The following is a 72,089-nucleotide window of genomic DNA, read 5'->3' on the forward strand; positions in this document are numbered from 1 at the left end:
CATTCCCTTTGTCCTTCGGTATGTTACTTGCCCGAGATTCGATCGTCAGTATCCCATACCTATTTCAATCTCGTTTACCGGCAAGTATCTTTACTCGTTCCGTAATACAAGGTCCCGCAACTTACACTAAGTTACATTGCTTGCAAGGCTTTGTGTGTGATGTTGTATTACCGAGTGGGCCCCGAGATACCTCTCCGTCACACGGAGTGACAAATCCCAGTCTTGATCCATACTAACTCAACTAACACCTTCGGAGATACCTGTAGAGCATCTTTATAGTCACCCAGTTACGTTGCGACGTTTGATACACACAAAGCATTCCTCCGGTGTCAGTGAGTTATATGATCTCATGGTCATAGGAATAAATACTTGACACGCAGAAAACAGTAGCAACAAAATGACACGATCAACATGCTACGTCTATTAGTTTGGGTCTAGTCCATCACGTGATTCTCCCAATGACGTGATCCAGTTATCAAGCAACAACACCTTGTTCATAATCAGAAGACACTGACTATCATCGATCAACTGGCTAGCCAACTAGAGGCATGCTAGGGACGGTGTTTTGTCTATGTATCCGCACATGTAAATGAGTCTTCATTCAATACAATTATAGCATGGATAATAAACTATTATCTTGATACAGGAATTATAATAATAACTATACATTTATTATTGCCTCTAGGGCATAATTCCAACAGTCTCCCACTTGCACTAGAGTCAATAATCTAGCCCTCACATCACCATGTGAACTACATTGTAATAAATCTAACACCCATACAGTTCTGGTGTCGATCATGTTTTGGCCGTGGAAGAGGTTTAGTCAGCGGGTCTGCTACATTCAGATCCGTGTGCACCTTGCATATATTTACGTCCTCCTCCTCGACGTAGTCGCGAATGAGGTTGAAGCGTCGTTTGATGTGTCTGGTCTTCTTGTGAAACCTTGGTTCCTTTGCTAAGGCAATGGCACCAGTGTTGTCACAGAACAAGGTTATTGGATCCAGTGCACTTGGCACCACTCCAAGATCCGTCATGAACTGCTTCATCCAGACACCCTCCTTAGCCGCCTCTGAGGCAGCCATGTACTCCGCTTCACATGTAGAATCTGCTACGACGCTTTGCTTGGAACTGCACCAGCTTACTGCACCCCCATTAAGAATAAATACGTATCCGGTTTGTGACTTAGAGTCGTCCGGATCTGTGTCAAAGCTTGCATCGACATAACCTTTTACGGCGAGCTCTTCGTCACCTCCATACACGAGAAACATCTCCTTAGTCCTTTTCAGGTACTTCAGGATATTCTTGACCGCTGTCCAGTGATCCACTCCTGGATTACTCTGGAACCTACCTGCCATACTTATGGCCAGGCTAACATCCGGTCTAGTGCACAGCATCGCATACATGATAGAACCTATGGCTGAAGCATAGGGGACGGAGCGCATATGCTCTCTATCTTCATCAGTTGCTGGGCACTGAGTCTTACTCAATCTCGTACCTTGTAAAACTGGCAAGAACCCTTTCTTGGACTGTTCCATTTTGAACCTCTTCAAAACTTTATCAAGGTATGTGCTTTGTGAAAGTCCTATCAGGCGTTTCGATCTATCCCTATAGATCTTAATGCCTAGAATGTAAGCAGCTTCTCCTAGGTCCTTCATAGAGAAACTTTTATTCAAGTAACCTTTTATGCTCTCCAAAAGCTCTACGTTGTTTCCAATCAGTAATATGTCATCCACATATAATATTAGAAACGCCACAGAGCTCCCACTCACTTTCTTGTAAATACAAGATTCTCCAACCACTTGTATAAACCCAAATGCTTTGATCACCTCATCAAAGCGTTTGTTCCAACTCCGAGATGCTTGCACCAGTCCATAAATGGATCGCTGGAGCTTGCACACCTTGTCAGCATTTTTAGGATCGACAAAACCTTCGGGTTGCATCATATACAACTCTTCCTTAAGGAAACCGTTAAGGAACGCCGTTTTGACATCCATCTGCCAGATTTCATAATCGAAAAATGCAGCTATTGCTAACATGATTCTAACGGATTTAAGCATCGCTACGGGTGAGAAGGTCTCATCGTAGTCAACTCCTGGAACTTGTGAAAAACCCTTTGCCACAAGTCGAGCTTTATAAACGGTCACATTACCGTCAGCGTTCGTCTTCTTCTTAAAGACCCATTTGTTCTGAATAGCCTTGCGGCCCTCAGGTAGTATCTCCAAAGTCCACACTTTGTTCTCATACATGGATCCTATCTCGGATTTCATGGCTTCTAGCCATTTGTTGGAATCTGGACCCACCATTGCTTCTTCATAATTTGCAGGTTCATTGTTGTCTAACAACATGATTGATAAGACGGGATTACCGTACCACTTTGGAGCAGCGCGTGATCTCGTCGACCTGCGTGGTTCAACAGAAACTTGAAATGGAGTTTCATGATCATCATCATTAACTTCCTCCTCAACCGGCGTCGCAATGACAGAGGTTTCCCCTTGCCCTGCGCCACCATCCAGAGGGATGAGAGGTTCGACAACCTCGTCAAGTTCTATCTTCCTCCCACTCAATTCTCTCGAGAGAAACTCCTTCTCGAGAAAAGTTCCGTTCTTAGCAACAAACACTTTGCCCTCGGATTTGAGATAGAAGGTGTACCCAACTGTCTCTTTTGGGTAACCTATGAAGACGCATTTTTCCGCTTTGGGTTCCAGCTTTTCAGGCTGAAGCTTTTTGACATAAGCATCACATCCCCAAACTTTAAGAAACGACAACTTTGGTCTTTTGCCATACCACAGTTCGTATGGTGTCGTCTCAACGGATTTTGATGGTGCCCTATTTAAAGTGAATGCAGCTGTTTCTAATGCATAACCCCAAAATGATAACGGCAAATCAGTAAGAGACATCATAGATCGCACCATCTCTAACAAAGTACGATTACGACGTTCGGACACACCATTACGCTGTGGTGTTCCAGGCGGTGTTAACTGCGAAACAATTCCACATTGTCTTAAGTGAGCACCAAACTCAAAACTCAGATATTCACCCCCACGATCAGACCGCAGGAACTTGATCTTCTTGTTACGATGATTTTCCACTTCACTCTGAAATTGCTTGAACTTTTCAAATGTTTCAGACTTGTGCTTCATCAAGTAGACATAACCATATCTACTTAAATCGTCAGTGAAGGTGAGAAAATAACGATATCCGCCGCGTGCCTCCACGCTCATTGGACCACACACATCGGTATGTATGATTTCCAACAAGTCACTTGCACGCTCCATTGTTCCGAAGAACGGAGTCTTAGTCATCTTGCCCATGAGGCATGGTTCGCACGTGTCAAGTGAATCAAAGTCAAGTGACTCCAAAAGTCCATCAGCATGGAGTTTCTTCATGCGCTTTACACCAATATGACCCAAGCGGCAGTGCCACAAAAATATGGCGCTATCATTGTTTACTCTAACTCTTTTGGTCTCAATGTTATGTATATGTGTATCGCTATCAAGATTCAATATGAACAATCCTCTCACATTCGGTGCATGACCATAAAAGATGTTACTCATAGAAATAGAACAACCATTATTCTCAGACTTAAAAGAGTAACCGTCTCGCAATAAACAAGATCCAGATATAATGTTCATGCTCAACGCAGGCACTAAATAACAATGATTTAAGTTCATCACTAATCCCGATGGTAGCTGAAGTGACACTGTGCCGACGGCGATTGCATCAACCTTGGAACTGTTTCCTACGCGCATCGTCACTTCGTCTTTCGCCAGCCTTCGTCTATTCTGCAGTTCCTGCTTCGAGTTGCAAATGTGAGCAACAGAACCGGTATCAAATACCCAGGCACTACTACGAGAGCCGGTTAAGTACACATCAATAACATGTATATCAAATATACCTGATTTTTCTTTGCCCGCCTTCTTATCTGCCAGATACTTGGGGCAATTGCGCTTCCAGTGACCCATACCCTTGCAATAGAAGCACTCTGTTTCAGGCTTAGGTCCAGCTTTGGGCTTCTTCGGCGGATTGGCAACAGGCTTGCCGCTCTTCTTCGAATTGCCCTTCTTTCCTTTGCCGTTTCTCTTGAAACTAGTGGTCTTGCTCACCATCAACACTTGATGCTCTTTACGGAGTTCAGACTCTGCGACTTTCAGCATCGCAAACAACTCGCCGGGAGACTTGTTCATCCCTTGCATGTTGTAGTTCAACACAAAGCCTTTATAGCTTGGCGGCAGTGATTGAAGGATTCTGTCAGTGATAGCTTCTTGCGGGAGTTCAATCCCCAGTTCAGCTAGACGGTTTGAGTACCCAGACATTTTGAGCACATGTTCACTGACAGACGAGTTTTCCTCCATCTTGCAAGCATAGAATTTATCAGAGGTCTCATACCTCTCGATCCGGGCGTTCTTCTGAAAGATAAACTTCAACTCCTGGAACATCTCAAATGCTCCATGACGCTCAAAGCGACGTTGAAGTCTCGGTTCTAAGCCATATAAGACTGCACATTGAACTATTGAGTAGTCCTCCTTACGTGCTAACCAAGCGTTCTTAACATCCTGATCAGCCGTAGCGGGTGGTTCATCTCCTAGCGCAGCATTAAGGACATAATCCTTCTTTCCAGCTTGTAAGATTAGCTTAAGATTACGAGCCCAGTCTACAAAGTTGCTTCCATCATCTTTCAACTTAGCTTTCTCTAGGAACGTATTAAAATTCAGGATGACACTTGCGTGAGCCATGATCTACAACACAAATATTTTCAAAGTGGACTTAGACTATGTTCAAGATAATTAGAGTTCAACTTAATCAAATTATATGCTAAACTCCCACTCAAAAAGTACATCTCTCTAGTCATTTGAGTGGTTCGTGATCCACTTACACTATCCCAAGTCCGATCATCACGTGAGTTGAGTATAGTTTCAGTGGTAAGCATCCCTATGCTAATCATATCAACTATATGATTCATGATCGACCTTTCGGTCTCATGTGTTCCGAGGCCATGTCTGCACATGCTAGGCTCGTCAAGCTTAACCCGAGTGTTCCGCGTGCGCAACTGTTTTGCACCCGTTGTATGTGAACGTTGAGTCTATCACACCCGATCATCACGTGGTGTCTCGAAACGACGAACTGTAGCAACGGTGCACAGTCGGGGAGAACACAATTTCGTCTTGAAATTTTAGTGAGAGATCACCTCATAATGCTACCGTCGTTCTAAGCAAAATAAGGTGCATAAAAGGATTAACATCACATGCAATTCATAAGTGACATGATATGGCCATCATCACGTGCTTCTTGATCTCCATCACCAAAGCACCGGCACGATCTTCTTGTCACCGACGCCACACCATGATCATCCATCAACGTGTTGCCATCGGGGTTGTCGTGCTACTTATGCTATTACTACTAAAGCTACATCCTAGCAAAATAGTAAACGCATCTGCAAGCACATATGTTAGTATAAAGACAACCCTATGGCTCCTGCCGGTTGCCGTACCATCGACGTGCAAGTCGATATTTCTATTACAACATGATCATCTCATACATCCAATATATCACATCACATCGTTGGCCATATCACATCACAATCATACCCTGCAAAAACAAGTTAGACGTCCTCTAATTTTGTTGTTGCATGTTTTACGTGGTGACCAAGGGTATCTAGTAGGATCGCATCTTACTTACGCAAACACCACAACGGAGATATATGAGTTGCTATTTAACCTCATCCAAGGACCTCCTCGGTCAAATCCGATTCAACTAAAGTTGGAGAAACCGTCACTTGCCAGTCATCTTTGAGCAAAGGGGGTTACTCGTAACGATGAAACCAGTCACTCGTAAGCGTACGAGTAATGTCGGTCCAAGCCGCTTCAATCCAACAATACCGCGGAATCAAGAAAAGACTAAGGAGGGCAGCAAAACGCACATCACCGCCCACAAAACCTTTTGTGTTCGACTCGAGAAGACATCTACGCATGAACCTAGCTCATGATGCCACTGTTGGGGAACGTCGCATGGGAAACAAAAATTTTCCTACGCGCACGAAGACCTATCATGGTGATGTCCATCTACGAGAGGGGATGAGTGATCTACGTACCCTTGTAGATCGTACAGCAGAAGCGTTAGAGAACGCGGTTGATGTAGTGGAACGTCCTCACGTCCCTCGATCCGCCCCGCGAACAATCCCGCGATCAGTCCCACGATCTAGTACCGAACGGACGGCACCTCCGCGTTCAGCACACGTACAGCTCGACGATGATCTCGGCCTTCTTGATCCAGCAAGAGAGATGGAGAGGTAGAAGAGTTCTCCGGCAGCGTGACGGTGCTCCGGAGATTGGTGATGACCTTGTCTCAGCAGGCCTCCGCCCGAGCTCCGCAGAAACGCGATCTAGAGGAAAAACTATGGAGGTATGTGGTCGGGCAGCCGTGAGAAAGTCGTCTCAAATCTGCCCTAAAAGCCCCATATATATAGGAGGAGGGAGGGGGACCTTGCCTTGGGGTCCAAGGGACCCTCAAGGGGTCGGCCGAGCCAAGGGGGGGAGGACTCCCCCCCCCAAACCGAGTTGGACTTCGTTTGGTGGGAGGAGTCCCCCTCCCTTCCCACTTCTTCCCTCTTTTTTTTTCTTTTCCTTTGATTTCCTTCTCTTGGCGCATAGGCCCCCTTGGGGCTGTCCCACCAGCCCACTAAGGGCTGGTGTGTCTCCCCAAAGCCTATGGGCTTCCCCGGGGTGGGTTGCCCCCCCCCCCCCCGGTGAACTCCCGGAACCCATTCGTCATTCCCGGTACATTCCCGGTAACTCCGAAAACCTTCCGGTAATCAAATGAGGTCATCCTATATATCAATATTCATTTCCGGACCATTCCGGAAACCCTCGTGACGTCCGTGATCTCATCCGGGACTCCGAACAACATTCGGTAACCAACCATATAACTCAAATACGCATAAAACAACGTCGAACCTTAAGTGTGCAGACCCTGCGGGTTCGAGAACTATGTAGACATGACCCGAGAGACTCCTCGGTCAATATCCAATAGCGGGACCTGGATGCCCATATTGGATCCTACATATTCTACGAAGATCTTATCGTTTGAACCTCAGTGCCAAGGATTCGTATAATCCCGTATGTCATTCCCTTTGTCCTTCGGTATGTTACTTGCCCGAGATTCGATCGTCAGTATCCGCATACCTATTTCAATCTCGTTTACCGGCAAGTCTCTTTACTCGTTCCGTAATACAAGATCCCGCAACTTACACTAAGTTACATTGCTTGCAAGGCTTTGTGTGTGATGTTGTATTACCGAGTGGGCCCCGAGATACCTCTCCGTCACACGGAGTGACAAATCCCAGTCTTGATCCATACTAACTCAACTAACACCTTCGGAGATACCTGTAGAGCATCTTTATAGTCACCCAGTTACGTTGCGACGTTTGATACACACAAAGCATTCCTCCGGTGTCAGTGAGTTATATGATCTCATGGTCATAGGAATAAATACTTGACACGCAGAAAACAGTAGCAACAAAATGACACGATCAACATGCTACGTCTATTAGTTTGGGTCTAGTCCATCACGTGATTCTCCCAATGACGTGATCCAGTTATCAAGCAACAACACCTTGTTCATAATCAGAAGACACTGACTATCATCGATCAACTGGCTAGCCAACTAGAGGCATGCTAGGGACGGTGTTTTGTCTATGTATCCACACATGTAAATGAGTCTTCATTCAATACAATTATAGCATGGATAATAAACTATTATCTTGATACAGGAATTATAATAATAACTATACATTTATTATTGCCTCTAGGGCATAATTCCAACAGTTTGCTTGCTCTCAACTTGCTGAAAAATAATGCTGATTTAGATATGCTGAAATATTTCTAAGTCTGAAATATGTTATATTTTGTTGCTGTCTTGACGTGAGTTTATGTGGTGATCTATAGCTCTTTTGAGGTTGGTGCAATGGAGTTAGTTGTAGTCCTTAAGATTCTCTAGCATATTGTCTATTTTCATTCCATTTGGAGTCCTGTAGCTTATAGTTTTGTTGCTGTCAATATGCCTTCAAATCGAAAACTGCACTGTCATAAACTGATATTTTCACTAAGTCTAAAACTGCGTGTGAGCAACCATTCTGTGAGTTCTTTTCCTAGTGATCCATGCTTCCATGCTAAATGTTATTGGTTGTATGTTGTAGTGCATCTTGCTCTCTACTGTCTCATGCCTTGGTGGAGCATTTTGGATTCGTGTAGTTAGTTGTTCGAGGGTGTATAAAATGCTATGTGGCTGATTTTGGCAGATTATGTCTATTTCTTGTTTAGCTCGTAGTTGTTGAACCGTTGCTCCGTTTGGATCGTGTCCTATATGAAACTTTCTTAGAATCTTGTGTACTTTCATATTATGTTGTTGGTTATGTGTTTTGAAATGCTTGTGACTATCGTTGCATACATATTGCATTCATGCCATCATATCTTGTGGTGTTTGTATCTTTTGAACCGTAGCTCCTTTGGAGATGTTCTCTATGTGTAAATTGGTTGTAACGACGCGTAGAATCACGTGAACCTATTTATTTTGCTGTTTAACAAACATTTAAACATGTTAATTCAGATCTGGACAGAATTGTAAATTAACATGTGAGGTCGTTTCAGAGGTGCTATATGTCATTTCCGACCTCATTTAAAATGCCTAGATATGTAGTTTAATTACGCTTCATCTCTTGCCATATTTAACCACATTTAATATTGCCGTGTACCTAATTCGGATAGAACTAAATAATTCGTATGTGGAGATTCGTCAATATGGAACTCGTTGCATATTGAACTTCACTTAATGTGTGGTGTTTGATTGTTGTGAATTGCCATGCCATGTCTTGCATATATTCAACCGTTCATGCATCATATGTGGATTGCATCTTGTCGTGCATGTGGCATGGTGAATATTGTGTGTTGATGCTTGTTTCCGGTTTGCTTCGTCTCGATAGAGTTCCGCAAGCGTGTCGGAAAGTGAGGATCCGTTCAACTACATCGATTCGTCTGCTTTACGGAGTCGTTCTTCTTCCAAGCGGGGTCTCAGGCAAGATGACCATTTCTCCAGATACCATTACTATCATTGCCTTGCTAGTTTTACCGTTTCTATCGTTATGTCTCGCTGCCTACCACCTGTTAAATAACAACCTCTCAACATTGCCATGAAAACCTTCAACCTGTTCACCACGTAGCAAACCACTGTTTGGCTATGTTACCGCTTGCTTAACCATGTGTTAGCGTTGCTAGTTGCAGGTGCAGTGCTTCCATGTGATAACATGGGTTCCTTGTTATACAACCATATTAAATGCTATCTAATAAATGCACCTATATACTTGGTAAAAGGTGGAAGGCTTGGCCTTTCTAGCCTGGTGTTTTGTTCCACCTTTACCCGCTTAGTTTCGGCTACGGTGTTATGTTCCATAATTGAGCGCTCCTAACATGATCGGGGTTGTTATGGGGACCCCCTTGACAATTCGTTTTAGATTAAAGCTGGTCTGGCAAGGCCCAACATTGGTACTACATTTGCCCAACATAATAATTTTGTTAATACTGAAAAGCATAGGGCGTCATGAACCCGAGGAGTAATTCTACATAATACAGGGAGGGCCAGTGCTGATGGTGCTGGTCCAAAACAGAGCACTGTGCGGGGCCAACCCAGGGCAACTTGGGTGATTTCTATCAGGCCACCGTACGCATCGCTTATCCGTCGTGTCCTGAGAACGAGATATGCGGCTCCTATCGGGGTCGTCGACACGCCGGGCGGCCTTGCTGGGTTAGTTTTACCTTTGACGAATGTCTTGTGCATCGAGATTCCGGTGATGCTTTGGGTAATCTGAGAGTTGAGGTTTTCCACTAAGGAGTCCGACGAGATCCCGAGTTTCGTGATCGAGGATTTCTATGCGGCTTTTGGTAATTTGTGATGGATCAGTTGGAGCACCCTTGCAGGGTTAAATCTTTCGGAAAGCCGTGCCCGCAGTTATGTGGCAACGTGGAAACTTTGTTTAACACTGGTTCTAGATAACTTGAAGTTAACTTAATTAAAATATGCCAACTGAGTGCGTAACCGTGACTGTCTCTTTCGTGAGCTCCTTCTCCCATCGAGGACACGGTGGGGTTATGTGTGACGTAAGTAGGTGTTCAGGATCATTCATTTGATCATCGGTAGTTTACGTCCGTTATGCGTAGGTCATCCCTCTCTTATTTCTTGTATTCGTAAGTTAGCCACCTCACATATGCTTAGTCGCTTGCTACAGCCTCACCACTTAACCTTACCTCATCCATTAAGCTTTGCTAGTCTTGATACCTTTGGAAATGAGATTGCGGAGTCCCCTGTGGCTCACAGATTACTACAACACCAGTTGCAGGTACATGTAAGGTGATTCATACTAACTTAACGGACACCTCTGTGCCAAGGATTCATATAATCCCGTATAACCTTCCCTTTGTCATTCGGTATGTTACTTGCCCGAGATTTGATCGTCGGTATCTCTATACCTATTTCAATCTCGTTACCGACAAGTCTCTTTACTCGTTCCGTAATACAAGATCATGTGACTTACACTTGAGTCACATTGCTTGCAAGGCTTATATATGATGTTGTATTACCAAGTGGGCCCCGAGATACCTCTCCGTCACACGGAGTGACAAATCCCGGTCTTGATCCATACTAACTTAACGGACACCTTTGTAGATACTTGTAGAGCACATTTATAGTCACCCAGTAACGTTGTGACGTTTGATACACACAAGGTATTCCTCCAGTGTCAGTGAGTTACATGATCTCATGGTCATAGGAATGAATACTTGACACGCAGAAAACAATAGCAACAAAATGACACGATCACATGCTACCTTTATAATTTGGGTCTTGTCCATCACATCATTCTCCTAATGATGTGATCCAGTTATCAAGCAACAACACTTTGCATATGGTCAGAAAACCTTAACCATCTTTGACCAACTGGCTAGTCAACTAGAGGCTTACTAGGGACATTGTTTTGCCTATATATCCAAATATGTATCTATGCTTTCATTCAATACAATTATAGCATGGATAATAAACGATTATCTTAAAACAGGAAATATAATAATAACTATTTTATCATTGCCTCTAGGGCATATTTCCAACAGATGCGCCGCCGCAGCATAGCCCATCGCCACCACCAGAACCAGGCCAACCGCCGCATGCCGCTGCCCGTGACCGGCCTGTCCGACGTGCCTGCAACTGTCGTTGCCCGAGGCGGGGTCGACCATCGTTGTCGTCGACGCAACCATCGTCATCGCTCCGCTAGACCGGACATGCCTCCGCATGTGCAGGGGCCCCGCACCATCCTTGGGACGCAGGAGAGAGGGATGCCTCCGCCACCGCCACCGGCCCCCCGAGCGTTGCCCGATGGTGTCCCCCGACGGCTACGAAGGGAGGGGAAGAGGGAGCGCACGCCCTCGGTGGCTAGGGTTTGGACGCCGCCCGAGTGACCCCATGTATTTGGATATTGATCAATAAATGAGAGTGTGTCTAGACTCAAAAAATATCCTAACAAACACATGATCTCAACCCTGACTTTCCTCCACACAAAAAACATAATCTTAAACCTTACAAGACAATGGGAACGTACATAGTGCCACACACTTCTTTGAAGATAGATGCGATTACACAGTGCGACGCGGTCAATGCTCTTGCACATTACATAGCAAAGCAAACTCAATACTTCGTCTCGATTTATAAATCATCTTACAAAAATTAAATAATCCTAAAACATTTAAACGTGATGCATTAACTTTTACCTCATTTCTTGTTTTTTTACATGAATGAAAGAATCAACCCAATAAAAGACGTGGGACGCAGTGGCTATTCTAGTAGGGAGGCTTCAATAGGCTAGGCTGAAGCCTACCCTCCACAATCCTATTTCAGTTAAATATACCATATGATAATTACATCAAGGTGTTTTACATGCAACAATTTCCGTGTATTTGCTAAGTAGGCTTAATAAATTGATTTTTTGAGCATACCCTCTACTATCACACTAGATTCGCGAGGTGGGGCGTATATGTTTATAATAATTTGAGACTAACTAGCACGACATGCAGTGGTCAATTCATTGCATGCAATGTTATTACTCCGTCACGGTTTAGAAGGCGTGCTTGAAAATTCTCCGAAACCTAGGTGGTTATTGATTGGTTGTGAGATGGGCTGAAAAATATCATTCACATTATGTATGCATATAGAAGTAGTACAACTAGTGATAATTAGCCGATAGTAGTAAATGCAATGCGCCATAAATCTTGTGTATTGTGGAAATGCACGTAAATTTAACTGTGCCTTCTAAACTGTGACGGAAGAAGTAATTAACAAATTAACACTACCCCTCCGTCACGGTTTAGAAGGCACGCTTGGAAAATCTCTGGGACCAAGGTAGTCACCGATTGGTTGTGAGATGTAGTAGGTGTAGATGCTAACGCGCCTAATCAACTGAGAAAATAATAGTACTAATGCGTGAGCAGCAAATTAGGAGGCGCATGCATGAGTAGTACTAGTAATAATTAATAGGAGTTATTGCTTTCGCGCCTTAAACCTTGTCTATTTTAAAAATGCACGCAAGTTTAAGGGCTCCTTTGATACAAAGGAATTTCATTGGATTTTTGGAGGATTTGGATCCTTAGGATTTTTTCCTACGATGGTCGTTTGATTCGTAGGATTGAAATCCTTTGAAATTTTTTCATAGGATTCATTTGTACTATATTTTGGAGGAAAATTTCCATCCACTCAAACCTCTTTGTAGAATTCCTTTGTTTTTCCTGTGCTATCAAACACACTTCCAAATTCTGTAGTGTAGAAAAAGACATGCCACTCTATTTTTACGTTTTTCCTATTCCTGCATTTTGAGAATCCTGCGAATCAAAGAGGCCCTTAACTGTGTCTTCTAAATCGTGACGGAGAAAGTATTTTTTTTCATTCTCTCCTATATCTTGATTGCACAATCTAAGATGATTTATAAATCCAGACGGAGGGAGTAATTAAACAGACACCAGCTTTCGTTTACACTTTGTGGCACATACCCTGCACCGACTCCACCCATTCATTCATGCATGCACACCCATCCAGCCTCCCGGCCCAGGGCGCCAGTGGACAGTGTACAATGCTGCTGCTGCCTCCCACCAACCTGGGCCTAGCCAGCTTCCGGACGGACCCTGAGATCAATCGGGATCGATCACCAGAAACCAGATCAAACGCCACACATGCCGCTGTCGATCGGTCCCTTCGTCCCGCGGGCGCGGCAGGCAGGCAGCGTGTGGAGGCCTCCGTTAGGCGCCTGCCACCTTGCTCGCCGGCACACGTTCTGCCGGCCCCCGGCCACCCCACCTGTGCCACCGGCCGGCGGTCCCCGGCCTGGCATGTCCATTACGTCGTGCGGCGCGCGCACCGGTAGACCGAGTGCTGTGCTCACCGCTGTGTCGAGGACAGTGGTGCGTGGCCCGGGCGCGCTGGCTCCTGGACTCCCGGAGGCAGCATGAATGCATGGCAATGGCATGGACGCAGGCTCGGCCCGCCCGAGCTTTCCAACAGCAGACAACGTATATACTGCTGCCAGGCCCTAGGCCAATTAATTAATCAACAGGTGGATAGGGTCTCAAAACTTCTGTGATCTACTCCTATGCTACTGGTAGCTGGATGGGCATTAGCTCATTGGATGGATACGATCGGGAGCATGCAATAAAGTTTCTGGTTGCACACGGTATTATATTGATGTCGTCCAAATAAACGGGAGAGGATTACGGTGTGGTTTTTCTCGGTGCACAGAGACCGACCGAAATTGGATATGTAGGTAGACACATACATGTTCGGGACCAATACCTGGAGGTGTTGCTGGTCCTGCCGAAAAGGTTCATACTTGATTATCATCACCATGTACTACGAGTCTCGGTGTCTGTCACTGTGCAGGACCACGGTCCGTTGTCTCGTAAGTATTTCTGAATCTTCCATTGCCATAGTGTAATGTGTACTATAGAATAGGTCACTCAAAGAAATTATCTTCTTCTGACCATGAACCACAGGCCGGGTTTCCACTGCTCGAACCTGTTCTTATGAAAAATTACATATACGTACGGTGGTATTGTCTTTACCAGCTGATGAAGCCATTCCAGTACTGTGTTTTCCCTTGCCAATCATGCACGCTGAAGTCACAAGCGGCCGGTTCAGCAACGTCTCTACTATACCTGAAATGGCTCTGAACATCCAGCTAGCCGATCAATTATCACGCAGTCAGAGTTTCAGGCCGGCAATGCATGCCGCGGAGATTATTGGAAGAGCATGCAGCGTCTGCTGCTGCCCGGTCGGCCTGTTTCGCAGCAAGACGAGACTTCGGTCTTCAGGTGCATGCATGCATTCATGCATGCACGCGCCTGGCTGTGCTTGCATGCACGGAGTGAGCGACTGCCGTGCCGACTAAATAAGGCCCGGATCGATCAGACACCGTCGTCGACGACGAGTGGGGTGGACCTGCGTTGATCAGCTAGCTGGTCGGATTCACATGATCTGAGGAATCGGTTGCTGGGAGGATGAAACAATTACACGCCATGTGTCGAGGAGTTGCGGGCTGGGCGGGAGCCATGACACGCAGCTGGGCGTCGCCGCCGGGGCCGGGACGATCGACCACAAGTTGGCCTAGCTAGGGCACCGGCGTGAATGCATGCATGCATGTACTATTACTTGACCCCATGAACGTACGACAGGGTTCGATCATGAAAGCTTTTTCGAAAATCCAATTTATGAACATGGCAGGTATGACACGAGTGTATACATGCAGTTAGTTCTCATTAGCATTGCCGGAGAACTCCGTAATACGCATCGGATTGCTAAATCTCGCTCGACAAAGATTTCGTTGTTAGATTCGTGAGATCTCACTACATGAAAATTCATGTACAAAAACAATAATAGCCAATACAAATACGCACCCGTATTAGAAGCACCAAGAAACTGTAGCACGGCACGACCGTTGCTTTTTGGCAGAGCCTTTCTTCTAGAAGTTTTACGTACGTAGGCGGGGCCGGGGCAGGGATGCATGCACGCATCGTGCATGACCCCAACGAACTAACCGCCGCCCGCCCGCCCGCGAGCGCGCGGTGATGCCGATCGCTGCGGCCAAAGGGACCGACCAAATTCCGGGCAGGCGCGCGCGTCGGGCATGGCACGCACATGGCGCTGTACCTGGCGCGCGCTCGACCGAGGCGCAGCGGCACGACGTGTGGGATCCCACCGGCGGCTCCAGGCAATAAACGCCGCGACGGCGACCTCACCGGCATGCACCGCAACTTTGGGGTCGGCTGATCTGATCATGCGTATATCTCGCTTCACCACAAACGTGGCCTTCGTCGGCCTCGGGCCCCGCACGCACGAAACAGCCATGGCGTACCATGCACCCAAGCCAAGCCAACCCAAGCCAGGGCTGCTCACTCCTCCATGATCTACATGGCTGTGTAAAAGTAGCTATCTTAATTATCCGTTGGGAAAAAAGCTTCGCCAAATCGAATTCTACCGACAGCCCATGGCTGTGTCATAGTAGCCATCTAATTCCCTCAACAGAAAAAGTAGCCATCTAATCCGTTTGTAAAAAGCAGACAGTCCATGAATTTTGTCAACCCACTGTTCTGTGAGCGCGAATTCTATCGACAGCTCTCTCTGCCCGGGGCTTGCTGGCCTGAAGCGATTTTACCGGTCCGTTTAGCGCGCGCGCACACAGACCCAAATTCACCACGACAAGTTGTTTCGTTGACTTTTTTTTGCTATACTTCTATAGAGTATCTACAACGGCAGCTTGCAAATGCGGTCCATCAAATGTTCACGGATGCGTTCGTATACGTCCGCGAACAGTGATCGGTCATATCTTAGATCTGTTCGTCCACATCTAACTTTCTCATATTTCATTCTTAGATCTATACAAAATCATGCAAAATGAATAGCATACGTACTACGTACTATATTACTTTTCGTTGTCCGCGGAGATGTCCTGAGTCGCATGTGCCGTAGCCTGAGCCATCCACGTCGCCTCCTCCCGCACCACCTCCATCCGTCGTCCATGAAGACGCCTGGCCTCCGCAGCCGAGTCCGAGCATATGGACTTCAGGATGGCCTGCTGCTTAGGCCATAGATCCACGTCCTCCTCCCCCACATCCAGCGACGGCGCCTCCTTCGTCGCCTCCTGCTGGTCCTTCCCACACACTTAGCGGCGACGCCTCCTCCGTCGTCTCCTGCTGCTCCTCCTCTTCCACCTCCAGTTTCTCCCCTCTTCCTCCTTCACCTCCTCCTCCTCCTCGAAATCCTCCTTCGGATCCACAGGTAGCCCCGTGGCCCTTCGGATCCGGACCTGCTCAAGGAGCCGGAGACGATGCTGGATCGTGTAGTGACGACGGCGTGGGGACATGACTGACGGGTTCGAGTGGCTGCGACGGATGGTAGAAGGTGGATGTGCTAGGGCAGGGGGAGATCGGCCGACTTAATTAGCTGGCTATGGTGTCGGGCGGGGATTCGGAGCGGTGCCACACGGCGTTCACACCGCGGCGACGGTTGAGGCACTCGTCGGACCGTCGGGTTTTCGAACGAGTCCGTACGGGGCCCCGCCGTCAGGCCGATGTGGTGGGTGTTTCCGGGCTTCCTGATATCCGCCACATATTTAGGCTGGATATGAGGGGTGCCAGTCAGTCCAGACGTTTGAGGCCCGTTTGAGGGGACCGGGTTAATTTTTTATGACCGACCAATGATTGAACGGTCTGTCCGGACGTTTGTGACGGGTATGAAGGGTCCGGCTGTAAATGCTCTAACCCTAGACGGCTAAGGCAAAATCTTCCATGCACACTTTACCAGCGAGCCCATGGTTTGCCTTCTCACCGTCTGCCACTTCAGCGGTTGGTGACGGGTTGGGAAATTCTGATGCCTCCACTTTGATTAGTAGTTTAATTATGTTAGAATATTTTAGGCCGCACGGGTGCGGCGTTATGGTGACACTTCTTTTTCAAGTTCATTTTTCGGCTTCGATTGTCCTTCAATTCATCTAACTGGTGTATTACGTATGAAATGATCTGTATTTCCGGTGAACTTCTATAAATAGATCTGTCGCTTTTCACAGCATTTGGGTGAGCGGCTCGGTGCGCAAAGCTGGGATGAGCACTGTACTAGACGAGCGCTGATTATGTGATGGACACATGTCGGGCGCATTTATCCTCAACAGTTAGGTTCATTAGGCCGGTATAGATCGCTAGCCAGCCCTAGCCCTAGGCCCCCGATAGATGCATCGATCGAGATGGATGTCGATCGTTGCCTCGATCTCACTCACGCCATATATATGTGAATCCCGATCATCATCTCCGGCCGGCCGGGGCGGGATCGATCGACAGGGACGACACCATTTAAACCCATCGATGGAGCCAACCAATTAAGGCGCATATGCGAGTGTCCCACACATCTGCGCCCCCCCGCGACGGTGACCCCCGGCCGCGCCGGAGCGTCGCGTTCCCCGTTCGAACGGAGTACGCGCCGTCTAGTCCCCGTCGCCGTCACCCCGGCCGCGCCCTCCTCTTCACATGGGCGGCCTCCAGCCCGCCATTGGAGGTTGGAGCGCGCTCCCCTTTTCCCACTTTGGCACGGGCGGCGAGCCAAAAGGAGCCGGACCGGGCAGCCCGGGACGCAGCGCCGGCGCGCGACAGGCGCTGTGCATGCCCGGACGTGACCACTACGGGCTTTGTGAGCCCGGGCGCATGCACGTACGTCCGACTTTGTGAGCCCACTACGGGCGGACTTTCGAACCAACGAAGTGGCCATAGGCATGCATATAGCCGACGCGCCCGTCAAGGGGACGGACGCACGCCGGTACGCGTACGGTCAGTTGTCGTGTCCGGGCCCCGTGGAGAAAAGCGAATGCGTGTACGTGCGTGCGTGCGCGTCAGGGCACCTGGCCGTGGCCGGCGAGCGGCGCCCACTATGGTAGCGGGTAAGTGCCGCCAAAAAGTTTGTACTATGGGAAAGAGGAAAAAAATGGTGCCAACAAAAGCGGGGACTAGCTTGTACTACGTACGTGCGTGCGTACACATGCGACATGCAACGACCGGGAATACGGCCATGTCGGTAGCGTCGTCCGCCGTGCCGTCCTCCTCGTTGTGAAGTGACGTTTTAAAGTCGCGTGGTTGAGCGTCCACTGTTAAGCATGTGGTTATACTATACGCATGAGAGAGCTTAAGTAAGCATGCACTGTCAAGTGTTATATAAAGTGAAAGGGTACTCCTCCTACCAGATGGGACAAACTATATGCAGGACCCGACCGGGCGCTATAGGTCGAGGCGAGTTGTTTGCTCCGGCACCGGCACATCGGGGGACAAAGGCATCTTCCGGGTCTCGTACGCGGGTCGCTCCGTGATGGGGACGTACGTGCCCTATAAAATATTGTTTCCCCACCGATTGACTAGAGCTACGTACGTACGTACCCAAGAAAGTTGGACTACTTTACTGGTAAAAAGAAGTCGATCACACCTTTAGCATGCTCCGTACATTGTACGCGAGAGGACCAGCCCGAGCCGCTCGAAGCAAAATGAACAAATCTGACCTGTTCACGTAAGAAAATCACAAAATAAACCATGTTCCAAATAAATTTACGAGCCTAACCTTCTTTTTCTGTGACGTTCAGTAACACTAGTGGAAAACGGGCCTTTGGCCTGGACCATTTAGTCGCGGCCTGCCTCTGGGCCGGGACTAAAGGCCCGGCCACGTCGTCCCAATTCTCAATGCCTCCCTCGAGGCTTTAGTCCCGGCCCGTAAGGAGCCTTTCGTCCCGGTTCGTGTCGCAAACCGGGACTAAAGGGCTACGCGGCGGGCAGTGGTGGTGACAACCGTTCGTATCCCCCTTTAGTCCCGGTTGGTGGGTCAAGCCGGGACTAAAGGACTAACATGTGGCCTGCCGTAGTGGTGGCGACCGTTGGTATACCTCTTTAGTCCCGGTTCGGTGGCTCAACCGGGACTAAAGGCCTAACACGTGGCCTGCCGTAGTGGTGGCAACCGTTTGGTATCCCCCTTTAGTCCCGGTTGGTGGCTCAACCCGGGGCTAAAGGCCTAACACGTGGCCTGCCGTAGTGGTGGCAACCGTTTGGTATTCCCCTTTAGTCCCGGTTGCTGGCTCAACCCGGGACTAGAGGCCCAAACGGTTTGCATCCCACGTCGTTTCGGGCGATGGAAAGCACGAACCGAAGCGTACAGTCGCCATTTCTCTGTTCTTCTTCTCTCTCGCGTCGCCCTCTCTGTTCTTCTTCTCTCTCGCATCGCCCTCTCTGTTCTTCTCCTCTGTTCTTCTCCTCTGTTCTTCCACCATGCCAACTAGCTTTCGTAAGGTGCTCGCACATGGCACGACGATGCTCGATGTCGTGTACACGAACCTGAGCAACGAGGTGCCGTTTTTTCTTCAACAGTTGAAGGAAAAATGGTTTGACAACGCAACGGATCATGAGAAGTTCTTGGGGCTTGATCTGGAGTACACGGCCGATCAACGCGGTGTTGCCGTCATCCAGCTATGCTTCCAACGCCATGTCTTGATCTTCCAATGGGCGAAGTAAGTTTTGAGGCTTTCTTTGATTCAAGATAATGACATTGTAAGTTTATTTGTTTCAATCATAGTTGGTTCCCTTCAAATAGTTGTAGTGAAACAATTTTGATTAGTTGAAGGGGAGCACAATCTAATTGGAATAGTGTTCCATAATCTGAAAAATCGTATTAGAATCAACTAGTGTTTAATATGTTCCATTGGAATCATAATTGGTTCCCTTCAAATAGTTGTAGTGAAACAATTTTGATTAGTTGAAGGGAAGCACAATCTAATTGGAATAGTGTTCCATAATCTGAAAAATCGTATTAGAATCAACTAGTGTTTAATATGTTCCATTGGAATCATAGTTGGTTCCCTTCAAATAGTTGTAGTGAAACAATTTTGATTAGTTGAAGGGGAGCACAATCTCATTGGAATAGTGTTCCATAATCTGAAAAATCGTATTAGAATCAACTAGTGTTTAATATGTTCCATTGGAATCATAGTTGGTTCCCTTCAAATAGTTGTAGTGAAACAATTTTGATTAGTTGAAGGAAACACAATCTCATTGGAATAGTGTTCCATAATCTAAAAAATCGTATTAGAATCAACTAGTGTTTAATATGTTCCAATGGAATCATAGTTGGTTCGCTTCAAATAGTTGTAGTGAAACAATTTTGATTAGTTGAAGGGAACACAATCTGATTGGAATAGTGTTCCATAATCTGAAAAATTTGATTGGTTCAATATGTTCCATTGAAATCATAGTTGTAGTGATACAATTTTATGCGGTGTTCTTTGATCCAAGGTTATGAAAATTGAATATAGCTAGTGATCTCTCTAGGTTCCATTGGATAGCAATATGATATGTCATAGTCATGAAAATTGCATATAGCTAGTGATCTCTCTAGGTTCCATTGGATAGCTATAGTGATCTCTCTAGGTTCCATTGCATATGTTCTATTTGAATCCTAAAGATAAGTTTCTCTTTAGTTGTAGTGAAACATGTTTCCTTATTGCAGCAGTATGTAACATTTGTTCCATTTTAATTTGTTTCTGTTGCAGGAGTGACAAGCATTGTCCAGAACTCATGAACTTCCTTCGCAGCGGCATCACTTTTGCTTCCGTTGACATAAGGAACGACAAGCTGAAGATGAGCACAGCTTCGGTATTGAGATACCAGCTGGTTGCCTCGTTGATCTCCAAACGATATTCAGGCTTCGACATGACAGGACTTCGATGGCTCATATGGCAGTTGCCTTGATCGACGATTCATATGCTGATATGAAGACCAGTTTCCCAAAGTCTCAGCGCAGACTTTGGGAGAAGGGCCCACTTGATGATATCAACATTGAGTATGCAGCAAAAGATGCATATGTTTCATACGAGTTGTACCGCAAGATTCGAGTCGTCCACTATGGCCAGCGTCACCTCGAGGAAGGTGGACATTCTGATTCAGATGATTCAGACGAGTAGTGCTCTTAACGTCGAACACTTGTATATATATCTATTGTAGCTATTATTATGTACTGTTTGGACTAGTATCATGTACTTCTTGGACCAATTTATATATGTCCAGTTTCTGTTTGTGCCATTATAGTTTCCAAATTTGAATGGTTTAGCCCTTTCTAACTTCATTTGCTACTTTTGAATGGTTTAGCCCTTTCTAACTTCATGGTATCATGCATTTCGACCACATATATATACAAAAAGTCTTCAGTTCAAATAAGTTCAAAGAATGAAATCCCTTTTGTAACAGATCTGTTTTTGATTAAAATAATCATTTAAAAATGAAAGACCATTAGTCCCACGTGGGGTGCAGCGGAACCACGTGGCGTGCCGCGGAACCACTTTTGTTGTGGGGTCGCTTCTCCTTCTTCTCCTTGTGCTAGATATTAGTTATGCACTAGGGGAAGTCGGAGTAGCGACCATCACCGACGGTTGAAAAATCAGATGAGCTAGTGTCCACCATATATAGTGCTTTTCAATTTCAGGGTCAACCAGCTCAAAAAAAAAAAGTAAATGCACGAAATATACCAAATGAAGTCAGAAATTGTTGAAATTTTGTGATGTGCCTTTGAATGGTGCATTTTGAACAAACAAAAAGTATGGAGTTCAAATAAGTTCAAAAAAATTAAATCCATTTGTAAGAGATGAGTTCTCGTTCGAAACGCGGCTACTTCGAGAGAGATTGTCAGTTTTGTACACGAACTGCATCCAGTTTTTGTCGTAGCCCTCTCAACTTTTTAACACATGCTATGTGGGTGAAATGATGATAGCATGACAACTTTCAACATTTTCAGAGTTCATTTGTAGTGCTTTTCAATTTCAGGGTCAACTAGCACAAAAAAAATAAGTAAATGCATGAAATATACCAATTCAAGTCAGAAATTGTTGAAAATTTGTGATGTGCCTTTGAATGGTGCATTTTGGACGCACAAAAAGTATGGAGTTCAAATAAGTTCAAAAAAATGAAATCCATTTGTAAGAGATGAGTTCTCGTTCGAAACGCTGCTACTTCGAGAGAGATTGTCAGTTTTGTACACGAACTGCATCCAGTTTTTGTCGTAGCCCTCTCAACTTTTTAACACATGCTATGTGGGTGAAATGATGATAGCATGCCAACTTTCAACATTTTCAGAGTTCATTTGTAGTGCTTTTCAATTTCAGGGTCAACTACTCAAAAAAATAAGTAAATGCACGAAATATACCAATTCAAGTCAGAAATTGTTGAAAATTTGTGATGTTCCTTTTAATGGTGCATTTTGAACACACAAAATAGTATGGAGTTCAAATAAGTTCAAAAAAATGAAATCCATTTGTAAGAGATGAGTTCTGGTTCAAAACCCTGCTACTTCGAGAGAGATTGTCAGTTTTGTACACGAACTGCATCCAGTTTTTGTCTTAGCCCTCTCAACTTTTTAACACATGCTATGTGGGTGAAATGATGATAGCATGCCAACTTTCAACATTTTCAGAGTTCATTTGTAGTGCTTTTCAATTTCAGGGTCAACTAGCTCAAAAAAATAAGTAAATGCACGAAATATACCAAATGAAGTCAGAAATTGTTGAACTTTTGTGATGTGCCTTTGAATGGTGCATTTTGAACACACAAAAAGTATGGATTTCAAATAAGTTCAAAAAAATGAAATCCATTTGCAAGAGATGAGTTCTGGTTCGAAACCCTGCTACTTCGAGAGAGATTGTCAGTTTTGTACACGAACTGCATCCAGTTTTTGTCGTAGCCCTCTCAACTTTTTAACACATGCTATGTGGGTGAAATGATGATAGCATGCCAACTTTCAACATTTTCAGAGTTCATTTGTAGTGCTTTTCAATTTCAGGGTCAACTAGCTCAAAAAAATAAGTAAATCCACGAAATATACCAAATGAAGTTAGAAATTGTTGAAAATTTGTGATGTGCCTTTGAATGGTGCATTTTGAACACACAAAAAGTATGGAGTTCAAATAAGTTCAAAAAAAATGAAATCCATTTGTAAGAGATGAGTTCTCGTTTGAAACCCTGCTACTTCGAGAGATAATAGTTTGGATAGTCAAAATTATTAATAGTATTGCATTATTTATTCAATTTGAAACACTTTTCATTATCATAGTTTTGTCAAATTCTCAAATATGCAAAAAGAATTTTTAACAAACATAGTTTTTAATTGAAAATAACAAAATAAGTTAATAGTTTGGATAGTCAAAATTATTAATTATGAAAATAAAAAATAGTTTTGCATTATTTATTCAATTTGAAACACTTTTCATTATCATAGTTTTGTCAAATTCTCAAATATGCAAAAAGAATTTTTAATAAACATAGTTTTTAATTGAAAATAACAAAATAAGTTAATAGTTTGGATAGTCAAAATTATTAATTATGAAAATAGAAAATAGTTTTGCATTATTTATTCAATTTGAAACACTTTTCATTATCATAGTTTTGTCAAATTCTCAAATATGCAAAAAGAATTTTTAATAAACATAGTTTTTAATTGAAAATAACAAAATAAGTTAATAGTTTGGATAGTCAAAATTATTAATTATGAAAATAAAAAATAGTTTTGCATTATTTATTCAATTTGAAACACTTTTCATTATCATAGTTTTGTCAAATTCTCAAATATGCAAAAAGAATTTTTAATAAACATAGTTTTTAATTGAAAATAACAAAATAAGTTAATAGTTTGGATAGTCAAAATTATTAATTATGAAAATAGAAAAAAAATTGAAACTATATGAGAAATCGTGGACAAAATTCGACCTGAATTCTCTTTGAATTGAGATTGAATTTTATCCACAATTTCGAATATAGTTTCAATTTTCAGTAAGTTTAGGCCCGCAAGCCTGCTTTAGAGAGGAGCTCGATGGAGAAGCTACGACGGGGCTTATAAACAAGTGTTAGTCCCCCTCACTGGGCGAGGTGGGACTAAATTTATCGTGCAGCCGAGGAGGGGCTTTAGTCCCGGGTGGAGCCACACCCCGGGACTAAAGACACCCTTTAGTCCCGGCTGGAGCCACGCGCCGGGACTAAAGACCCCCTGCTTTCCGCCTCTTGATCTGCCCGAAAAGAGGCCTTTAGTCCCGGGTCGTGGCTCCACCCGGGACTAAAGGGGGTCTTTAGTCCCGGCCCGAGCCACGCACCGGGACTATAGATCCACCTATATAAGCGGGACTTCGAAAATTTCCAACCCAATTCGTCCATTTCTCTTCTTCTTCCTCTCGTTCTCCTGCCCGGCGCAGCACAACGATGAACTAACCGACGTCGTCAGGTTGCCCGCCATCCTGCTCGCCGCCGCATGCCGTCCTGCTCGCCGTCGGCCGTCCTCCTCGCCGCCGCGCCGTCCTCCTCGCCGTCGCGCCGTCCTCCTAGCCGTCGCGCCGTCCTCCTCGCCGCGCGCCGTCGACACCTCCGGCTGGTAAGCCCCCCGCCCCCTCCTCCCCAACACTCCGGCCAGTATATAAGAAAAGAAGAAAAAAGAGAAGAGAAGTAGAAAAAGGAGAAGAAAGGAAGAAAAAGGAGAAGAAAAGAGGAAAAAGGAGAAGAAAAGAAGAAAAAGAAAAAGATTTTTTTGTCATTTAATTCCTATTGTTATTAGGTTTGTGCTATATTATTAGGGTTAGTAATATTTAGAATTAGGTTAGGGTTACAAGAAGAAGAAATATGAACAAAAATAAAAAAATAAGATTAGGAAAAATAAAAATAAGAGGAGGAGGAGAAGAAAAGAAGAAAAAGTGTATATTGTATAGTGTATATGCTTAAGTATATAGTGTATATAGTGTATAGTGTATAAGAAGAGGAGGAATTTTGCTATAGTGTATATAGTGTATAGTGTATAAGAAAAGAAGAAAAGAAGAGGAGGAGAAGAGAAGAAAAGAAGAGGAGGAGAAGAAAAATGAAAGTAAGAAGAGGAGGAATTTTGCTATTGTATAGTGTATATGCTTAAGTGTTAATAGTGTTTCTTAGTTTATTTTTAGCAAGAAAATTAATAGAACTAGTTTATTTTTTTAGTTCATTTTACGATGCCTATCCCGCATCCTTGTTGTCGACTCGGCGGAGGACACTTGCTTGATCAGAGGGGCCCTGTCCGGGACTGGGCTCCGCCCGGCTGGTATTGGGAGGTGCTACCTTCCGGGGGGCGTAGGTTGGTGAGGAGCCAGCCCGTCGTTGACCCGATCCTTGTTTGGTGGCGGTCGCGTGGGCCAGTGAGGGTGCCGAGGCTTCCGGACACCGCGGAGGTGGTACGTCACCGTGTTAGCGAGGAGGATGAGCACGTCCGTCGCTACATGGTTGCGTTGGAGGGCAGGTTCGAGCATACCTGGCAGGTTCTTCGGGGATCTCACTAGAGCTATGATCCTGTGATGGTTCCTTCTCTTTGGGTGTCCACTGCCCGCGCCGATACCCGTCGGGCGCTACGGTTCTAGATGTATTAGTGATGCTATATGTATGATAGTATTCGAGGAGTATTAGTGATAATATTCGACGATGCACGGACAAAAGTGATGATGTATTAGCTTATAATTGAATGCATGCTAATTTGAATACTACTTTATTTTACGATTTGGTTTTGCTTATTGAATGCTCCTACTTTGAATACTATGCAGAAATCTAGGAGTCCCGGGTGGAGCCACGACCCGGGACTTAAGTTGTTTTGGAACGGAGTTCCTGATAGAATAATTCTTTTTTGGTACAAAGGTTAAGAGAATCCGTTTTTTGCAGAACTATGGATCCACATATCAGGAACCTCGAAGAGGAAGAACTTCTCGAAGATATAATCAAAGACGGCCCCGACGTTGAACCAGCTGAATCTCCGTCGTCATATCTAAACCAGGACGTTGGAATGGAGGTCGAGCGACACGAAGATGAAGCCGATGGGGCAGGAGATAGGTCCAATGACGGAGAAGGTGATAGCTCCACTGATGGAGAAGCCGGTGAAGAGGAGAAGTCCGGCGAGGTATACATATGAAGTTTGACAATCACTTGTAATATGTGAAAAATATTGGAGATAGCTCTATATTGTATACATATACATTCATTTGACGAATGTTTCTCCCTCTTAGGCCTCCACATCGAGCAAAACTACGAAACGAGGCCCGACTAGAAAGTTGGATGCACAGACGCATTACACATTTGAGGTGATATTTCCTACGGGCGAACCCAAGCTTCCTAAGAATGCTGCTGACACATTCAAGAAGCAATGCGGAGTTCTCGTTAGGGATCACGTCCCGATCAGCGTTCGGGAGTGGAACAAGCGCAAAGGGGCAGCCGATAGTGACTATGTCGCCGAAAGGTACAAAGATAATCTTTGGAATGATCTCATGTCACATTTCAACCTGCCAGAATGTGAGAATGAGGACGCCGCAGATAAAATGAGGGCCAAAGTCAAGCAGTGGACTCTAAAGAAGATGGCCGAACTGTTCCGTAGCTGGAAGAAGAAGCTATGGAAAAACTATCTGAAGACAAAGAAAGTGCCAGTATTCGAGGGGTATCTAGCCAAGCAGGCGAATCACTGGAAGGCATTTCAAGAGTACAAGGAGTCAGAAGATGCCCAGGCATTATCAGAAAAGAACAACATAAATGCCGACAAGAAGAAATATCACCACAAGCTGGGGCCAGGGGGCTATGAGACTGCCATCCCAAAGTGGGATAAGAAAGAGCAAGATTTGCTAGATAAAGGCATCGTACCTGAACCACTCCGTGATGAGTGGGAATTGAGAGAAAGAAATTGGTTCCTTGCGCATGGTGGGTCGTACGACGAACAAACAGGGGACCTCATCTGCAATGACGGTCTTAGGATACCCAGGGAGAATTGGAAAAGGATAGTGAAAGAAATTAAGGAGGGACAAAGAAAGTTCACTGCAGATAGAGATAAAGATTTGCTCACACTGGTCCTCGGCAATGACGAACATGGAGGACGAACGCGAGGCTTCGGTCCATCTTACCCGTGGTGGCTTGGGTTTGCCAGAGACCAAGACACTTACAGAAGCCGAGAGAGAGCAAAGAAGCGGCAGCAGGATGAGGAGAATGACAAGTTCAACCAGTTGCTTGCCAGGATTAACGAGCAACAGAAGAAGATTGATGAGCTTAGAGGAGTACCGCGCCAGGAAGATCCTGCACTTGATATTACCGGCGCCCCATCTAAGCGGAAAAGCAGCGTGGCTGAATCTGAGGCCCCGCCCGACAATGAACGAAGAATGATAGAGGGCGGTCCCGGCTACCCCGTGGATGGAATCAAGGAGTCAACATCATGTGAACTCCATCAGAAATTCAAGAACATATCCATGAAGGTGGCCGTCGGACAAGCTTTACCTTCTGGCCCTGATGCACGCTGGCATGGCCGTGAGATTCCAGCTGGCTTTGCTAAAGTTGGGGTGGATGAAATCATGACGGAGTTTAATGATATGGAGCTCGACATAGCTGGACCCGAAGATGAGAGGACACTCGGAGAAGTACTGGGTGGAGTCATCCTATGGGACAAGAACTACATCAAGCTTCCAGGCTCGGCCCCAAGGACAACACCGCCCCCGAGTCGTCGCAGGTCACCTACACCTCCATTACCTCCAAGCCCTCCACATGACCTCGGCCAGCACAACACGAGTCCATCTCGATCACCGCCGCCGGACTTGGGTCGTCTGTCTCCGCCGCCGCCCGCACATGATACTAAGCGGAAGCGTGCCAGCAAGAACGCTCCATCGATGATTTCTAAGCGACGGAGCTCCCCAAAGCGCAAACTGTCGCCCCTCCCAAAGGTACCTCATGCTAATCTTCCTATCAGACCTTATGATCGTACCCCCGAGGAAAACGCCAGGATAACAAAGGAACAACATGAGGCGCAGATGAAAAAGAAGGAACTCGAGCCCCGCCCGGAATACACCGAGAAGCATATAGCATGGGCAAAAGACTTCATAACCCTTCCATCATAGTATGACTTACACCATAAGCCTGATGACTATACACGCACATTGCAGAAGGAAGTGAAAAAGAGCAGCTCACGTGCAAGTGCAAGTGGGAGCAAATCAAGTTCAACTACAAGCAAGAAAAAATCAGACGTTCCTCAGCTTGGACAACAGGCCAAACAGTCTATCCCACCCCTCAAGGTGTTAACCGAGAATGTTCCCCCTCCGGTGCAGGGGCAAGCTTTTGAAAGAGCAAAGGAGTTGGCGGTCGAATGTGGTATCGCGGTTGAAGATTTGTTGGCTTCCCTAGACGACAGGATAACCAAGGCTGTGATAGCCCCTAAGCCACAGTTTGTCATGGGAGAGCCTTTGGTCAGCAAAGATGATCTCCCAACAAATATGCGTTACTTGCATAAATGGTACTTAAGTGAATCAAAGAATGGGAGAACGATGATCGTACTGAGTGTCCCACAGGAGTACTACGGCCGCTCCGAAGAAATCCATATCGACTTTGATGAACTCTTCCAGATGTACAATGGGGATGCCCTCGACAAATCGCTTATGAGTTGCTATTGTCTGTAAGTTTTTCAATTCGTTGTCTACATATAACTTGTTTAGTTATTTCAATTCATTGTCTATATATAACTTGTACTCTATTATGCAGAATGAAGATTCTGGAGTGTAAAAGTAAGAGCATCCTAAATATTGGGTTTATTGACCCAGATAAAATACATATAGCGACGCTAACTGACAAACCCAAGGAGACGGAGGAAAACCTTCTAAGGTTTCTAAGAGATCAAAATTTCTGTGACCACATACTATTTCCATACAACTTCAGGTGAGGGTCTTTACTCTGTTGTGTCCATTCACTTATAAGTGTAATTGATAAGTTACTGACACACACACACACACACACACACACACACACACACACACATATATATATATATATATATTATCGGTTGGATATATATGTGCAGCTTCCATTGGATTCTGTTGGACATTCAAATTGATAAGGGAAGAGTTGATGCCTTCGACCCATTATCGAGACCCTTGGAACAGTTCCAAAGCCTGCAGGACATGCTCCAAGGGTAATTTTAATCATTCTTGCGCTCTATCGGTCTCTTTCGATGATTTTCTGATATATCAATTAATGAAAAACTTAGCAAATCATTATCCTTGTCGGGCAGGGTTTGGAAGCGGTTCAAGTGCGTGACTCCCGGTAACTTTCCTGAGAAGCTGACCTTTAGAGCGGCTCAGGTAAGTAGTAGTATGATATACTTCTATTAATTTTCAATACATTTATGATGCTAGATTATTATTTTGATTATATATATTCTATTCTCGTAAAGTGCGACCAGCAGCCACGGGGAACACATCTATGCGGATACTATGTTTGCGAGACCATTCGCACGTTTACCTCTGAGTTCAAGGATCACAGATTCGACGTAAGCAATGAACATTCACACCTCTATTTTTACCCGTCATTCTTTGTTATCATGATTGATATTCATATTCATCTCCTCTTCTTATATAGCACACGGCCATGAGGACGAAGGTCCTACCACAACAACGCGCGGTTGCTGTTGCAGAGGAGCTTGCGGGATTTCTGAGGACGGAAGCTATAGAAGACAAAGGACGATTTAGTGTAGCTAAGGGCCATTACTAATGTTCGTCCATGTAATCGAATAGACGGGCTCTAGTCCCGATAATTCAGATCTCCATATAATTGTATATATATGCTCGCTTGTAAGATAAGTTAATCTTATATATATATATGCATAATTATTTCTATTTAAATTATATGAAAACTAATTCCCGAACACCAAATGAGGCATCACGTTAATCTCCCGAACACCTAAACCCTAAAACCCTAAAACCCCAAAATAATTTCATTCAAAAAAAAACCCCAAAAATAAACAAAATCTGAAACTCTATAGTCCCGGTCCGTGTAACGAACCGGGACTAAAGGTCCTGCCCCTGGGGCGCTACGAGGCGCCCACGTGGAGCACCTTTAGTCCCGGCTTGTAAGAGGGCCGGGATGAAAAGGTTAGGCCTTTAGTCCCGCCCCTTTAGTCCCGGTTGGTGAACCGGGACTAAAGCCCCTTACGGGCCGGGGCTATAGGCCCTGTCCCCACTAGTGTAAAAAACGTCACACTACACCGTGTGAAGTCAGAATCTTAGGCGCCACATCTTCAGCCACGCTGGCATCCCCTGCCAGGTCCGACCCCACCCTCGCAGTGTGGCGCCTAAGACAAATACATCACATATTGCGCCACACTTGCAATTGTGGCGTCTTGCTCTTAGGCGTCACACTTTGAGCTATCACACCGCGGGCCACCCCTTCCTCACCCCCTCTCCGCATCCTCATTCCTACACATCTTAAGAAGAGCAGCTCCGCCCCCTAGTTCCCCTCTCATCCCTTTTAAAATCTCTCACCAAATCAAGCAGATCTAAAGGGTTGGTCCGGAGATTTCGACCACAGTCCCTCCCATAAGGTAATTTCTCCCGATCCCCTCTGATGGAGTCCGGTATTAAGGGGTTGTCACATAGTCGGCTTACTGCGAAGAGGTCGGACTGATGGGTTGTGCCTATCATGGTCTGGGTTGCGCGGTTGTCTCATATTCAAGAAGGAGAACCCCGAAGACTGACGTGGCGACCAAGTAAAGTACACTAGGTTGGTTGCATGTAACCCTAGGCCCTCTCGGTGACTATATAAACCGGGGGTCCTCTTCCATGTAGACGTATTATTCCAACTAGGTTTTAGTATACACGATCTCGAGGTAGACTTTGTAATCATCATCCACATCAATATAATCAAGAAGGACGTAAGGTTTTACCTTCTCAAGAGGGCCCGAACCTGGGTAAACATTGTCTCCCCCTCTCACGTGCAACCCATCGATCTAAGGTCCACAGTTCGGGACCCCCTATCCGAGATCTGCCAGCTTTGACACCGACATTGGTGCTTTCATTCAGAGTTCCACTGATTGGATCGCCGAAAGGATCGACGTTGCGCCTAGTCATCAGCGAAGAGATCATTAGCAGGGATTTCTTCGTCCCCGGACAAATCTTCACCTTCGGAAGCATGGTTCTGCACGCCAATTCGGCCGGCCACCTTGGCCCGGTCGAGAACTTTGCCCCCGATCAGGAAGTCAGGTTCGGCAACCTAGTGTTTACCACTGACCACCGGGGAGATCTTGCATTAACAAAATTATTAACTCCTCTCGAGGAACTCGCGCCCCCAACACTTCGGCATCGGAAGCCGCGGACCTCACCACCGGGACGACTTTCGTCTCCACCCCCGCCTTAGAGCTCCGCGCGATGAACACGTCGGAGCGCGGCCCGACCGAGAACACTCTAGGGGCGACCTCGAGCCTCACTAAGGAATCGACGACATGGGTTGAACCCGAGCAGCCCCACTAGAATCCCGATACTACACAAGCTACTCGATCAAATACAAGTCACGGTGATGACGACCGACTAGGTTACGGTCAACGACCAGATCGGGCTTAGACCCGACGACAGGGAAATCTACATCCCACCCAATACGCACCTGACAAAGATTGTCGAGTGCTCGGGCATGGGCTCCTCACACCAATCACCTGAGCCAAGGACGGTTTACGTCCTGATTAACGATCTTTCGAACTTACCCAACAGTCCAGAAAATCTATCTCGCCCTGACAACGCGTCACGACTAGGGGGAGGCCCAACGCGTGACTTAGTCGGGAACGCAACCATCGAGGTCTCCTGCCCGCAAATCATAGAAATCCAAAATCTTTCCCCACCCACCGCCCATACAAAACATAAGACGGAAGAGTACGACTCTTCGGCCACGTATGAAGTGACGCAGAAGCCACGGGAATCAGTACACCACTTTTGGGCCAGATTCCTTCTCTACAACACGACCGGTGGCCTAAATGAGCGGGAGCTTATTCACCCTATCCAGCAGCATTGCCACGATGAGGGTATCCCCAATGCCCTCTCCCGTCGCCGGGTGCAATCCTTCACCGATTTGTCCAGCATAGTGCTTAAATACCGCGCCAGGGAAAGTACTTTGCAAATAAGCAAATGTGCAACGACCCTAGCCTCGCCAGACCAATCCGGACAAGACGCACACCCTTGGTTACAGGGCCGGTCACAACCAAAAACTCGGCAAAAAGAACTCAGACGCGGGCTAAATCGATCCTTGATGTACTACTAGACGTGCCATGCCCCATACATTCTGCCCCACCTGAATAAAGCTCCACCCATAGCCTTAGAGCATGTTGGGTCCTCAGGCAGGTCGCAAAAAGCGAAGAAACTATCCTCAATGCAACACCCTCAGAGCGCCGGCCAATGGCACCGCCGGATACAACCAAAGAGATCTTAACGATCTATGAGACATTCACCTCAAAATATTAGAGAAATAGAGCCTTTCGGGAGCTCCATCAAATCCATCATGTAGCAATGGCAAACCCATGGTCGAACACACCTATCACGTTCGACCAGGGCGACAAGCCGATGGCCAGTACAGGCCGGGTACCTTCCGCCCTAGTACTAAACCCCATAGTCGACGACTTCACACTCAATAAGGTACTGATGGACGGGGGCACCGGCCTCAACCTCATTTATGAGGACACACCTGAAAAAGTGGAGTTCGACCGATCTAGAATCGAGCCGAGCACAACCACCTTCCGGGTATTGTCCCCAGGAGAGGGGCCCGCTGCACAAGACGAGTGGCGCTCGACGTAGTATTCGGTACACCCGATAATTACCGATTCGAAGAGCTACTCTTTCATATCGTCCCGTTCCACAACGGTTACCATGCACTATTGGGACGCGAAGCCTTCACACAATTCCAGGCCATACCGCATTACTGGTACATGAAACTCAAAATGTCACGGCCTAATGGAGAGATCACAGTAAACAGTGACCACAAAAGATGTTGGTGTAACGTAGCATAAATTCAAAAAAATTCCTACGCATATTCAGATCTTCCTATGGAGAGACCAGCAACGAGAGAGGGGTGAGTGCATCTTCATACCTTTGAAGATCGCTAAGCGGAAGCGTTGCTAGAACGCGGTTGATGGAGTCGTACTCGCGGCGATTCACATCGCAGTGTGATTTCGATCTAGTGCCGAACTACGGCACCTCCGTGTTCAACACACGTGGAGCCCAGTGACGTCTCCCACACCTTGATCCAGCAAGGAGGAGGGAGAGGTTGGGGAAGATCTCCGGCAGCACGACGGCGTGGTCTCGATGGAGAGACGAGGTCTCCCGGCAGGGCTTCGCCAAGCACCGTGGGAGAAGGAGGAAGGAGGGGAGCAGGGCTGCGCCAAGGGGAGAAGAAAACCGTCTGTGAAACAGCCCCAAACCCCTAGGTATTTATAGGAGGAGGGGAGGGGGGTGCCACCCCTAGGGTTTCCCCCCTAGGTGGTGCGGCATCCCCCCAGATGGGAGGTGCAGCGGCTAGGGCAGGGGGAGGGGGTGGCGCACCCCTTAGGTGGGCCTTAGGCCCACCAGCGCCAGGGTTTCCCCCCTTCTCTCCTTCCTGCGCCTTGGGCCTCTTATGGGAGGCGCACCAGCCCACTTTGGGCTGGTTGCCCTCCCCCTTTTGGCCCATGCTACCTCTTGGGCCTAGTGGCCCCTCCTGGTGGACGCCCGGAACCATTTCCGGTGGTCCTGGTGGTCCCGGTATGCTACCGGGGACGCCCGAAACATTTCCGGCGTCCAAAACCATCGATCTTATATATCAGTCTTTACCTCCGGACCATTCCGGAGCTCCTCGTGACGTCCGGGATCTCATCCGGGACTCTGAACAACTTTCGTTAACCTTGTATAACATTTCCCTATAACCCTAGCGTCATCGAACCTTAAGTGTGTAGACCCTACGGGTTCGGGAAGCATGCAGACATGACCGAGACGCTCTCCGGCCAATAACCATCAGCGGGATCTGGATACCCATGGTGGCTCCCACACGTTCCACGATGATCTCATCGGATGAACCACGATGTCAAGGATTCAATCAATCCCGTATACAACTCCCTTTGTTTGTCGGTATAGAACTTGCCCGAGATTCGATCGTCGGTATACCTATACCTTGTTCAATCTCGTTACCGGTAAGTCTCTTTACTCGTTCCGTAGCACGTCATCATGTGACTAACTCCTTAGTCACATTGAGCTCATGATGATGTTCTACCGAGTGGGCCCAGCGATACCTCTTCGTCACACGGAGTGACAAATCCCGATCTCGATTCGTACCAACTCAACAGACACTTTCAGAGGTACCCGTAGTGCACCTTTATAGTCACCCAGTTACCTTGTAACATTTGATACACCCAAAGCACTCCTACGGTATCCGGGAGTTGCACAATCTCACAGTCGAAGGAAAAGACACTTGACATTAGAAAAGCTTTAGCATACGAACAATACGATCTAGTGCTACGCTTAGGATTGTGTCTTCTCCATCACATCATTCTCCCAATGATGTGATCCCATTATCAATGACATCTAATGTCCATGATCAGGAAACCATGATCATCTATTGATCAACGAGCTAGCCAACTAGAGGCTTGCTAGGGACACATTGTGATCTATTTATTCACACATGTATTACTGTTTCCTGTTAATTCAATTATAGCATGAACAATAGACGATTATCATGAACAAGTAAATATGATAATAACCATTTTATTATTGCCTCTAGGGCATATTTCCAACAAAAGAGCCCTTCGAGCCAAAAAAACCCGGCATCCCTCGCCCTGGAAGTGTTGGCACAGACCCTTGCCACAGAAGAACTCATGGCAGTGCGTGCTATGGTAGAAAAAAACGATGTGATCCTCGGCAAGCGACCCAAGTTCACATCCTTCAAACCGGTTGACGAAATCACCAAATTCCAGGTACACCCGACGGTTCCCAATAAAACAACATCAATCAGGACACAACTGGAGCCCGAAATCGACGAAGCACTATGCGCTTACCTATGCAAAATCGGGACATATTTGCGTGGCACCCATTAGACATGCCAGGAATCACTCGAGGGCTGGCAGAGCACAACCTAAACATAATCGCCGGTTTCAAACCTGTCAAACAGGCTTTGCACTCATTTTCTGAACCTAAACACCAATCTATGGGCGAAGAGCTCGGCAAGCTACTGGAAGCCGGTTTCATCACGGACATTAAACACCCCGATTGGTTGGAAAACCTGGTAATGGTACCAAGGAAAGATAAATCCTGGCGGCTATGTGTCGATTTCAAAGACCTAAACAAAGCCTTCCCCAAGGATTCCTTTTTGTTGCCCTGAATAGATCAAATTAGCGACGCTACAGCCGACCATAACTCCCTATGTTTTCTTGATGCCTACTCCAGATACTATCAGATCAAGATGAAGGAATCCGATGAGGCATTAACCGCATTTATAACACCCTACGAGCCATTCTATTTTAACACAATGTCGTTCGGGCTAAAAAAACGCGGGCGCACTTACCAGCGCATGATCCACACTTGCTTGGGGAAACAAATCGGAAAAAACAATAGAGGCATATGTAGACGATGTGGTCGTCAAGACCAGACACGTGAACCAGCTGGTGGACAACCTAAGGGGACATTTGCCAACTTACGAGCATACGATATTCGGCTTAATTTGGATAAATGCGTCTTTGGAGTCCCCACAGGCAAATTCCTCAGATTTATCGTATTACAATGAGGAGTCGAAGCCAATCCGGCCAAAATATGAGCATTATCACAGTTTGCGATAGCAACAGAGCTACACCACCTCCAGAAGCTGACAGTCTGCATGGGATTCATATCCCGTCTAGGCGAGAAGGCCATGCCACTGTATCTATTGGTGAAGAAAACCAAAGACTTCAAGTGGACCGACGAGGCCACAACGGCTCTGGAGGACATCAAGGGGGTATTATCCAACAACCCCGTATTAGCAGCACCTTTTAGAGGGGAGCCGATGTTGCTATACATCTCGACCACCAATCAACTCATCGGCGCGGCACTCGTCGAAGAACGAGAAGCTAAGGGCCAACAACTACGGATTCAAAGGCCGGTCTACTACGTATCCGAAGTTCTAACCCCATGCAAAACCAGGTACCAACATTACCAAAGCATCGCCTATATAGTGTTTATGGGATCACGGAAGCTTCGACACTATTTCCAGGAGTGTGCGGTCACTGTGACTTCGATACTTCCATTGAACGATATTATCAACAATAAGGATGCTACTGGCCGAATAAAAAAAATGGGCCATTGAGCTCGTGCCTTTCGAGATCACCTACAAACCACGTTGGGCCATCAAATCCCACGACCTGGCCGACTTCGTGGCTGAATGAACCGAGGCCGAACACCCGAGAGAGTATAGCACTTATGCTCATTGGACCATGTATTTTGACGGATCCAAAACTCTCGTCGGTATGGGGGCTGGAGTGATTCTTACATCCCTCACCGGGGATAATGTTCCATACGTGCTATAGATCATGTATGCCGACTCAAACAATGCAGGCGAATACGAAGCCCTATTACATGATCTTCGGATGGTAGCCTTAATGGGCATTCAGCGGATTGAGGTACGAGGACACTCTAATTTCGCCATTTCACAAATCAACGACGAATTTGATGCAAAGAATCCAAAAATGGCGGCTTATAGGGACGCCGTCCTCAAAATATCAGCACGATTCGAAGGATTAGAGTTCCACCTCGTCTCAAGAGACAACAACCAGGAAGCAGACGTTCTCGCCCACTTAGGTGCAAAGCGTGACCCGGTCCCTAGCAACATATTTCTAGAGCAGCTGTTCAAGACATCTATAGTATGGCATGAAGAGACGGTTCGCATAGGGGACAACGGCGAAGAGCAGGTGGTAGCCCCAGCGATCGAACATGATAATCAAGTCACCGACGAGTCTTCAATTGAAGAAACGCCCTTGGCCCATGAGTTAATGGCCATAATTGCCTCATGGATCGAACCCTTCCTTGCTTATCTATTATGCAAGGAGTTGCCTGACACCCAAACCGAGGCGCGATGCATCATCCGCCGATCAAAGGCTTATAAGTCCACGAAGGCGAGCTATATTAGAAGAGCACCACAGGAGTACTCCAGCGGTGCATATCTGAGAAGGAAGGAAGGCAACTTTTGGCCGAGTTACACGCCGGTATGGACAGTCACCATGCAGCAGCACGGGCCTTGGTTAGCAAGGCTTTCCGAGGTGGCTTATTTTGGCCGACGACCCGAGAGGACGCCCACGCACTTGTTCAGAATTGTACGGGGTGTCAACTCTTTGCAAACCAATGCCACATGCCCCCAATAGCTCTTTAGACAATTCCGATCACTTGGCCCTTCGCGGTCCGGGGTCTGGATATGGTCGACCGACTTAAAGGGGGGACCAAGAAAAAGACTTACCTCCTAGTTTTGGTTGACAAATTTACCAAATGGATCGAAGCAAAGCCAGTCACCTCGACCAAGGATAAGCTAGTAATTGAATTTATCTCTAGTGTCGTACACTATTATGGTGTTCCGCACAGCATAATAAGAGACCACAGATCCAATTTCACTGCTCACGAGGTAAAATACTGGTGCGCAAACTTGGGCATAAAGCTCGATTATGCTTCCGTATACCACCCGCACACCAACGGAAAAGTCGAAAGAGCCAACGGGCTCATTATGAGCGGTATTGAACCTAGGTTGGTCCGCTCCCTTGAAGACTCCGATTGCCAATGGGTGGAGGAACTCGACTCCGTGCTATGGGGATTGCGCTCGGAGTACGGGGCTGAAGCAGTCCTCCACTGTGACATTATACACGACGCACCTCGGGTGCGTATGTACGAGGAAAAAGAAGCCGAGTTACAACGACAAGATGACTTAGATGCATTGGAAGGCGAGCGCGACATAGCTTTGACCTGATCCACTTTATATCAACGGCAAGCTCGACGCTATGAGAGCAGGGATGTCCAGGCAAAGGCATATAATGTGGGAGAACTCCTCCTACACGTCCCCGAGAAGAAGAACCATAAACTTCACCCAAAGTGGGAGGGCCCTTTTATAATCGACGAAATCTTAACAGGAGGAGCTTACCGCGCGTGCAATTCCGAAGACAACCGCCTCGAACTGAACCCATGGAATGCAGCTTGCTTTCGGCGTTTTTATGGCTAGACCATGATACGTCTCCAACGTATCTATAATTTTTGGTGGTTCCATGCTATTATCTTGTCAAACTTTGGATGTTTTGTATGCCTTTTATATCTTTTTTGGGACTAACTTATTAACTCAGTGCCAAGTGTCAGTTCCTGTTTTTTCTCTGTTTTTGAACCTTTTCAGAGGAGAATATTAAACGGAGTCCAAACGGAATAAAACTTCCGAAAAGATTTTTTTCGGAACAGAAGATATGCAAGGGGCATGAGAACCAAGGCAGAGGCCACCACGGGAGGCCACAAGCCCCCTAGGCGTGACCAGGGGGGCGCCTAGCAGGCTTGTGGGCCCCCTGTGGCTCGTCTGCCCTACTTCTTCGACCTACAAATCCCCGAAAAATCCAAAACCACGAGAGAGATCCACGAAAATACTTTTCCGCCGCAGCAAGCTTTTGTCTTCGCGAGATCCTGATACTTCTCCAACGTATCTATAATTTTCGATGGTTCCATGCTATTATCTTATCAAACTTTGGATGTTTTGTATGCCTTTTATATCTTTTTTGGGACTAACTTATTAACTCAGTGCCAAGTGCCAGTTCCTGTTTTTTCCATGTTTTTGACCCTTTTCAGAGGAGGATTTTAAACGGTGTCCAAACGGAATAAAACTTTCGAAAAGATTTTTTTCCGGAACAGAAGATACGCACGATACTTGAGAACCAAGGCAGGGACCACCAGGGGACCCCACAAGCCCCCTAGGCGCGGCCAGGGGGCCCCGCGCCTAGCAGGCTTGTGGCCCCCCGTGTGGCTCGTCTGCCCTACCTCTTTCGCCTATAAATTCATAAAAAATCCAAAACTGTGAGAGAGATCCACGAAAACAGTTTTTCGTCGCCGCAAGCTTCTGTCTCCGCAAGATCCCATCCGGGGCACGTTCTGGTGCCCTCCCGGAGGGGGGATTCGGATACGTAGGGCTTCTTCATCAACACCATGACATCTCCGATGATGCGTGAGTAGTTCACCATAGACCTTCGGGTCCATAGCTAGTAGCTAGATGGCTTATTCTCTCTCTTGGATCTTCAATACAAAGTTCTCCATGATCTTCATGGAGATCTATCCGATGTAATCTTCTTTTGCGGTGTGTTTGTCGAGATCCGATGAATTGTGGATTTATGATCAGATTATCTATCAATCTTATTTGAGTTTCTTCTGATCTCTTATATGCATGATTTCATATCCTTGTAATTCTCTTCGAGTTGTGGGTTTTGTTTGGCCAACTTGATCTATGATTCTTGCAATGGGAGAAGTGCTTGGTTTTGGGTTCATACCGTGCGGTGACCTCACCCAGTGACAGAAGGGGTAGTGAGGCACGCATCATGTTGTTGCCATCAAGGGTAAAAGATGGGGTTTTCATCATTGGTTTGAGTTTATCCCTCTATATCATGTCATCTTGCTTAAAGCGTTACTCTGTTCGTCATGAACTCAATACACTAGATGCATGCTAGATAGTGGTCGATGTGTGGAGTAATAGTACTAGATGCAGAAAGTATCGGTCTACTTGTCTCGGACGTGATGCCTATATGTATGATCATTGCCTTAGATATCATCATGACTTTGCGCGGTTCTATCAATTGCTCGACAGTAATTTGTTCACCCACTGTATTATTTGCAATTTTGAGAGAAGCCTCTAGTGAACACTATGGCCCCCGGGTCTACTTCACACCATATTTTCAGCCTTACAATTTTACTTCGTTGCACTTTCCGCCTTTATAGCGTTGGGTGCAAGCTCTTTTGTGTTTGCGCAGGTACTTTGGACTTGGCGCGATTCTCCTACTGGATTGATACCTTGGTTCTCAAACTAAGGGACATACTTACTGCTCCTGTGCTGCATCGCCCTTTCCTCTTCAAGGGAAAAACCAACGCAAGCTCAAGACGCAGCAGAAGGATTTCTGCCGCAGTAGCAGAAGAATTTCTGGCGCCGTTGCCGGGGAGGATCAAGTCAAGAACTCATCCAAGTAAGTGTCGCAAACTCATCTCTTGCATTTACTTTTTTGCCTCTCGTTTTCCTCTCCTCCACTTCTGAAAAAAAAAAATTTACAAAAATATTTGCCTTTTTCATTTGCCTTTCCTTTGCTTGTTTGCTATGTGCCTTCAATATGCTTGCATCTTCGCTTGCTGAAAATCTATTGATATGGATCCTCATCCACTTGCTAATCTCTTTAAGAGATCCAATTATGTTGATCCAATTGCTAGTGAGTTGAGTGCACTTTACTTTCTCTATGGAGTTTTGCTTGAGATGCGTGAATCTGAAAATCGTGATGAAGAAATTTATGAAATGATTCACGAGGGCTCCTTGAATGAAAAGCATGATTGCAATGATTTCATTATAAATTCTATTAATGACAATCATGCTAAAAATATGCAAAACTCTAAGCTTGGGGATGCTAGTTTTGCTTTGTCCACTACTTGTTGCAATGATCATGATTGGGGTAATGATTTTTCTTATGATCTTGAAAATTTGTTTAAGCCTCATGATGAATTTGATATATATTGAAAGTGGGTTTGGAGAAGTCATGACTTTAGTTGATGATAATCCCACTATTTTTGAAGAGCGTCAACTTTGCATGCATGTGGATCATGAAAGGAATATCCTTTGTGATAGCTATATTGTTGAATTTGATTATGATCCCACATGTAATTGCTATGAGAGAGGAAAATATTGTGGTATAAACTTTCATGTTACCAAATTACCTCTCGTTATGTTGAGATTGCTATTGTCTCTTTCTTCTTCCTTGCATTTGGTAACTATTGGTTGTCTTACCAATTTGTTTTCCTATAAAATTCCTATGCATAGGAAGTATGTTAGACTTAGACGTGATTTTCACATGCTTTATGATGTTCTCGTTGTGCTTCAATTTCTATCTTTTACGTGAGCATCATTGAATTATCAATGCCTAGCTAAGGGCGTTAAACAATACCCCTTGTTGGGAGGCAACCCAATGAATTTATCTTTTTCTTTCTGTTTTGTTGCGTCCACACCATCATAATTCTATTATGATTGTTTTTTTGTGTTTCTTTTTGTGTTTGAGCCAAGCAAAACCTTTATGACTAGTTTTGGTGATGGTTGTTTGATCCTGCTGGAAAAAGACAGAAACTTTTTGCTCACGAAATTATTTTTCATTTTTATTCAGAAAGAGCTTTTGAGTTGATTATTTTTTCTGCTGGTTGATATGCCTTTTGCCCAGGCTATCGTAAGTTCTCAGAATTTTTGAGGTACCAGAAGTATACGAAGTATACAGATTGCTATAGACTGGTCTGTTTTTGACAGATTCTGTTTTTGTTGTGTTTGTTGCTTGTTTTGATGAAACTATGGATATTATCGGGGGGGGGGGGGGGGTACTAGCCATGGAAAAGTGAGAATACAGTAATCTAACACCAATATCAATAGAAATCAAGTTTGCTATAGTACCTAAAGAGGTGGTAGTTTGTTTTCTTGTGCTAATGATATCACGAATTTCTGTTTAAGTTTTGTGTTGTGAAGTTTTCAAGTTTTGGGTGATGTTCTCATGGACAAAGGGATAAAGAGTGGAAACAGCTAAAGCTTGGGGATGCCCAAGTCATCCCAAGCCAAATTCAAGGACACAAAAAAGCCTAAGCTTAGGGATGCCCCGGGAAGGCATCCCCTCTTTCGTCTTCAATCCATCGGTAACATTACTTGGAGCTATATTTTTATTCACCACATGATATGTGTTTTGCTAGGAGTGTCTTGTATCGTGGGAGTCTTTTCTTTCTGTTGTGTCACAATCATCCTTGTTGCACACCTTTTGAGAGAGACATGCACTCATCGTGAATTTGCTAGAATGCTCATCGTGCTTGACTTATATCTTTTGAGCTAGATAATTTTGCTCTATGTGCTTCACTTAGATCTTTTAGAGCACGACGGTGCGTGACTTGGTAGTTGGTTTGTGCTATGTAAGTAGTCCCAAAGGTGATAGGTACCCAAAGAGGATACAAAAAATTTCCATCTTCATGTGCATTGAGTAGAAAGAGAAGTCTGATTCCTCTCAATTAGTTTTGAGACGTGGATTTGGTAATATTAAGAATTATGTTAGTAGGGTGTTGTGAATCTAGAAATACTTGTGTTGAAGTTAGTGATTCCTGTAACATGCACGTATGGTGAACCGCTATGTTAGGAAGTCGGAGCATAATTAATCTATTGATTGGCATCCTTTGTGTCGCGGTCGGGATCACGCGATGGTTAACACCTACCAACCCTTCTCCTAGGAGTATGTGTTTAGCACTTTGTTTCGATTACTAATAAAAACTTTCGCAACAAGTATGTGAGTTCTTCATGACTAGTGTGAGTCCATGGTATAGATGCACTTTCACCTTCCACCATTGCTAGCCTCTCTAGTACCGCGCAATTTTTGCCGGTGCACAAACCCACCATATGCCTTCCTCCAAACAGCCACCATACCTACCTACTATAGCATTTTCATATCCATTCCAAGATATATTGCCATGCAACTCCCACCGTTCCGTCTCATGACTTGTGTCGTCACTCTCGTATTGCCATTGCATGATCGTAAGATAGCTAGCGAGTCATACGCCAAGCTAGATTGTTGCACATCCTGGTACACTGTTGGAGGCATTTCCTATAGAGTCATCATCGTTCTAAGCTTTGAGCTCTGAGTAAAGAAAAGTGTGATGATCATCGTTATTAGAGCATTGTCCCATGTGAGGGGAAAAAAAGAGGCCAAAGTTGTCCACAAAAAAAAGAGAGGCCAAAGAGCCCAAATAAACAAAAAAAGAGAGAAGGGACAATGCTACTATCTTTTTCCACACTTGTGCTTCATAATAGCACCATGATCTTCATGATTCAGAGCCTCTTGTTTTGTCACCACCATATGCTAGTGGTAATTTTCATTATATAAGTTGGCTTGTATATTCCAATGATGGGCTTCCTCAAAATTGCCCCAGGTCTTCGTGAGCAAGCAAGTTGGATGCACACCCACTAGTTCCCCTTTTGAGCTTTCACATACTTATAGCTCTAGTGTATCCTTTGTATGGCAATCCCTAATCATTCACATTGATATCTATTAATGGGCATCTCCATAGCCCATTGATACGCGGAGTCAATGTGACCATCTCCTTCTTTTTGTCTCACAACCACCACCACACTCTATTCCACCTATAGTGCTATATCCATGGCTCACGCTCATGTATTGCATGATAGTTGAAAAAGGTTTGAGAAAGTAAGAGTGCGAAAACAATTACTTGGCCAATACCGGGGTTGTGCATGATTTAAATTAGTTGTGTGGGAATGATGGAGCATAGCCAGACTATATGATTTTGTAGGGTAACTTTCTTTGGCCTTGTTATTTGGAAAGTACATGATTACCTTGCTAGTTTGCGTGAAGTATTATTGTTTTCATGTCAATAGAAAACTATTGTTTTGAATCTTACATATCTGAGCATTCATGTCACATGAAAGAAGTTACAAAGGACAACTATGCTAGGTAGCATTTCACATCAAAAATTTAGTCTTTATCACTTCCCTACTCGAGGACGAGCAGGAGTTAAGCTTGGGGATGCTTGATATGTCTCCAACGTATCTATAATTTTTGATGGTTCCATGCTATTATCTTGTCAAACTTTGGATGTTTTGTATGACTTTTATATCTTTTTTGGGACTAACTTATTAACTCAGTGCCAAGTGCCAGTTCCTGTTTTTTCCGTGTTTTTGACCCTTTTTAGAGGAGTATTTTAAACGGTGTCCAAACGGAATAAAACTTCCGAAAAGATTTTTCCGGAACAGAAGATACACACGAGACTTGAGAACCAAGGCAGGGGCCACCAGGGGACCCCATAAGCCCCCTAGGCGCGGCCAGGGGGCCCCGCGCCTAGCAGGCTTGTGGGCCCCTGTAGCTCGTCAGCCTACCTCTTCCGCCTATAAATTCAGAAAAATTCCAAAACTGCGACAAAGATCCACGAAAATACTTTTCCACCGCCGCAAGCTTGTGTCTCCTTTAGATCCCATCTGGGCACGTTCTGGTGCCCTATCGGAGGGGCGATTCAGATACGGAGGGCTTCTTCATCAACACCATGACCTCTCCGATGATGCGTGAGTAGTTCACCATAGACCTTCGGGTCCATAGCTAGTAGTTAGATGGCTTCTTCTCTCTCTTGGATCTTCAATACAAAGTTCTCCATGATCTTCATGGAGATCTATCCGATGTAATCTTCTTTTGCGGTGTGTTTGTCGAGATCCGATGAATTGTGGATTTATGATCAGATTATCTATGAATCTTATTTGAGTTTCTTTTGATCTCTTATATGCATGATTTCATATCCTTGTAATTCTCTTCGAGTTGTGGGTTTTGTTTGGCCAACTTGATCTATGATTCTTGCAATGGGAGAAGTGCTTGGTTTTGGGTTCATACCGTGCGGTGACCTCACCTAGTGACAGAAGGGGTAGCTAGGCACGCATCGTGTTGTTGCCATCAAGGGTAAAAAGATGGGGTTTTCATCATTGGTTTGAGTTTATCCCTCTACATAATGTCATCTGGCTTAAAGCGTTACTCTGTTCGTCATGAACTCAATACACTAGATCCATGCTGGATAGCGGTCGATGTGTGGATGCAGAAAGTATCGGTCTACTTGTCTCGGACGTGATGCCTATATGTATGATCATTGCCTTAGATATCGTCATGACTTTGTGCGGTTCTACCAATTGCTCGACAGTAATTTGTTCACCCACCGTATTATTTGCTATTTTGAGAGAAGCCTCTAGTGAACACTATGGCCCCCAGGTCTACTTCACACCATATTTTTAGCCTTACAATTTTACTTCGTTGCACTTTCCGCCTTCAGATCTCACTTTGCAATCAATCTTGAAGGGATTGACAAGCCCTTTATAGCGTTGGGTGCAAGCTCTTTTGTGTTTGCGTAGGTACTCTGGACTTGGCGCGATTCTCCTACTGGATTGATACCTTGGTTCTCAAACTGAGGGAAATACTTACTGCTCTAGTGCTGCATCGCCCTTTCCTCTTCAAGTGAAAAACCAACGCAAGCTCAAGAGGCAACAGAAGGATTTCTGCCACCGTAGCAGATCCCATCTGGGGCACGTTCTGGTGCCCTGCCGGAGGGGGGATTCAGATACGGAGGGCTTCTTCATCAACACCATTGCCTCTCGGATGATGCGTTAGTAGTTCACGATAGACCTTCGGGACCATAGCTAGTAGCTAGATGGCTTCTTCTCTCTCTTGGATCTTCAATACAAAGTTCTCCATGATCTTCATGGAGATCTATCCGATGTAATCTTGTTTTGCTGTGTGTTTGTCGAGATCCGATGAATTGTGGATTTATGGTCAGATTATCTATGAATCTAATATGAGTTTCTTCTGATCTCTTATATGCATGATTTCATATCCTTGTAATTCTCTTCGAGTTGTGGGTTTTGTTTGGCCAACTTGATCTATGATTCTTGCAATGGGAGAAGTGCTTGGTTTTGGGTTCATACCGTGCGGTGATCTCACCCAGTGACAGAAGGGGTAGCAAGGCATGCATCGTGTTGTTGTCATCAAGGGTAAAAAGATGGGGTTTATATCTATTGCATGAATTTATCCCTCTACATCATGTCATCTTGCTTAAGGCGTTACTATGTTCGTCATGAACTCAATACACTAGATGCATGCTGGATAGCGGTCGATGTGTGGAGTAATAGAAGTAGATGCAGACAGTATCGGTCTACTTGTCTCAGACGTGATGCCTATATGTATGATCATTGCCTTCGATATCGTCATGACTTTGCACGGTTGTATCAATTGCTCGACAGTAATTCGTTAACCCACCATAATATTTGCTATCTTGAGAGAAGCCTCTAGTGAACACTATGGCCCCCGGGTCTACTTCACATCATATTTTCAGCCTTACACTTTTACTTTGTTGCACTTTCCGCCTTCAGATCTCACTTTGCAATCAATCTTGAAGGGATTGACAACTCCTTTATAGCGTTGGGTGCAAGCTCGTTTGTGATTGCGCAGGTACTCTGGACACTTGGCTTGATTCTCCTACTGGATTGATACCTTGGTTCTCAAACTGAGGGAAATACTTACTGCTACTATGCTGCATCACCCTTTCCTCTTCAAGGGAAAAACCAACGCAAGCTCAAGAGGTAGCAAGAAGAATTTCTGGCGCCGTTGCCGGGGAGGATCAAGTCAAGAATAGTCTCCCGTCAACGTGTCAATTTCTGGCGCCGGGGGATTATTCTAAGTGAAGCTTATCCAAGTAAGTGTCGCAAACTCATCTCTTGCATTTATTTATTTTTCCTCTCGTTTTCCTCTCCCCCACTTCTGAAAAACAAAAATTTACAATTTTTTTTGCCTTTTTCGTTCGCCCTTTTCTCTCGCTTGCTTTCTGTTCGCTTGTGTGCTTGTGTGCTTGCTGAAGTCACCATGACTGAAAACACCAAACTTTGTGACTTCTCGAATACTAATAATAATGATTTTATTAGTACTCCGATTGCTCTCGCCACTAGTGCGGAATCATATGAAATCAATGCTGCTTTGCTGAATCTTGTTATGAAAGAGCAATTCTCCAGCCTTTCTAGTGAAGATGCCGTATCCCATCTTAATACCTTCATCGAGCTTTGCGATATGCAAAAGAAGAAAGAAGTGGATTATGATGTGATTAAATTGAAGCTATTTCCGTTCTCGTTGCTAGATCGAGCAAAAACTTGGTTTTCATCTTTGTCCCAAAATAGTATTGATTCTTGGAACAAATGCAAAGATCCTTATATGTCCAAGTATTTTCCGCCGGCTAAGATTATTTCTCTCCATAATGATATCATGAATTTTAAGCAACTTGATCATGAACATGTTGCACAATCTTGTGAGAGAATCAAATTGATGATTAGAAATTGTCCCGCTCATGGCTTGAGTCTTTGGATGATTATGCAAATCTTCTACGCTGGTTTGAATTTTGCTTCTAGAAATATCTTGGACTCCGCCACTGCTGGAATGTTCATGGAAATCACATTAGGAGAAGCCACAAAACTCCTAGACAATATCATGACAAACTATTCTCAGTGGCACACTGAAAGGTCACCTACTAGTAAAAAGGTACACGCTATAGAAGAAATTAACTCGTTGAGTGCTAAGATGGATGAGTTAATGAAATTGTTTGCTAGTAAAGGTGCTCCTTTAGATCCAAATGATATGCCTTTGTCTTCCTTGATTGAGAGTATCAATGAGAGCTTGGACGTTAATTTTGTTGGTAATAATAATTTCGGCCACAACAATGCTTTTAGAGGAAATTATGTTCCTAGGCCTTTTCCTAGTAATCACTCTAATAACTTTGGCAACTCCTACAACAATACTCATGGAAATTACAATAAATTACCCTCTGATCTAGAGAGTAATATCAAAGAGTTTATCAACTCGCTAAAGATTTTCAATGCATCCATAGAAGAAAAACTACTCAAAATTGATGATTTGGCTAGGAGCGTTGATAGAATGTCTATTGATATTGATGCTTTGAAAGTTAGATGTGCTCTTCCCAAGATCAATATGGATGAAACTTTGAAAGCTATGCGTGTTTCCATGAATAAGAGTAAAGAAAGAACTGCCCAAATTCGTGCTAGACATGAATGGCTTAAAAAGGCGTGTTCTCGTGATGAGAATCACGAAGATCTTAAAGTGCTTGGTGTGACTCCCATTGAATCCTTGTTTTCTAGTGTCAAACCTAATGATGATGGGGCTGGATATGAATCCACCTTGGTTGAATAACGCCCCAATGATTCAGAGTCTATCTATCTTGATGCTAAAAGCATTGAAAGTGGAGTAGAGGATATCAAAACTTTGAGTAGTAATGAAACTACTACTTTGGATTTCAAGGAATTCAATTATGATAGTTGCTCTTTGATTGAATGTATTTCCTTGATGCAATCCATGCTAAACTCTCCACATGCCTATAGCCAAAACAAGGCCTTTACCGATCATATCGTCGGTGCTATGATGAAATATCTTGAAGAGAAACTTGAATTGGAAGTTTCTATTCCTAGAAAACTTCATGATGAGTGGGAACCTACTATCAAAATCAAGATAAAAAACTATGAATGCAATGCTTTGTGTGATTTGGGTGCAAGTGTTTCTGCGATTCCAAAGTCTTTATGTGATGTTCTAGGCTTTAATGAGATTGAGGAGTGCTCTCTTAATTTGCATCTTGCGGATTCTACTGTCAAGAAACCCATGGGAAGGATCAATGATGTTCTTATTATTGCAAATAGGAACTATGTACCCGTGGAATTCATTGTGCTTGATATTGATTGCAATCCTACATGTCCTATCATTCTTGGTAAACCTTTCCTAAGGACTATTGGTGCTATCATCGATATGAAGGAAGGTAATATTAGATTTCAATTTCCTTTAAAGAAGGGCATGGAGCATTTTCCTAGAAAGAAAATAAGATTGCCTTATGAATCCATGATGAGGGCTACTTATGGTTTGAGTACCAAAGACGACAATACATGATTCTATCACCTTATGCCTAGCTAAGGGCGTTAAACAATAGCGCTTGTTGGGAGGCAACCCAATGAATTTATCTTTTCCTTTTGCTTTATGTTTTGTTGCGTCCACACCATCATAATTCTGTTATGATTGTGTCTTTTGTGTTTCTTTTTGTGTTTGAGCCAAGTAAAACCTTTATGACTAGTTTGGTGATGGTTGTTTGATCCTGCTGGAAAAAGACAGAAACTTTTCGCTCAAGAAATTATTTTTCATTTTTTATCCAGAAAGAGATTTTGAGTTTATTCTTTTTTCTGCTGGTTGATATGCCAATTTCCCACACTGTTGTAATGTTTCAGAATTTTTGAGATACCAGAAGTATATGAAGTATACAGATTGCTACAGACTGGTCTGTTTTCGACATATTCTGTTTTTGTTGTGTTGGTTGCTTATTTTGATGAAACTATGGATAGTATCAGGGGGTATTAGCCATGGAAAAGTGAGAATACAGTAATCTAACACCAATATAAATAGAAATCAAGTTTGCCACAGTACTTAAAGAGGTGGTAGTTTGTTTTCTTGTGCTAATGATATCACGAGTTTCTGTTTAAGTTTTGTGTTGTGAAGTTTTCAAGTTTTGGGTGATGTTCTCATGGACAAAGGGATAAGGAGTGCAAAGCGCTCAAGCTTGGGGATGCCCAAGGTATCCCAAGCCAAATTCAAGGACACCAAAAAGCCTAAGCTTGGGGATGCCCCGGGAAGGCATCCCCTCTTTCGTCTTCAATCCATCGGTCACATTACTTGGAGCTATATTTTTATTCACCACATGATATGTGTTTTGCTTGGAGCGTCTTGTATCATAGGAGTCTTTTCTTTTTGTTGCGTCACAATCATCCTTTCTGCACACCTTTTGAGAGAGACATGCACTCATCGTGAATTTGCTAGAATACTCTTTGAGCTTCGCTTATATCTTTTGAGTTAGGCAATTTAGCTCACATGTGCTTCACTTATATCTTTTGAGCTAGATAAATTTTGCTCTTAGTGCTTCACTTAGATATTTTAGAGCACGGCGGTGTCATATTTTGGAGAAAAAAGAACTCTCATTCTTCACTTATATCTTTTTGAAAGTGATCTGTCTGAGTAATTTGGTAGTTGGCTTGTGCTATGAAAGTAGTCCCAAAGGCGATAGGCACCCAAAGAGGATACAATGAAACTTCCATCTTCTTGTGCATTGATTAGAAAGAGAAGTTTGATTCCTCTCAATTAGTTTTGAGACAGGGATTTGGTAATATTAAGAGTTATGTTAGTAGGGTGTTGTGAATCTAGAAATACTTGTGTTGAAGTTAGTGATTCCTGTAACATGCACGTATGGTGAACCACTATGTTAGGAAGTCGGAGCATAATTGATCTATTGATTGTCATCCTTTGTGTTGTGGTCGGGATCGCGTGATGGTTAACACCTACCAACCCTCCCCCTAGGAGTATGCGTCTAGAACTTTATTTCGATTACTAATAAAAACTTTCGCAATAAGTGTGTGAGTTCTTCATGACTAATGTGAGTCCATGGTATAGATGCACTTTCACCTTCCACCTTTGCTAGCCTCTCTAGTGCCGCACAACTTTCGCCGGTGCACAAAACCACCATATGCCTTCCTCAAAACAGTCATCATACCTACCTATTATGACATTTTCATAGCGATTCCGAGATACATTGCCATGCAACTCCCACCGTTCCGTCTCATGACTTGTGCCGTCACTCTCATATTGCCATTGCATGATCGTAAGATATCTAGTGAGTCATATGCCAAGCTAGATCGCTGCACATCCCCGTACACTGCCGGAGGCATTTCCTATAAGAGTCATCATTGTTCTAAGCTGTGAGCTGTGAGTAAATAAAAGTGTGATGATCATCATTATTAGAGCATTGTCCCATGTGAGGAAATAAAAAAAGAGGCCAAAGTTGCCCACACAAAAAAGAGAGATATTGAAAGAGGCTAAAAGAGCCCAAACAAAAAAAGAGAGAAAAAGAGAGAAGGGACAATGCTACTATCTTTTTCCACACTTGTGCTTCATAATAGCACCATGTTCTTCATGACTGAGAGTCTCTTGTTTTTTCACCACCATATGCTAGTGGGAATACTCATTATATAACTTGGCTTGTATATTCCAATGACGGGCTTCCTCAAAATTGCCCTAGGTCTTCCTGAGCAAGCAAGTTGGATGCACACCCACTAGTTCTCCTTTTGAGCTTTCACATACTTATAGCTCTAAGTGCATCCATTGCATGGTAATCCCTACTCTTTCACATTGATATCTATTGATGGGCATCTCCATAGCCCTTTGATACGCCGAGTCAATGTGACCATCTCCTCCTTTTTGTCTCACAACCTCCACCACACTCTATTCCAGCTATAGTGCTATATCCATGGCTCACGATCATGTATTGCGTGAGAGTTGAAAAAGGTTTGAGAAAGTAAGAGTGCGAAAACAATTACTTGGCCAATACCGGGGTTGTGCATGATTTAAATTAGTTGTGAGGGGATGATGAAGCATAGCCACACTATATGTTTTTGTAGGGATAACTTTATTTGGCCTTGTTATTTCGAAAGTTCATGATTACCTTGCTAGTTTGCTTGAAGTATTATTGTTTTCATGTCAATAGCAAACTATTGTTTTGAATCTTGCGGATTTGAACATTCATGTCACATGAAAGAAGTTACAAAGGACAACTATGCTAGGTAGCATTCCACATCAAAAATTCAGTCTTTACCACTTCCCTACTCAAGGACGAGCAGGAGTTAAGCTTGGGGATGCTTGATACGTATCCAACGTATCTATAATTTTTTGATCGTTCCATGCTATTATCTTGTCAAACTTTGGATGTTTTGTATGCCTTTTATATCTTTTTTGGGACTAACTTATTAACTCAGTGCCAAGTGCCAGTTCCTGTTTTTCTGTGTTTTTGACCCTTTTCAGAGGAGAATATTAAACGAAGTCCAACCGGAATAAAACTTCCAAAAGGATTTTTTCTGGAACAGAAGATACGCAAGGGGCGTGAGAACCAAGGCAGAGGCCACCAGGGGAGGCCACAAGCCCCCTAGGCGCGGCCAGGGGGGCCCGCGCCTAGGAGGCTTGTGGGCCCCCTGTGGCTCGTCTGCCCTACTTCTTCCGCCTATAAATCCCCAAAAAAATCCAAAACCAGGAGAGAGATCCACGAAAATACTTTTTCGTCGCCGCAAGCTTCTGTCTCCACAAGATCCCATCTGGGGCACGTTCTGGTGCCCTGCCGGAGGGGCGATTTGGATACAGAGGGTTTTCATCATCAACACCATTGCCTTTCCGAGGATGCGTGAGTAGTTCACCATAGACCTTCGGGTCCATAGCTAGTAGCTAGATGTCTTCTTCTCTCTCTTGGATCTTCAATACAAAGTTCTCCATGATCTTCATGGAGATCTATTCGATGCAATCTTCTTTTGCGGTGTGTTTCTCAAGATCCGATGAATTGTGGATTTATGATCAGATTATCTGTGAATCTTATTTGAGTTTCTTCTGATCTCTCTTATGCATGATTTCATATCCTTGTATTTCTCTTCGAGTTGTGGGTTTTGTTTGGCCAACTTGGTTTATGATTCTTGCAATGGGAGAAGTGCTTGGTTTTGGGTTCATACCGTGCGGTGACCTCACCCAGTGACAGAAGGGGTAGTAAGGCACACATCGTGTTGTTGCCATCAAGGGTAAAAAGATGGGGTTTATATATATTGCATGAATTTATTCCTCTACATCATGTCATCTTGCTTAAGGCGTTACTCTATTCGTCATGAACTCAATACACTAGATGCATGCTGGATAGCGGTCGATGTGTGGAGTAATAGTAGTAGATGCAGACAGTATCGGTCTACATGTCTCGGACGTGATGCCTATATGTATGATCATTGCCTTAGATATCGTCATGACTTTGCACGGTTCTATCAATTGCTCAACAGTAATTCGTGTTGGAAATATGCCCTAGAGGCAATCATAAATTAGTTATTATTATATTTCTTTGTTCATGATAATCGTTTATTATCCATGCTATAATTGTATTGATTGGAAACACAATACTTGTGTGGATACATAGACAAAACACTGTCCCTAGTAAGCCTCTAGTTGACTGGCTCGTTGATCAAAGATGGTCAAGGTTTCCTGGCCATAGGCAAGTGTTGTCACTTGATAACGGGATCACATCATTAGGAGAATCATGTGATGGACTAGACCCAAACTAATAGACGTAGCATGTTGATCGTGTCATTTTGTTGCTACTGTTTTCTGCGTGTCAAGTATTTGTTCCTATGACCATGAGATCATATAACTCACGGACACTGGAGGAATGCTTTGTGTGTATCAAACGTCGCAACGTAACTGGGTGACTATAAAGATGCTCTACAGGTATCTCCGAAGGTGTTCGTTGAGTTAGTATGGATCAAGACTGGGATTTGTCACTCCGTGTGACGGAGAGGTATCTCGGGGCCCACTCGGTAATACAAAATCACACACAAGCCTTGCAAGCAATGTGACTTAGTGTAAGTTACGAGATCTTGTATTACGGAACGAGTAAAGAGACTTGCCGGTAAACGAGATTGAAATAGGTATACGGATACTGACGATCGAATCTCGGGCAAGTAACATACCGAAGGACAAAGGGAATAACATACGGGATTATATGAATCCTTGGCACTGAGGTTCAAACGATAAGATCTTCGTAGAATATGTAGGATCCAATATGGGCATCCAGGTCCCGCTATTGGATATTGACCGAGGAGTCTCCCGGGTCATGTCTACATAGTTCTCGAACCCGCAGGGTCTGCACACTTAAGGTTCGACGTTGTTTTATGCGTATTTGAGTTATATGGTTGGTTACCGAATGTTGTTCGGAGTCCCGGATGAGATCACGGACGTCACGAGGGTTTCCGGAATGGTCCGGAAACGAAGATTGATATATAGGATGACCTCATTTGATTACCGGAAGGTTTTCGGAGTTACCGGGGATGTACCGGGAATGACGAATGGGTTCCGGGAGTTCACCGAGGGGGCCCACCCACCCCGGGGAAGCCCATGGGTGTTTCGGGTGCCGCACTAGCCCTTAGTGGGCTGGTGAGATAGCCCAAGAGAGGCCTATGCACATAGGAAAGAAAATCAAAGAGGAAAGGAAAAAAAAGAAGGAGGTGGGAAAGGGAAGAAGGACTCCACCTTCCAAACCAAGTGGATTTCAGTTTGGGAGGGGGAGACCTTCCCCCTTGGCTTGGCCGACTCTCTTGGGAGTCCTTGGACCCCAAGGCAAGTCTCCCCCTCCTCCTCCTATATATAGTGGGGTTTTAGGGCTGATTTGAGACGACTTTTCCACGGCGGCCCGACCACATACCTCCACGGTTTTTCCTCTAGATCGCGTTTCTGCAGAGCTCGGGCGGAGCCCTGCTGAGACAAGGTCATCACCAACCTCTGGAGCGCCGTCACGCTGCCGGGGAACTCTTCTACCTCTCCGTCTCTCTTGCTGGATCAAGAAGGCCGAGGTCATCGTCGAGCTGTACGTGTGCTGAACGCGGACGTACCGTCCGTTCGGTACTAGATCGTGGGACTGATCGCGGGATTGTTCGCGGGGCGGATCGAGGGACGTGAGGACGTTCCACTACATCAACCGCGTTCACTAACGCTTCTGCTGTGCGATCTACAAGGGTACGTAGATCGGAAACCCCTCTCGTAGATGGACATCACCATGATAGGTCTTAGTGCGCGTAGGAAATTTTTTGTTTCCCATGTGACGTTCCCCAACAATTCGTTCACCCACCCTAATATTTGCTATCTTGAGAGAAGCCACTAGTGAACACTATGGCCCCGGTTCTACTTCACATCATATTTTCAGCCTTACACTTTTACTTTGTTGCACTTTATGCCTTCAGATCTCACCTTGCAATCAATCTTGAAGGGATTGACAACCCCTTTATAGCGTTGGGTGCAAGCTCGTTTGTGTTTGCGCAGGTACTCTAGACACTTGGCTTGATTCTCCTACCGGGTTGATACCTTGGTTCTCAAACCGAGGGAAATACTTACTGCTACTGTGCTGCATCACCCTTTCCTCTTCAAGGGAAAAACCAACGCAAGCTCAAGAGGTAGCAGACCACTATCATCCTCCCTTTTTTGTCACATTCTTTTTCCCATATCGCCCACATTTTTTTTATCTTTTTCTGTAGGGATCATTAGTTGTTCTCAAGGCATGTTCGTCTTAACCAAACACCCTTGAACATTTTCTAAATTATCCATGTTAGACGGAATGATCAAGTAGCACGTGGGGGCTTCATAAATAAGTTGTTCAATATATTTGTCATACCTACTTGTTCATACATCTTGAAGTAAAAATACATCGATTCTTGCCATTTTATGCATTAATTGGACTTAAGATTTTAGAAATGCTGGGTTGCCTCGTTGTTGTGCTTACTCTCTACGTTCTCGATGTATTCGGCTAGAGGGTAAATGGAGCACGGCTGCAATTGTTACGACATGTTCACCCAGACACATACCTCAGATGGGTAAAGCCAAAAGCTAGCGCTTCTTGAGATACAACTTGATCGGCTAGCACGATGCCCCCCTACTCGGTAATTTTGCGTTATAAAGCTGCTCGCCGTCTTGAGCGGATAAACAACCATACCGACTACAAACCATGTAGCAACCCGGAAAAAGGAACCCATTAAGGAACAATTTTTTTCGAAAGATGTTTCTTACGTCTCGTCGTAATATAGCATAATCCACCCATATAATTTTTTTCTATTAGTACCACATGGTCGGATTGCCTAGTTATTCGAAAATTAATTCCTACCTGTGTAGGATACAAAGTACGAAACACTGCCCAGTTTATAACATGGGAGGTAGAAGCCGATGGCCGGTTAGAGACATAATTTTGAAAATATGGAGGGAAGTTCCTTAACACACAAATATCATTATATGCAATTACACGCTTGGTGATTGCTCTAGTTGATCTATTATAGCATCTAACATGCAGTCCTCCTGCGACAAGCGTGCGACAGGCATCACTTGATATTACACGAGATGTAGAGGGATCTCCTTCCCATCTGGTCCACTAGTCCAACTCGGACCATGTGCTCAGGATCTAGGCGAGTAAAGTGGGTCTTCACCATAGCCCAGGCCTCCCGAGCTCCTTCTTGAAACGCCGAGGTCTTCCACATTTCGAAGCGATTCGGGGCTCATGTAAATCGCTCGGCAAGTTTGGCCATCCCTTGTGGAGGGTTTTGGTTCCTCCATAAAGCTCGGACCATACTCCAAGCCTCCCGCACATGCTCATGCACAATGGACAGTTCCTTCAACATGCCCCCCAAAGTAAGTAGCCTCCTCTTCAAGATTCCCACTCAGAAGACCTAATCCAAAGGAGGAACAAATTTTCGTGGTCAACACAATAAAAATTGGACCAGTTGCAGGCAAGAGCTTTACTTACAGAACATGCCGCCTTTCAATTTCTGGTTCTCTTCTCAAGTTTGCGCCAATTGATTTTTTAAACTCTCAACTTCCTCACCTCGTTTTTTATTCTCTTCGTTGAGATTTTTGTTTTCTTCGCGGCATCGCTTCAGTACGCGTTGACCGGCTTCAAGCTGCGACTCGGCATATCGCTGCGATTCTCGAGAGGCATCCAAATATTTTTGCATTTGGCCTACTGATTCACCTGCTATAGCAATATTTTGGCTATTAATATATATTTGAAGCAAATTCAGCATATCACAAATTAACCCCCTTACCATGGGCTTCTTTGGTAAATTTCTTCACATCTTACAGTAAGGCCCTACTCGCCTCTTAATCGGCCTAGCTCTGATGGAGATTTTTGGATAAACTCTCGTTTTCCTGCTTCAAAGCCTGCAGATAGGAAAAGTACTTGAAGTCGACCCTTAATTCAGCCGTCTCGACCAAATTAAGGCTCGAGGTATACTGGGTCCAAACTTTTGTTCGGATATTATAATGTCGATAACTTACCTGCAGGTGGGAAGACACTTGCCCGACCACTTCTTTAAGGCCAGATCACACGGCTCCAGGGTACGCATCGGCTGAATTGAGAGCATTAAACATGTGTTCGAAGAATAAAAGATGCCGTAGTGCCTCGTTCTAGCGCCGATGATTCATTGCACTCTCGTATTCGGAGTTTGTTACCGACAGTCCGTCCCAACACACTGGGAGCGGTCCCGTGTTCGGTACTCCAGCGTCCGCCGGCGCTCTGGGGTTTGGTTGACTACCCAATACCTCGACACCGTCCTCGGGCAGGGAGGGTTGGGCACGTCTCCTACATTGGTCAGACGGGGGTCATGAAAGTATAGAACGACACATATCATCATAAGGAATGTAAGTCGGTCTGTGTACCTTTTTGCCGAAGGGGCAGTAGATGAGGTTTCTCTTGGCACCTCTTGCTCGGGAATCCTGTCCTCGTTTGATAGAACCCCGGTTGATTTCATCTGACGAGTGGTCCGGCGAGCGCTTCGACGACCCCTAGGCGCGACCTCTCATCGGGCCGACGTTTTTCTCTTATTTCCCGAAGAGGGAAGGGAACTGGGGTTTTCGGCTATAAGGGTTTCCATCGTGATAAAACACCCCGTCCTCGAACATGATCGAAAGCTCCAGGTCTTCATAGAACCGAGGATCGTCGTCAGGAGCAAAGTCCTCGGGGTGAGGCGCGAGACATTTTACCATCTCGATCGAGCGTTCCAGGGCTTCAAAGAAGGGGTAGAAATTTTAAAACAAACAATAAAGGGTGTGAACGCTTGAAACTTTGAGCATTTGTACACTTACCCATTCGACGGGGTTGTATGACGAATAACCGTCCTTGTTGATGAGGAGGGTAAAATCTTCTTTTCCCCTTTGAAGAGATTGTCCAGGATGGACGCTAAGGCTTTCTGGTCATTTGGTCCTTGCCTTTTGGATGGGTGGAATCGCTCGTCCCGCTGTAACACCACAAAGGATGTGTACGCTGCTAAAGTGGCTAGATGCACCGGGTAATCACCGCGACCATTACATCAATGATGGTTAGTCCAGGGTGAGTGAGCATCTTGACCTTGGCGGATAGACGTTTCACTTCAAAACTCTCCTATTGGGAAAGACTCTTCGACCTCCAGCTGAATCGCTTCAAGGATCCAAGGAGTATTCAGGAAGGCCCCTCTGAACTGGCTCGAATAGGGGAACATCCTCGATATAAAACTACTCCGAGGGCCAGTCGTCGAGTTCCTTCTTGGGTGTCCCAATCAGGTATCCTGTGGCGGCTATGCGCCACACTTCGGCTCCACCCACTTCTAGATTGGTGTTCCTCTAGTTCGGGGAACGATGCAAACGTACCTTCTCCAGAGATCGGAGTGGGGCTCGCATCGCACGAACATCTCGAATAAGGCCACGAAGCTTGAGATATGGAGGATGGAACCAGGGGTGAGATTGTGGAGCTGTGATAACCCACAAGTATAGGGGATCGCAACAGTTTTCAAGGGTAGAGTATTCAACCCAAATTTGTTGATTCGACACAAGGGGAAGCCAAAGAATATTCTCGAGTATTAGCAGTTGAGTTGTCAATTCAACCACACCTGAAAGACTTAGTATCTGCAACAAAGTATCAGTAGCAGAGTAGTGTGATAGCAACAGCGACAAAGTAATAGTAGAAACAGTGACAACAGTAGCGACAGAGTAATAGTAGCAGCAGTGACAGCAGTAGCGGCAAAGTAGCGTAGCAAGGACGAGTAGGAAAAACTCGTAGGCATTGGATCGGGGATGGATGATTATGCCGGATGATATTCATCATGCAACAGTTATAACACTGAGAGATATGTAACTAGCTCCAGTTCATCAATGTAATGTAGGCATGTATTCCGTATGTAGTCATACGTGCTTAGGGAAAAGAACTTGCATGACATCTATCGTCCATCCCTCCCATGGCAGCGGGGTCCTAATGGAAACTACGGGATATTAAGGTTCTCCTTTTAATAGAGAACCGGAACAAAGCAGTAGCACTTAGTGAATACATGAACTCCTCATACTATGGTCATCTCCGCGAGTGGTTCCGACTATTGTCACTCCGGGGTTGCCGGGTCATAACACATAGTAGGTGACTACAACTTGCAAGATAGGATCAAGAACACACATATATTGACGAGAACATAATAGGTTCTGATCTGAAATCATGGCACTCGGGCCCTAGTGGCAAGCATTAAGCATGGCAAAGTAGTAGCAACATCAATCTCAGAACATAGTGGATACTAGGGATCAATCCCCGTCAAAACTAACTCGATTACATGATAGATCTCATCCAACCCATCACCGTCCAGCAAGCCTATGATGAGATTACTCACGAACGGTGAAGAGCATCATGGAATTGGCGATGTAGGAAGGTTGGTGATGACGATGGCGACGATCTCCCCTCTCCGGAGCCCAGAACGGACTCCAGATCTGCCCTCGAGAGGAAGAACAGGTGGTGGCGGCGCCTCCGTATCGTAAAACGTGATGAACTCTTGTCCTTGATTTTTTTCCGGACGAAAGGGACTAAATAGAGCTGGAATTGGAGGCGATGGAGCTCTGAGGTCCCCACAAGCCTGCTAGGCGCGGCCAGGGGGGCCGCGCCTGGTGGGCTTTTGGGCTCCTTGCTCCACCCCTCTGGTTGATTCTTGCGCTAGTATTTTTTATATATTCCACAAAAAATCCTCGTAAATTTCCAGGTCATTCCGTGAACTTTTATTTCTGCACAAAAACAACACCATGGCAATTCTGTTGAAAACAACGTTAGTCCAGGTTAATTCCATTCAAATCATGCAAATTAAAGTCCAAAACAAGGGCAAAAGAGTTTGGAAAAGTAGATACGAAGGAGACGTATCAACTCCCCCAAGCTTAAAGCCTTGCTTGTCCTCAAGCAATTCAGTTGACAAACTGAAAGAGACAAAAGAAAAACTTTTACAAACTCTTGATCTTGTTGTTGCAATTATATCTAACTCGTGTTCAGATTTTCAGCAAGATCATAAGCTAACCACATAAGCAGTGACATTTAGGTCTCAAGAGGAACTCATATCAATGGCATAATCAACTAGCAAGCAATAATAATAAGTTTCAAACGTCAACACTTCAATCAAATCAATCATGAAGCAATATGAACAGATGGTATCTCGCTAGCTCTCTCTGAGACCGCAAAACATACATGCAGAGCACCTTCAAAGACCAAGGGTTGACTGAACATTGTAATTCATGGCGAAGAAGATCCAGTCACAGTCATACTCAATCTGAATTAAAAGCAAAGCATAAAAATGACAGAGGTGCTCTCTAGTTGGTGCTTTTTGAAAGAAGAGGATGATTCAACAGAAACACAAATAGATAGGCCCTTCGTAGAGGGAAGCATTGATTTGCAGAGGTGCCAGAGCTTAAGCTTTTAAGACAGAGACAAATAATTTTGGGTGACATGTTTTCATTGTCAACGCAATGACCAAGAGTTTTCACCATCTTCCATGCTACAACTATAGGCGGTTCCCAAACATAAAAGTAAAGTTTTGACTCCCCACCACCGATCAATCACACTCCACGACTAGCCGAATACTCGGGTGTCGTCCATACCAACAACAGTCCAAGGGGAGTTTTGTTTGCAATTATCTTTTCGATTTGAGCATGGAACTGGGCATTCCAATTACCGGCCCCTTTCTCGTGAATGATAGTGAATAAACACATATCAAGGATAACACGCCTAGCATGGAAGATACTGATCGCCCCTTGTCACCACATGAGCGGTTCGGGCATGCAAAACAGATTATTTCTTCAAGGTTTAGAGAGTGGCACATGCAAATTTACTTGGAACGGTAGGTAGATACCGCATATAGGTAGGTATGGTGGACTCATGTGGAACAACTTGGGTTTATGGAAGTGGATGCACAAGCAGTATTCCCGCTTAGTACAAGTGAAGGCTAGCAAAAGACTGGGAAGCGACCAACTAGAGAGCGACAACAGTCATCAATATGCATTGAGATTAACCAACATTGAGTGCAAGAATGAGTAGGACATAAATCACCATGAACATGAATATCATATAGGCTATGTTGATTTTGTTTCAACTACATGCGTGAACATGTGCCAAGTCAAGCCACTTGAATCATTCAAAGGAGGATACCATCCTACCATACTACATCATAGTCATCTCAAAATTCATGTTGGCATCCAAGACAAACCATTATAAGCTCCTAGCTAATTAAGCATGGCATCATAAACTATGATCTCTAAGTTGTCATTGCAAACATGTTTCTCTCACAACAAAGCTGAATCATGAACGATGAGCTAGTCATATTTACAAAAACAAAATAGATCGAGTTCATACCAGCTTTCCCAAGCTCAGTCACTTCATCATATATCGTCATTATTGCCTTTCACTTGCACGACCGAATGATGTGAACAATAATAAGAGTGCTCGTGCATTGGACTAAGCTGGAATCTGGAAGCAAACACAAAGGAGAAGACATCGTAATATGGCTCTTTGACAGATAAACAGGTATGCATGCGAGAGCCACTAAACATTGTAACCATGGTCTTCTACCTTAACCCAAAGAAAAAATAAAACTATTTACACGGGAAAGCTCCCAACAAGAAAAGAAGAATGATAAATCTTTTTGGATTTTCGCAAACTAGACAAACACACGAGAAGAAAGCGAGAAAAATAAATAAACTAGCATGGATGATACAGTGGCAAAGTGTGAACACCGACTATCAAAGCGAAAGTGTGAACATGAATATAAAGTCGATGAGAAACACGTACTCCCCAAGCTTAGGCTTTTGGCCTAAGTTGATCTACTCCCAAGGCTGGTCCGGGCGGTATCCAAAATCATAATGGGGGTTGTACGGGAGCGCTGCAGCTACCGCCTGAATAGCTGCCTCACGGAGGCGAGCAACCTTTGCCTCCCTCTCATACTCCTCTGCCTCTACTCTGGTTATGTAATATCTCCATTTTACCTGAAAGTTAAAGAAGGCAGGAGCAGGAAGGGTAATATGGAAAACACGCTGTCGGTTAAATATTAACCGGTATAGGAGGGATTCATTCTCCCTCTCAAGGAACTGATAGCGTGTCATAGCGGCGCGATCAAGGAAAGCTGTATGGAGCGGTGGATCTCCTTCGCGGATGGGTACTCCAAGAAATTTGCTATGCGAGTGGCATAGATCCCACCAAAGAAATCTCCTTCATTATCATTATTATTCAGCCTCCTTGCTATTATAGCTCCCATGTTGAAACTTATATCACCTGTTACTGCGCTCTTAAGAATACTAAGCTCAGGTGCACAGAGGTGACAATGCTCGATCTTGCCATTAATGCATCTACCTATGAAGAGGGCAAAGTAATGCAAGGCAGGAAAATGAATGCTCCCCATGGTAGCCTGCGTAATATCTCTAGTTTCTCCAACATTTATACTAGAGAAAAAAATCTCTAACCGAAGATTTAGGAGGATCATTGAGACTACCCCAATCAGATATCTTGCAAATTCTATTGAAATCCTCTAAATCCATGGTATATGATTTTTCATAGAGATCGAACAGTACGGATGTGTCACGGCCAGCTGAAAATTTGAATCAACGAAAAAAAAGAGGCAGTGAGAGTAGTATACTGTTCACATTTATCGGAGATGAATTCTTCAAGTCCAACATTGTGAACAAGTGCATCCAACTCGTCTTTGAAACCTGCATCAATCATGAATTCATCAGAAGGCCATTCACATGGTTGTACCTGTGCGTTCCTCGGTTGGTAAGGATCGGGTTCCCGAATCGCGAGACGGGGACCCCTCTTGCTTGAGGAACCACCATGATAGTTTCTTTTGAAGATCTTCCTTTTCTGAAATTTTCAGTGACTCAAAGGAAAAGTGAACAAGGCTCAACGAAACTCATAGCAACTACTCCGACAAGGGCCTAGAGGCCATATCACGCATCAAAACTACTTGGGACTAGCTAAAATTAGCATGCAAAGCTCAAGAACAGGGTCACCAAGGCAGCAAAAATATGCAACGAATAAGGCACTCGAGCAAAAACTAATTGGACCAATGGAGGAGTCACATACCAAGGAACAATTTTCCCCAAAACAGTTTGGTGAATGGGGCTTTGCACAAGGAGATCGAAAATCGCAGCAAGAAGAGCAAGAACACAGGTTGGAGCTATAGAATGAATTTTTCTGGAGGTAGGAGAAGGAGATGGGAGCTGGAATAAGTGGAGGGGGGACATGTGGGCCCCACAAGCCTGGTAGGCGCGGCCAGGGGGGTGCCCGCGCCTCCTGGGCTTGTACCCCACTCGTGCATCCCCCTGACTAGATCTCTGTCTTAGAATTTTTCAAAAATTTCAGAAAAAATCATACTTGATTTTCAGGGCATTCGGAGAACTTTTATTTTCAGGACACTTTTCTACGGGACGCAAAAAGCAGAAAACATGAGAAACTGAAGCTAAATATATCATTTTTCTTCTAAGCAACCAAAGGTAAAGGTTTGGAACAGATGGTTGTGACTCTCAGATTCATCCATCATGGTCATCAAAAGAAATCCGTCAATGAGGTTGATCAAGTCTCCTTGACAAACCTTTTCGAATCAAGTAAAAACGGAGAATTTTCGAATAGTCACTAGGTTACCTCGATGGGGATGTGCATATCCCCAACAAGCAAATCATACTTCATCTTGACAGTAGGTGTAGGGCATTCGAAGCTCCCAATAAGAATCGATGAAGTTTTTTCAATAGCATTGATGCAATGTACTCGATATTGTTTCTTCGGAAAGTGCACCGTATGCTCATAACCGTTGACATGCAAAGTGACATTGCCTTTGTTGCAACCAATAACAGCATGTGTAGTGTTTAGAAAGGGTCTTCCGAGGATGACCGCCATGGCATCATCCTCGGGAATATCCAGAATAACAAAGTCTATTAAGATAGTAACGTTCGCAACCACAAGAGGTACATCCTCGCAAATGCCGATAGGGAAAGTAGTTGATTTGTCGGCCATTTGCAGAGAAATATCAGTGGGTGTCAACTTATCCAGTTCAAGTCTACGATAAATAGAGAGAGGCATAACACTAACACCGGCTCCAAGGTCGCATAAAGCCGTTCTAACGTAGTTTCCTTTAATGGAGCAAGGTATAGTGGGCACTCCGGGATCACCTAGTTCCTTAGGAGTTCCACCCTTGAAGGTATAATTAGCGAGCATGGTGGAAATCTCAACCTCAGGTATCCTCCTCTTATTAGTCACAATATCTTTCATGTGCTTGGCATAGGGAGACATTTTGGGCATATCTGTCAAACGCATTTGCAGAACGACAGGTCTAATCATTTCAACAAATCGCTCAAAATCCTCATCATCCTTTTTCTTGGATGGTTTGGGAGGAAAGGGCATGGGTTTCTAAACCCATGGTTCCCTTTCTTTACCATGCTTCCAAGCAATGAAGTCATTCTTATCATATTTCCTATTCCTAGGCTGTGGGTTATCAAGATCAACAAGTTCAATCTCCACATCCTTATCATTGCTAGGTTGAGCATCATCATGAACATCACTATCGATATTATCATTAGGCGCATGTTCATCACAAGATTGTGTTTCGGCATCAGAAACAGAGACATTGTTTGGCTTCTCAGGTGTAACAGCAACAGGGTTGCTAGCGTGCAAGTTCCTATCATCTTTCTTATTCTTCCTAGGAGGACTAGGTGCATTAGTGCTAACTCCCTGAGAATCTTGTTCAATTCTCTTAGATGACCCTCAGGATAGAAAGGTTCGTGGGTCATTCTACCGCCTCTAGTGACGACTCTAACAGAATTGTCATTCAACTCATTGAGCAAGTCATTTTGAGCTTTAAGTACTTGTTCTACCTGAGTGATAACCATAGAGGCATGTTTACTCAAAAGCTTAAGATCATTGACGTTTATGTCCACACAAGCACTTAAATGACTAAGCATACGAGCATTATGTCCCAATTGTCTGCTAACATAATCATTGAAACTTTCTTGTTTGGCAACAAAGTTATCAAATTCATCTAGGAATAAGATAGCAGATTTATCAAAAGGAATATCACTCTCATTGAATCTACGAAGAGAATTTACCTCTACTACCTGTATCGGGTTATCAAGACCATGGATCTCTTCGATAGGTGGTAGATTTTTGACATCTTCAGATTTGATGCCTTTATCTTTCATAGATTTCTTAGCTTCTTGCATATCTTCAGGACTGAGGAATAGAATACCTCTTTTCTTCGGAGTTGGCTTTGGAGGTGGTTTGGGAATAGTCCAAGCATTCTCATTGCACAAGATATTATCCAATAGGATCTCAGCTTGTTCCATAGTTCGTTCCCTAAAAACACAACCGACACAACTATCTAGGTGGTCCCTAGAAGTATCGGTTAGTCCATTATAGAAGATATCAAGTATTTCATTCTTCTCAAGAGGGTGATCAGGCAATGCATTCACTAGCTGGACGAGCCTCCCCCAAGCTTGTGGGAGACTCTCTTCTTCAACTTGCGCAAAGTTGTATATTTCCTGCAAGGCAGCTTGCTTCTTATGGGCAGGGAAATATTTTTCAGAGAAGTAGTAGATCATATCCTGGGGACTACGCTCACAACCAGGAGCAAGAGAAGTGAACCAAATCTTAGCATCATCCTTTAGCGAGAAAAGAAACAACTTAAGGATATAGTAGTGGAGGATCTTTTCCTCACTCGTGAATAGGGTGGCTATATCGTGTAGTTTGGTAAGACGTGCTACAACCATTTTAGACTCATAACCGTGAAAAGGATCAGATTTGACCAAAGTGATTAACTTAGGGTCGACAGAGAATTCATAATCCTTATCGTTCACAAAGATAGGCGAAGTAGCAAACTTCGGGTCGTATTTCATCCTAGCTTTCAAAGATTTTTCTTTCCACTTGCGCAGTAATTTCTCAACATCATAGCTATCCTTACAAGCAAGAAAGTCCTCAGCTATCTCTCCCTCCATAACATAACCCTCACGCATATCAGACAATTCATATCTAGGAGAGCTAGTTCTAACAGGCTAAATAGCAAGTTCTACTTCAATAATCTCAGCAGTTTCAGAAGTATCATCACATCTAGCAGCAACTCTAGCAATTTGTGCATCAAGGAATGGACCAAGTGGCAAAGTAGTATCAACCAAAGAATCATCACAAGCATCATGGACAGCAGAAGTAGCATCATCAAGCACATGCGACACATCAAAATTTCTAGCAGGAGGTGGTGTCGCAAACTTATTCATAACTGAAGGTGAATCAAGTGCAGAGCTAGATGACAGTTCCTTACCTATCCTTGTAGTTGAGGGCAAGACTTTAGCTTTTGGATCTCTCGGATTCCTCATAGTGATCAGCAGACGTAAATCCCAAGTGACTCAGAGAATAGAGCTATGCCTCCCCGGCAATGGCGCCAGAAAATAGTCTTGATAACCCACAAGTACAGGGGATCGCAACAGTTCTCGAGGGTAGAGTATTCAACCCAAATTTGTTGATTCGGCACAAGGGGAAGCCAAAGAATATTCTCGAGTATTAGCAGTTGATTGTCAATTCAACCACACCTAAAAGGCTTAGTATCTGCAACAAAGTATCAGTAGAAGAGTAGTGTGATAGCAACAGCGACAGAGTAACAGTAGCAGCAGTGACAGCAGTAGCGACAGAGTAACAGTAGCAACAGTGACAGTAGTAGCGGCAAAGTAACGTAGCAAGGACCAGTAGGAAAAACTCATAGGCATTGGATCAGGATGGATGATTATGCCGGATGATATTCATCATGCAACAGTTATAACATGGAGAGATATGTAACTAGCTCCAGTTCATCAATGTAATGTAGGCATGTATTCCGTATGTAGTCATACGTGCTTAGGGAAAAGAACTTGCATGAATCTGTTGTCCATCCCTCCCGTGGCAGCGGGGTCCTAATGGAAACTACGGGATATTAAGGTTCTCCTTTTAATAGAGAACCGGAACAAAGCATTAGCACTTAGTGAATACTTGAGCACCTCATACTATGGTCATCTCCGCGAGTGGTTCCAACTATTGTCACTCTGGGGTTTCCGGGTCATAACACATAATAGGTGACTACAACTTGCAAGATAGGATCAAGAACACACATATATTTACGAGAACATAATAGGTTCTGATCTAAAATCATGGCACTCGGGCCCTAGTGACAAGCATTAAGCATGGCAAAGTAGTAGCAACATCAATCTCAGAACATAGTGGATACTAGGGATCAATCCCCGTCAAAACTAACTTGATTACATGATAGATCTCATCCAACCCATCACCGTCCAGCAAGCCTATGATGAGATTACTCATGAACGGTGAAGAGCATCATGGAATTGGTGATGAAGGAAGGTTGGTGATGACGATGGCGACGATCTCCCCTCTCCGGAGCCCAGAACGGACTCCAGATCTGCCCTCCAAAGGAAGAACAGGTGGTGGCGGCGCCTCCGTATCGTAAAACGCGATGAACTCTTGTCCTTGATTTTTTTTCTGGACGAAAGGGACTAAATAGAGCTGGAATTGGAGGCGGTGGAGTTCTAAGGGCCCCACAAGCCTGCTAGGCGCGGCCAGGGGGGCCCGCACCTGGTGGGCTTGTGGGCTCCTCGCTCCACCCATGCGGTTGATTCTTGCACCAGTATTTTTTATATATTCCACAAAAAATCCTCGTACATTTCCACGTCATTCCGATATCTTTTATTTCTGCGCAAAAACAACACCATGCCAATTCTGCTGAAAACAACGTTAGTCTCGGTTAGTTCCATTCAAATCATTTAAATTAGAGTCCAAACAAGAGCAAAAATAGTTTGGAAAAGTAGATACGACGGAGACGTATCAAGCTGCATCTCGTGAAATTCGAATACCCCCCTTAGGAAGGGGTGAATGGGGGAATCCCACCTCTCACAGCATGAAGGGAACGGAGCAAACCCGCTCTCCCCTTTGCGGGGAAGGTAAGTTTTCCGCGAAGGCCTTCCCATTGATGGAGGTCAGCCAAGCACGAGTGGGTGCGAGGTCTGATTGTGGAAGATATCCCCGCGTTTCGATCTCACGCAGGCGGAGGAGAGAGACAGAGCAACTGGCCCAATCCCCCGGAAGGGGATCGAGGGGACGCAAAGAAGAACTAGCCATGACTCCAAGGGTGCCAAGAGCTCTAGGGTTTCTTGTCAAGGCTGAGATGTGATGGGGCCTCAAGACATATTTTGATCTGTTTATAAAGGGCACTACCCCACTTGCTATAAGGAACGGTTCCGTCAAGGATTGCGAGAGCTGTTTTCCTCTACAAAATTCACACGAGAATCAAGAAATATTGTTAATCTTTGTGCAGAATTAAAAGCCATTGGTCCCATGACGCTTCGATAATCGTGAACTGGCCAAAGACCAAGATCATCATTTCTTGCTCGGAAGGGATGAAGGAACTGGCCTTGCTAGGCGAACACTTTGGGTGTAATCATCCGAAGACCCGACACATCGGCATTGAAGGCTAGTTCAGGGGCTACCGAGGGAGTCCGAGATTAAGGGGTCCTCAAGTAGTCGGCTTACTACGAAGAGGTCAGCCTGATGGGTATGCCTATCATGGGCTGGGATGCACGATCGTCTCATATTCAAGAAGGAGAACACCAAAGACTTGTGTGGCGACCAAGTAAAGTAGTCAAGGTCGGTTGCATGTAACCCTAGGCCCTCCCGGTGACTATACAAACCGGGAGTCCTCTTCCATGTAGACGCTTTATTCCACCTAGGGTTAGTATACATGATCTCGAGGTAGACTCTGTAATCATCATCCACATCAATATAATTAAGCAGGATGTACGGTTTTACCTCCTCAAGAGGGCTCGGACCTGGGTAAACATTGTCTCCCCTCTGTCGTGCAACCCATCGATCTAAGGTCCACAGTTCGGGACCCCCTATTTGAGATCTGTCGATTTCAACACCGACACCCTCCCTCTCATCCAAAAAATGCTTTCATTTCTCACTTTTTTGCAAGTTTGAGCAAACCCTAGTTTTTCAGGAATTTTGGGATGTGTATGCTTTTGTTGCACTTTGCTAGGGTTAGTCTTGTTGTATGTAAGGGTTATGGGTATTGGCATGTTAGGATTAGGGTTCTTTGTACGTAAGGGTTAGGGTTACGATGGGGTTAGGTTTGTTCAATATATATGTTAGGAGTAAGACATGTTCTTTTTATTATGCGAATGTTGTAATCTTTGGATGAGTGCTTATAGAATATATTCTATGTTGTGTTGTTCAATTTTTTAGGGATGGAAAGAACATGTGTTGATCTTCATCACGTGGTCAAGGATGCCTTTTTTAAAGGAAATATTAATCCAACCCTAGATGAGCTAGACATGCTGTTTGAGTGTAGTCCTAGCTATGCTGAATTGTTGGAACAACTGCGAAAAGATTTGAAATGGATGGACCCAAGTGATGTTATTGAGTTTGATGGTAGGCATAATATGGGATTTGGAATGCAGATCCATTGGAAGACCATGCATGTGAACTCCGAGCAACGTTGGATTGCATACAAGGAGACGGTGGTTGAATCACTAGACAAGGCTCTAGAGTTATTTGCGATAGAAAAGGTTGATGCTAACCTGCACTTCGATTTGAACCGGGTTGCCTCTTCGATTGTTGATAGTAGTGCTCCACGCATGAACCAAGATGAAAAGATTGAACTTATTTTGACCCAATAACTAAGGCCAACATTGAACCCGATTTTGAATATTCAAGATGAAGCATTGCAAGAGGAGAATGATGAGCATGATGATGATGAGAATGATTATGCTGTTCTCGATGACAACAACGTTGGCGATTTGGACAAATACTATTTGGAAGAGACCATGGACCATTCCATTAAATATTCTCGTTGTTATTCATCGAAGACGGACGATGACGGTCCCAATGAAGAAGCTGATGAGGAAGGGCTCATGATACGTCTCCAAAGTATCTACTTTTCCAAACACTTTTTCTCTTGTTTTGGACTCTAATTTGCATGATTTGAATGAAACTAACCTACACTGACGTTGTTTTCAACAGAACTACTTTGGTGTTATTTTTGTGCAAAAATAAAAGTTCTCGGAATTGGACAAACGTTTTGTGAATTTTTTTTGGGAATTATAATGAATTATGGAGCGAAGACGTGGTCGAGGAGATGTGCCAGGGGCACAAGCCAAAAGGGTGCGGCCCAGGCCCTGGCCGCGCCTTGATGGCTTGTGGCGCCCCCATGGCTCGTCCTGACCTATTTCCACTAAATTCCTATTCACGGAGGAAAAAATATGAGAGAAGATTTCATCGCATTTCACGAGACGGAGCCGTCGCCACCTCCCGTTCTTCCTCCGGAGGGCTGATCTGGAGTCCGTTTTGAGCTCCGGAAAGGGGGATTCGTCGCCATCGTCATCACCAACCCTTCTCCATCAACACCACCATGATGCTCACCACCAGGAGTGAGTAATTCCTCTATAGGCTTATTGGACGGTGGTGATATTAGATGAGATTGATCATGTAATCGAGTTAAGTTTGATAGGGCTTGATCCCTAGTGTCCACTATGTTCGAAGATTATGTTACTATGACTTTGCTATGCTTAATGCTTGTCACTAGGACTCGAGTGCCATGATTTCCTATCTGAACCTATTATGTCTTCATGAATATAAGCGTGTTTTGGATCCTATCTTGCAAGTCGTAGTCACCTATTATGTGTCATGATACGCATCCCCCAAGGTGATAGAAATTGAGACTCTTTCCTGTGATTGCCATAGTTTGAGGAGTTCATGTATTCACCATGTGTTAATGCTTTGTTCCGGTTCTCTATTAAAAGGTGACCTTAATATCCCTTAGTTTACAATGGGACCACGCTGCCACGGGAGGGTAGGACAAAAGATGTCATGCAAGTTATTAACGCAAGCACGTATGACTATATACGGAATACATGCCTACATTATATTGATGAACTAGAGCTAGTTCTGTGTCGCCCTAGCGTGTAACTGTTACATGGTCAATGTCATCTAAATCATTATCCATCAGCGATCCACGTGCCTACTCTTTTCATATACTGAATCTTGCTAAGATACTACTGATGCTTCTAGTGTCACAGTTGCTACTAAATTGCTACTGTTACTTTTGCTGCTAAAACTGCTACTGTCACTACTACTATTTGCCGTGCTACTAAATCCTTGTTGTAGAGAGATATCACAGGTGCATTTGAATTCACAACTCAACTGTCAAGGCCAATAAATACTCTTTGGCTCCCCTTGTGTCGAACCTATAAATTAGGGTAAAATACTACCCGTGAAGACTGCCGCGACCCCGTACACTTGTAGGTTACCAAGACCTTTTTCTGGCGCCGTTTCCGGGGAGCATAGCAATATTTATTGTGTTAACTTGAGGGTATCCAATTTCCACTATGAGGTCTGAAAGATACTTGAACTAAGAGTGTCCCCTCTCGCATGAGTGGAGGTAAGGAACTACCATCTAGCTTTGCTTTTGATTCACTTACTGTTTTGAATCAGCTTGTTACACCACCACCTATTGATCGTCCTGATATGTCACATGAACTTGATGATCCTACCTCTAAAATTAATGATGTTACTAGTGATACATTTGATGAAACTGAAACTGTGCAACTAAGTGAATTACTTGATGCTCATATTGCTAAATCTAGAGAACTTGAAAATGCTGAAACTGATGAAGATTTTGAATCACCTACTACACCTAGATCTACTATCGATTATGAATTGCCTTATGTACCTGAAGGTTATGTAGTGTATGAGGAAATATCTAGGGAACTTCTTGCTCGTGAGAATAGAGATGACTTGAGGAAACTAGTGTACGAATTGAAAGAAAAATCTATGATGGAGAAAATGAAACGTGATCCTAAATTTGCTACTTCTCCCATATTTGTTACTGATAGGGATTATGAATTCTCTGTAGACCATGAGTTAATCCCTATACTTGAATCTGATCCCTTCGATGGTTATGAGAACGTAACTGTTATTGGACACCTCATCAAATTGAATGATATTGCTGCTTTGTTTACTAATGAAGAAAAGATACGCTACTACTATATCCTTAAGCTTTTTTCCTTTCTTGCTAAAAGGCGAGGCTAAAGGTTGGTTTCTTTCTCTTGCTACTGGTTGTGTGTGTAGCCCCCATGATATGCTTCATTACTTCTTTGAAAAATATTTTCCTACTCCCAAGAAACAAGCTGCTTTATAGGAAATATTTAACTTTGTGCAAACTAAAGAAGAGAATCTCCCTCAAGCTTGGTGGATGCTTCTCTAGTTACTCAGAGCTTTGCCTAATTATCATCTTAAGAAAAACAAAATATTTCATATCTTTTATAATGGACTAACCAATATTTCTAGGGATTTCCTAGATAGTTGTGCTGGTTGTGTTTTCAAGGAAAGGACTGTTGGGCAAGCTCAAGAATTACTGAATAACATATTGCAAAATGTTGATAATTGGACACTTCGTGAACCACCGCTCGAACCCATTCCAAAGAAGAGA

The sequence above is a fragment of the Hordeum vulgare genome, chromosome 7H, assembly GCF_904849725.1.
Source record: "Hordeum vulgare subsp. vulgare chromosome 7H, MorexV3_pseudomolecules_assembly, whole genome shotgun sequence".
In the NCBI taxonomy this organism is placed as follows: Eukaryota; Viridiplantae; Streptophyta; class Magnoliopsida; order Poales; family Poaceae; genus Hordeum; species Hordeum vulgare.